This window comes from Gossypium raimondii, chromosome 6, assembly GCF_025698545.1.
Source record: "Gossypium raimondii isolate GPD5lz chromosome 6, ASM2569854v1, whole genome shotgun sequence".
NCBI lineage: Eukaryota > Viridiplantae > Streptophyta > Magnoliopsida > Malvales > Malvaceae > Gossypium > Gossypium raimondii.
The window spans coordinates 45,208,270-45,280,358 of record NC_068570.1 but is presented as its reverse complement, the minus strand read 5'-3'; the positions used below and the strand labels follow the sequence as shown (position 1 = coordinate 45,280,358).

Below are 72,089 nucleotides of genomic sequence, written 5' to 3'. Positions count from 1 at the left end.
TTCCCCAGGAGTAGGGAAACAGATTTAAGCCACAAGTCCTATGTCCCTGACCAGCAGTGGCATAGGTTGGAAATTGCAGATCTTGTCTCCCTAAGCAGTAGCGGAGCAGACCGAAAAGGGCAAATCTTATCTCCTTGAAGTTGCAGTGGAGCAGATTGAAGCCGATAATCCTATCTCCCTAAATTTGTAGTGGAGCAGATTAAAGTAATAGATCTTATCTCTCTGAAGTTGCAGTAGAGTGGATCGCATTAAGTCTTATCTCCCTGAAGTTGCAGCAGAGCAAACTGAGTAAGCAGGTCTTATCCCCCTAAAGTTGCAGTGGGGCAGATCGAAGATGGCAATTCTTATCTCCCTGAAGTTACAGTGGAGCAAATTGAAGCCAATAGTCCTATCTCCCTGAAGTTGTAGTGGAGCAGATTAAAGTAATAGATCTTATCTCTCTAAAGTTGCAGTAGAGCAGATCAAATCAAGTTTTGCCGACTAGAGATAGCAAATTTTGTTCTTTCAAAGTTACGAATTACAAATCCTATCTCCCTGACGTTGCAGTGGAGTGGATCGAAGCACCAATTCCTATACCTCTGAAGATGCAGTAGGATGGAATGAGGCAACTCAAAGAAGAAGAGCACTAAGGTTTACCACGACCGGGCAAAATTGGCCATTTTAAAATCTTTGCTCCGTTTCCATTACATGAAAACAAGCAAAGAGGGGCAGCTGTAATGCCCAATTTTGACCTGGGCCCACACAATAAAAAACCCAAAAAGTCCAATGAAATAGCAGTCCAAATTACAAAAATTCACTAGACCCAACAGTAGGCCCAACATGGCCTAACCCGAATTACCCAATATATCCCAGCCCAATAACCAAAAATCCAAAGCCCAATACCCTAGCCCGATTCACCTAAAGAGAGCCAGAAACCCTAGCAACTGCGATAAGCCTCCAGTAGCCCTTGACAAGGACCCTCCCCTACAAGGTCTTGAGCTTACAGCAGCGTCGCCTCTAGCTGGCCTCCGTACACCAGCAGCAAATGCAACAAACGCAAAGAAGGGCCAGCAACAACAGCAGAAGACACGAGGACAACAGAGAAAAATAGCAGAAAATAAGAAAATGTAAAAAATAGAGGGATTTTTATTTTTCTTTTTCTTTTTCTCGGTTCGGCTATAAGGGAGGCCGATTGGAAATCTGTAAAAAGGGGGCATACAAAAAAAGGGGATATTGTATACAAAGAAAAATATTCAGGAAATATCGAGAGAAAAGAATCAAAGAACAAAGTTTTTTTGAGTTTTGGAAGGTGATTCATTTTTTCTCCGCTTCTTTATTTTCTTTTGATTCTCTCTTTTGTTCTTGTTTTTATTATTCACCGTATGAAAAATTAATAGAAAGATGTTCAAAAACCAACTTACCTTGTGGCCGATCCTCCATCTACTCCGTCGCAGTCGTAGTCGGATGGGGGATGGAGGCCAGAAACGGCGCACAGAGGAAAGGCATTTAGGGTTTGTAGATTTGTTAAATGGCTTAATGCCTAGGTTCTTAGGTTTTATGCATGCAAGGGAACGACACCGTTTGAAGCCCCTTCTAATGGCTCCCAAAACGGTGCCGTATTGAGCTTACCCGATGACCCGATCCAATAGCGGCTAGATCCACGCGTTTTGGTAGGGGAGGGATAATTGCACTCCCAGTCCTCTCTCTTTTGTTCTGGGTTCAAATCGGTTCTTTTCTTTTTTTTTTAATTTCGTCATTTAATTTGCTTTTTATTTTATTTTAGTCCGCCGCTGTGCACCGCTTAGGGGGGAAGCGAATTATTTCCATTTGGGCCCCCTCATATTATGAGTGCATTGCAAATTGGCCCCCGTTCTATTTTAATTCCATTTTTTTGGTTATTTTGTTTTTTTTTGCAATTCGTTTTTTAAAATTTTTTTATTTCTAAAATTATTACTATATTATTTATTATCATTTATTATTATTCCTATACTTATACGCATTTTTATATAGTATATATATACATATTTCTTTATATAATATATATATTCTTAAACTTTTATAAATGCATGCATTTTACATACGTTTTTTATTTTTATCATTTTATCTTTTTAATTTTTATGTACTTTATATTATATATATATACTTATGCATTTCTTTTATTTTGTAAATATATACATATCCACATACTTTTATATCTGCTTTTTTAATATATTATTTTATTCCTATAGTTTTTGCATTCATATATGTACATATATATATACATATTTTAATACATGCATAATTCTTATATTTTATATATTTTTATGCTTTCATAGTTTTCATAAATATGTATATATATGTATATATGTATGTACACTTATATTTTACAATACATATGCATTTTCCTTATTTTGTACATATACATTTTTATGAAACATACATGCATATTTTTGGAGATTATTATAATTTTTTACTATACATGTTTTTTTACATATGTATACTTGTATATGTGTGTTAAATATTTGCAAACACATATTTTCAAATTTACTTGTATTTTGTGCTTGTATTTATATATTTTGTAAACACATATACATATACATTTAAAAATAAAGTATTTGTATCATATTGATTCTTTGTTGCTCATTAGCTTATATTTAGCTTACGAATTTTTCTTTCGCAATATACATTGTCGTCCCATTTCATTTTATTCGTCAAAAAGTTTATATTCGATTTAAATATTAAAGTCGTTTTCTCGAGATGAGGATTTTTCTAACAAATGAGAATAAAGGCAATATTTGGTGTTTAGGAATTTCAAGAGATTAAACCCTAACTTACTGGGTTTAATTTTTCGTTTGACCCAGATAACCAGATATATTTCTCAAAATGCACAAGTTTCAAGAGTTAAAAGATAAATTTAATTTTGAAGATTTAAAATGTTGCACTCTAACTCACTGAGTGTGACAATTTATTTCTTTGAAATAAGTGAATATTATCACCCAATTCCTTTTATTCAAATTTTAATTTCAAAGGATCGTATTTTAAAATATTTTTAAATTTTCGGCACTAAGGCATTAAACAATTAATTCGGTACCAATTTTGGGCGTGCGAGGGTGCTAAGCCTTCCTCGTGCGTAATTGACTCCCAAATCTATTTTCTCGAAATTTCGCAGACCAAATTCATTTTTTTAACGGTGAACCGATCACACCTTAATAAAATATCAGTGGCGACTTCCATTTCCATTTTCAAAATCGATCCTTTTTTTGAAATATAAAAAAATGGTTTCGACAAGGGTTACCATGTTTATGGTGCTGGACCTAAACGTCCTACCGATGGCTAAGTTTCAGTATTTGTTGTGGATACTCATCAGCTTGTATAAGCGGCATCGTGTAGCTATGTTTCGACCGTCAGCTTGTTTGAGCAGACCCATTTATGGCTAGTATGAGCGTTTACGTAAAGGAAAAGGAAATGAATGGTTTCGACCATATGTTAGCACACTTTGTGTGAGCTTCCCGTGTATCCGATATTATTCTAAGTGGTTCAACGGGCATGAAAAGGGATGAACAGGTAAGGGTTCCGATTGATTACACTATGAAGTTATGGAAAGGTATAAAGTATTGATGATTAAAGTATGCATAGCGATGTTATGGAAAGTATGAATTCTTATGTATTATGAATATGAAATTTACCTTACCATGTGTGAATTTTGCTAAGTTATGTAATTAAGCACTAACTTGTGTTGTTGGTGATGCTTAGGCTTGTGCCAAGCTTGTGTTGGATTTATCTTGTCTATTTTATGATTATGCGTTGAAATGGTAAGCTTTGTTCATGAATTATGAACTTACTACGTATTATATGCTTATGTCATTTTTCTTTTCTATGTTTATTAGATTATCGGAAACTCGATCGGTTTGGAAGCTTGTCGAAGACCTATCACACTATCCAGCGACTATTTCGGTAGATTTTGATGTTTTGAGTAATGGTTATAATGACATGTATAGGTGAATTGTGCTTGATGAGATAGTCATTATGTTTGGCTTGTAAATGTGGTATTATGGTTAATGAACTTTTGGCAATTTAATGCTTTGATGGTTGGTGTTGAAATGGTCAAGTAAAGTTATGTTTTGAATGACCAATTTGGTATGCTTGAATAGCATTTTGGCATGTGGTCATCGTGGTAAGTTTGGTATGGAATTAGGTTATAAATGTATGGTTGACGAATGGTTAAATTATGTATATGTTTGAGTATATTTGATTGCTGTGATTGAGGAGTCTTTTGGCATAATGGTTGTATGGATAGATGCCATATTGAATTAGACTTATTATGCATGTTTTTTAGGTATTTTTTGAAGATTGATTATATATACAAATGGCTTGTAGCTGTGAACTTGAGTTGGGTGAAAGAAATGGTTTGAAATTGGCCTATTTCTTGTCCACACGGCCTAAGACATAGGCGTGTGTGACACATGACCATGTGACACAGTCGTGTATCCCCTGTAGGTTTTAGAGGTGGTTTTTCGAAAGTTACACGGCCTGACATAGGGGCATGTGAGACCATTTTGAGAGTTACACGGCCTGAAACATGGGAGTGTGGCTTGGCCATGTGACCCAAGTCAGAGAGTTACACAGGCACGGACGCGGGCTGGGACATAGCCGTGTGTCCCTACTTCGAATGTCCACACAGCGCGAGACATAGGCGTGTGTCTTAGCCGTGTGACCCATGCAGTGTGAAATTTTCTATCTTTTTCCATAAAATTCTAAATGTTTCTGATTTAGTCCCGAATTGATTCTAAAATGTTTTTAAGGCCTCGAGGGCTCGAAAAGGGACGATATGCATGTGTTTGGAAAATTATGCTATGATTTATAAATGCTTGTAAACAAATGATTTAAGTTACATATTAACGGTAATGCTCTGTAACCCTAATCTGGCAATGGATACGAGTTAGGGGTGTTACAAATAGGACAACAAAAATCTACCAGATTAAAGCCAAATCTAATAGGGGAATCCATTGATCGAGTTAATACGATAATTTAATTAGAAAGAAATTTCAATTAATCAACCTAGAGTCAGTTGCTCTTACTCTTGAATGAGATATTAGTGTAATTCAAGGATTTCTACGGATCAAGATACTGAGTAAAGAAACTACGTAATTTAGATTGATAATAACAAATAAAATCTAGGTGAATTATTTCCTAGGTATTGTTTTGCTTCTTGGGTTTTACTCAATTATTTTTGTGATTTGTTCCTTACCGTGTTTGTTAGTTAATTAATTTAGTTATTTTTAATTTTTAAATAACCACTCGATTTATTCGGTTAAATAATAGAAAGAAAATAATTACTAGTACTTTTAGTCTTCGTGGGAATGATATCTTTGCTCACCGTAGCTATACTATTAATTGACAGGTGCACTTCCCTTAGTCAAATTTTTAGTTTGTTTCATGATGCATCACCCACCCAAGCAATCTTGTCAGTACTCGTCGTAGGATAGAGTGGTGGATTACTAGTAATACTCCTAATAATATCTTCTGGTAGCCAAATTTGAAAGATCTCTAGATTACACAATCCTTCTTTGTAACCATCTCCTTGAGAACACAATCCGTGTCAATGTTGGCTCCTGCTGGAATTAGAATTATCGGGGGGCCAATCTTTGGAATCTAATTGTCCTTCCAACACCTAATGATGTTACCATTTCCAATTGACTAAAATATATTTTCATAAAGCAAAGGTCATACCTTAGATAAAGCTCTATAAAGGAACGCATAATTTCTACTAGAGGTACTAAGGTGTATACCATTCTTCAATCCATACTTCGAACGCAAAACATGAACCGAAAGAGCATCCTAATTTGCCAAAATATTAATCCCCAATTTCAATAAGAAAGAAAGTGTTTTGATCTTTTAGCTATCGAATCCCAAGCCCACCACATACCTTTGGTTGACATAGCGATTGCCAACTTACAAGCGCCATCTTTTTATTACCTCCATTCGATCCTCAAAAAAACTGGCTGACGATACTTTCAATCTCATCACATAATCCTTTCAGAATCCTCAAGGATTGCATAATGATACCTAATTTTTATTAAATACCTTATACATTTTAAATTAAATAACCAATATATTCACCCAATTTTCAAGAGAATATGCTCACCAAATTCTTTTATTTCCTCTCTATTTTCTCGAAAATAAATTCACTACTACTGTAATTCTATTCAAATTTCAAGTTGTATTAAACATTGCCTAGGTTTATTACTTCCTTCATGTTTTCAGGACTCTTTTGCATTCAAAATCATGTTTTTTAATTCATCATCTTAATGTATCAGATCCACATTCCCATCATAGCAAACATATTCCACTTCTACTTTGATTCTGTTGTAATTCACTCATATGGTTATTCCATTATTTTGTGATTTATTTTAAATATATCACTACTTCTTCAATTTGTTATATTCTTATAAATTAACTACATATGAATTTAATTTTTTTATATAATGCAATAACCAAGACTTTATGTTCATAGCTAGGAAGAAAGAGGAATAGTTATAATTATTTCCTCCAACTATTAAGGTAATTGTTAGAGTTGAGTGACTCGAATCCTTATTAAAATAAAATAAAAGTAAAATCCATATAGAACTACACTTTTATTTTATTTTAGAATAAGGTTTTCAACCTTATTACACTTCATCTATTTGATATTGATTAGAATAAGGTGTTCCAACATTACTACAATCATTCTATTAGAATATGGTTTTACAAGCATATAAATAGATATAGTATACTCCTCTTGTAATTAATTCGAATTCAACTTAGTGAATTATCTTCTCTTCTGCCCGTGGTTTTTTCCTAAAAGGGTTTTCACATAAAATCTATGTGTTCTTTATTTTTCCTTTCTCTTTTCTTTGGGATACATTGTCATTATCGATTTTCTATTTTTCACAAATTGGTATTAGAGCTTTTCGGGTTGCTTATCTCAATCACGGTAATGGCGTCGTTGAAGTATGAAATTCTGCTATTAGATCGCAGCACCAGATTTGCATTGTGACAGATTAAGATGCAGGCAGTTCTTGCAAAGATGGATCTGGAGGATGCCCTACTAGGGATAAATAAGATGCCTTCTACATTGATGGATGAAGAGAAGAAGCATAAGGATTGAAAGGCTTTGATGCAATTACATCTACATTTTTCTAACAAAATTTTGCACGATGTGATGAAAGAGAAAACCATCGCTGCATTATGGAAGAGGTTGGAGCTGCTATGTATGTCGAAAACTCTAACTAGCAAGCTGCATATGAAGTAGGGTCTTTATGCTCATCATTTGGAGGAAGGTGCGTCTGTGCACGAACACTTAAAAGTGTTTAAAGAAATTCTCTCAAACCTTGAGGCCATGGAGGTTCAGTATGATAAAGAAGATCTATGGTTGATACTGTTTTGTTCATTGCCCCCGTCTTATTCAACCTTTAGAGACACAATTTTGTATAGTCGTGAGTCTCTCATAGTTGATGAGATTTATGATTCTTTGACCTCGTATGATAAGATGAAGCATCTTGTGGTTAAACCTGACTCTCAGGGAGAGGGTCTCATTTTTTGTGAGAAATAAGATCAGAATGTTGATGATGATAGTGGAAGGACACAGGAACAGAATCCTCGCGGTAAATCTAAGGGAAGATCGAAGTCTTCAAATAGAGGTAAAACTTGTAACTTCTGTAAGAAGAAGAGGCACATTAAATTCGAGTGCTTTAGGCTACAGAACAAGATCAAATGGGAGGCTGCGAATCAAAAAAGCAAATAACCAGAAAAAATCGGTGAAGCTAATGTTATAGAAGACTACAGCGATGGTGAACTTCTAGTCGCTACTGTCAACAATTCTAAAGTGAGCGAGGAGTGGATCTTTGATTCAAACTGCACCTTCCACATGACTCCCAATTGGGATTGGTTTACAAGTTATGAAATAGTGTTTGAAGGTGTTGTTTTGATGGGAAATAATGTTTCGTGTAAAATCGTTGGTGTTGGAACAATTAAAGTTAAGATGTTTAATGGAGTTGTTAGAACACTTAATGACGTGCAACATGTTCTAGAATTGAAGAGAAGTTTGATTTTGTTAAGTACTCTTGATTCAAAAGGGTACAAATACACAACTGAAATTGGGATTTTGAAGATTTCCAAATGTTCCCTCATTGTGATGAAAGGGTAAAGAAAGACTGCCAAGTTATATGTTTTGCAGGGTTCTACCGCTACTGGTGATGCAGCTGTCGCTTCCTCTTCCTTGTCAGATGATGATATTTCTAGACTTTGGCATATGCACCTAAGGAATATGAGTGAGAATGACATGGCAAAATTAAGAAAAAAAAAGACATTTTGATGGGCAAGGAATTTGCAAACTGAAGTTCTGTGAGCACTGCATTTTTGGGAAGCAAAGAGAGTTCGATTCACCAAAGGAATACATAACACGAAGGGACCATTGGAGTATATTCATTCTAAATTGTGGGGGTCATCCAGAGTGCCTTCGAGAGGTAGAGCTAATTATATGCTAACACTTATTGATGATTTTTATAGAAAAGTTTGGGTGTTTTTCTTGAAGCAAAAAAGTGATGTGTTTTCCACATTTAAGTCTTGAAAAACTATGATTGAAAAAAAGACGAAAAAACAAATAAAACACCTCCACATAGGCAATGGCTTAGAGTTTTGTTCCAATGCATTTAATGAACTATACAAGTCAGAAGGGATCATGAGACACTTGACAGTTCATCATACTCTAGAGCAAAATGGCATTGTAGAACGAATGAATAGAACGATCATGGAGAAGGTTTGATGTATGTTGTTGAATGGATTCTTACAGAAGTCGTTTTACGCCGAAGCAGCCTCTACTGCATATTTTTTTATCAGTTGATCTTCATCCATTGCCATTGAGAAAAAGACTCCACAAGAGGTATGGTCTGGTAATCCTGCTGATTATTATAATTTAAAGATCTTTGCATGTCCTGCATATGCTCATGTTGATACTGGAAAATCGGAACCGAGATCCATTAAATGTGTTTTTTCTTTGTAATAAAGCTGGTGTCAAAGGGTATAAGTAATAGTGTCCTGAAAATAGAAAAGTTGTGATTAGTAGAGATGTTTTTGATGAAACTACTATGCTACCTAACTTATCTTTTAGAGACTCTTCCAATAAAGAACAGGAAAAGCATGTGGAGCATCAGATTAATCCAAAATCTACAACAGAGTCGACTCCTCAAGCCAGTACAGAAATTAAAAATAAAGTTGCTTATTCACCACAATACTATATTGTAAAAAACAGAACTAGAAGAGAGATTAAAGCTCCAAAGAAGTATGTCGAGGCTGATCTAGTTGCTATGCTTTAAATGTGGCTGAAGATATAACTGCAAACCAAGATCCATCTAATTATTCTGAGACGGTTAGCTGTGAAGACTTAGAAAAGTGGATGCTTGTTATGCAAGAGGAGATTGAATCACTCCACAAAAATAGAACATGGGATCTTATGAAGTTTCCTAAAGGCAAAAAATTTGTTCGTTGTAAATAGGTGTTTAAAAAGAAAGAAGGGACTCCAGAAGTTGAAAAACTCAGATATAAAGCAAGGCTTGTTGCAAAGAGTTACAATCAAATTCTAGCTATGGTCTTTAAAGATGTGTTCTCTTCAATTGTGAAGCATAGTTCAATTCGAGCTTTGCTCGGTATTGTGGCCATGCATGATTAGGAACATGAGTAGTTAGATGTAAAAAATGCATGTTCGCATGGAGAACATGAGGAGGATATTTACATGCAACAACCAGTGGGATTTACTGTCTCAGAAAAAGAGGACTTTGTTTGCTTACTTAAAAAGTCCCTTTACAGTTTGAAATAGTCACCAAGATAGTGGTACAAGAGGTTTGATTCCTTTATGACTTCTCATGATTTCAAAAAAAGTAGCTTTAACAGTTGTGTTTACTTTAAGAAAAACAGTGATGGTTCTTTTGTGTATCTACTTCTTTATGTTGATGACATGTTGATAGCAACGAAAGATAAATGAGAGATAAGAAAGGTCAAAGCCTAACTAAGTGAATAATTTGAGACAGAAGATTTGGGACTAGCAAAGAAGATACTTGGTATGGAAATTCTCAGAGATAGAAAATCAAGTAAATTGTACCTAAGTCAGAAGGAGTACATTGAGAAAGTTTTTTGTAGGTTCAATATGCAGAGTGTTAATCTGTTAGTACTCCTTTAGCAGCCTATTTCAGACTTTAATCAGCTTTGTTTCCACAATCAAATGATGAGATTGAGTACATGTCACATGTTCCATATTCTAGTGCAGTGGGATCTCTCATGTATGCTATGGTTTGTTCATATCTAGATTTATCATATGCAGTCAGTACAGTTGGCAGTTACATGGCGAATCTCGGTAAAGAACACTAGAAAGCAGTTCAGTGGATTTTAAGGTACTTACAAGGTACTACTGATGTTTGCTTACAGTTTAGAAGAACTAGATATAGAGTCATTGGGTATGTTGATGTTGATTTTGCTAGAGACATTGATAAAAGAAGATCTCTCAAAGGTTATGTCTTTACAATCGAAGGTTGTGCAATCAATTGGAAAGCCACTTTGCAAACTACAATCGATTTGTCTACCACTGAAGCTGAGTACATGGTGATTACCGAGGCTTGTAAAGAAGCCATTTGATTGAAGGGACTCTTTAATGAACTCAATGAAGACCTACAAATTAGTACAGTATTTTGTGGCAGTCAAATTGACATCTACCTTACAAAAGATCAAATGTTTCAGGAGAGAACAAAGCAAGTTGATATTCCTTATCATTTTGTTCGTTATATTATTTCTCGTGGTGATATTGTTATGAGCAAAATTAGTACTCATGAAAATCCTGCAGATATGATGACTAAGTCACTTCCCATAACCAAGTTTGAGCATTGCTTAGACTTGGCTGGTGTTCATTGTTGAAGTTAAACCTGAAAGAGGTTTTATGGAAGAGGTGGAGAACTTGTCCGTTGAGAGTTCGCAATGAAGAACTTGTTCATTAAGAATTCGTGTCAAGGTGGATATTGTTAGAATTGAGTGACCAAATCCTTATTCAAATAAAATACAGTGGTAAAATAAAATAAAAGTAAAATTCATATAGAACTACACTTATTTTATTTTATTTTAGAATAAGGTTTTTCAACCTTGTTACACTTCATCTATTTGATATTGATTAGAATAAGGTGTTTCAACCTTACTACACTCCTATTAGAATATGGTTTTACAAGCCTATAAATAGACATAGTCTACTCCTCTTGCAATTAATTTGAATTCGACTTAGTGAATTATTTCCTCCTCTGCCCATGGTTTTTTCCCGAAAGGGTTTCCACGTAAAATCTGTGTGTTCTTTATTTTTCCTTTATTTTTTCTTTGTGATACATTGTCATTAATAACGTTCTATTTTTCACAATAATCTTCTTTTATCTATTATATTTCATTATTTTAAAATCCTTATGTTATTACTATGCCTTGATGTATCTTTCACATTACTTTAAAACTTAATGATTTATGTTAAATTTATTATGCATATCTTTGTAATACATTTCATCATATTTAAATATTTAAATGCATACAAAATCTATGAATCACATTAAAGGCAATGAAGTTAAATTAATGAATCAAATAAAATTTAAAGTTGTTAATTTTTAACTAAAAGGGATAAACCTTTTATATACCAAAATTTTGCAAATGAAAGAAATTTAAATTTTAAATAAAATCTTAATAATTATTACATTACATGTACTATATACATATGGAGGCATGCAAATGTGATGCTATTCTTATGATCATACCTAGTGGAGATAAAGGTATATTGTCCCAATCTAAAAGATCAGGCAGGGCCAGTGTAGTGTCCCAATATTACAGTTGCAAAATGTTTCTCTGATTTATTTATTTCTTACTTTGTATTATGAAATAATAATATAGTTTACCATTTTTTTTCTTTGCAACATTAGTGTTGTCATATTTATTTCATTAAGTGTTTTTTATAAAGATAATATATATCTTATAAATTCATCAAATGCATCTGATTTATCCATGATCACTTCGAATCCTTCTCACCATGTCAATAATCATTCAGTTTTCATTTATTAGCCTTCTGCGCAATATTTTAAATTATCAAATGTATCTGATTTATCTCTAAGAAATCTAACTTAGGTGTACCTTGAAAAGTCATCTACACAAACAAGCACATATTTATTTCATCCGAGGCTTTCTGACTGTATAGGGACAAATAGATCGATATGCAAGAGTTCAAGTGGTGTTTTGTTCTGGATATGAGCAAACTTTTGGTCCTTCTCTTGATGTTTTTTGTCTTTGATACAGCTGCTACGTACCTTGGGAATGATCCCTAAAAGTTTTTGAATTCCTCAAAGTACCTCATATTCAACTAGTCCTTACAAACCTTTAAAATGGATGTGGCTAAGCTTTTCATGTCATAACTCTAATTTTGAAGTTTTTGCATTGTTGTAATTGACAGACAACACCACCTTGTAGCAATTTGAAAGTACGACACCTTCCATGAAGACTTCATCATTACCACTAGTAACAATTCACTAATCTTTAGTGAAATTAACAAGCACATATAAGTCACATAGTTGACTAATGCTAACAAGATCCACTTTAAGATCATCCACCAACAAAAAATTTCCTGTTGAGGTATGCCAAGAACATTCAAGATCCCTTTACCAAGTATCTTCCCTTTCTTCCCATCACCAAAAGTTACCCTACCAATAGGAGAATCCTCAAAATCAGTTGGATAAGTTTGATTATCTGTCATGGGGTGAGAACAACCACTATCGAAATACCATATTCTATCAACAATTGACTTTAGAGAACGATGTGAAACCAACATACATCTAGTCTCCTTCATCCATACTCATTTTTTGTGGTTTCATAGCTGATGTGGCACAAGGAGTAGGAACTTCCTTAGGCCTTAGGCACTGCGCATATCCATTTCAAATCATGCAACATCATGAAAGATCGAGGCTTGATGTGACCAAGGGCTCCACAATAATGGAAAATCACCTTATGAGAATGGACAATCTTCTTAGATGGCTTAGAACTTTCACCCTCTTCCTTTGACCTTGATGCTTTAACAAAGATTGTGGAGCCTGACATTATAGCTTTACCTTTATAAACAAAGCCTAAACCTCCCTCTCTTGGATCTCTCCTTTCAGCAACAAGAATTTCATCAAGTTTGTTGCTAATAATGGTGAAGTTTTCGAGCGTAAGTTTTGTTTCTACAAGTTTATTTTTTATATTCACAAGATTGTTTAACACCTCTACAAGAAAAGACTATTTTGTTGCTACCTATTTAATCAATACAACATTCTCATATTTCAACTACTTATTTTCTTATGAAAGTTGAGTGTAGATGTCACAGACTTGCCCCCAATTTTCCTAACATATCATTGTAAGTCTACAAAAATTCTTCATCTAAACCAAGACCAGAATCTCCATCAAAATCTTCATCATCAATAGCACCAACAGTGAAAGAAATAAATTTATGATGATCCTCTTCTAAATTAGATCCACTAGATGAATTATCATCAGTCTAAGTTACAGAAAGTGACTTCTCTTTCTTCTTCAGAGTGCTAGCACACTCAGATTGAATATGACCATATCCTTAACACTCACAGCACTGCATACTCTTCTTCTTGTCTTTCTTAAGTTATTTCTTTATGATAATTCCCTTTGACTTGTTCATGGAAGCATTATTACTGGCTTCAAACTCCTTGAATCTTCTTCCCCACTTCTTGAAAGCCTTATTAAAATTATCAGTCAGCAATTCCTGCTCTTAAACATATTCATAGTAGCATTCTAGGACGTGGACACTTCCTCATTTACCTGAAGAGCAGTGTTTCTTTCTTTCTTTGCTCTGATGCGTTTAGCCTCATCTGTATCCATCTCAAAGCTCTGTAAGGAACCAATGAGTTCATCAATAGTTAGCCTTTCAAGATCCTTGGTATCTTTAATAATTGTGACCTTAGTAGAAAATCTCTCAAGGAGAGACCTCAACACTTTTCTAATCAGCTTGGTATTGGAGTATTCCTCTCCTAGAGCAAAATTCTGGTTTGAAAAATTACACAACTTTCATAGAACTCTCCAATAGTCTCCTATTCTTGCATATTTAGGATTTCAAACTTTGAAGTCAGCATTTGCATCTTTGATTGCTTGACAATATATGTTCCTTTATAATCAGTCTCTAAGATATCCTAGGCAAACTTAGAAACAGTGCATTTGGAAATCTTCTTAAATTCCAGTAGGTCAACTCCACAAAAGAATGCATACAAGGCTATGGAATTGGCATTAGCAAGCTTTTCTTCCTTAATAGTCCTTTGAGCTTTAGCCTTTGCCATTGTACCACTATCAGAATCAATTATAGGTGGCTCTCATCTTATAAGAATTGGTATTCATGCCTTCTCATGAATGGATTTTATGTAAGCCTTCATATTGGATTTCGAGTATGCATATTTGCCAATCTCTTAAATTAAGGGATGTGAAGTAGATGAACCTTTCACAGCTTGAATCTAGCAATACTAGGAATTTCAACTATGTTGAGTGGTAAGCTCTAATACCACATGTTAATTCAAATAAGTTGTTGAGATATAAGCTATTCGTTTAGAAGGAGAGGCTAAGGGAGTGAGCATTCCTTCAAGAACTATGATAATAGATAGACAAAACAGTCTTCAGCATAACATTAAGTAATATAAAAATGATAAATTGGAATTGGTGTGATAAATTTTATTATCATAATTTTTTGCTTTTTCATATTTTTATATAATCTTTGAATAAAATAAAACAAGTAAAGACTGCAGACATATTTAATAAAATTTATATACAAGTTTTTTTACCACTTCACTTATAACCATGACTTAATCCATAAATTGGTACCTAAAATTATACCATTATCCTCATCTTGGTACCTAATCTATTTTTGTCACAAGTGATATCAAAACTATTTTTTTGAAGTTGGTATCTCCATTATTCCAACCATTAAATCTATTTTAAAAAGGTTTAACCCACAAATTAGTACCTAAACTATACAAGTTTCCTCAAATTGGTACCTAGACTTTTTTTGTCACAAGTGATACGTAAATTATTCTTCCATTACCCATTTTAGACCAAATTGTTAAATCTATTAAAAATTTCCAACCAATAATAAATTGCCACATCATATAAACTTAAAAATTATTTGTTTAATTCTTTTTTTTCCTTTTTTTTCTTTTATATTGTTTCTCTCTCTTTATTTTTCTTTCTTTCTTCTTCCTTTATAATGTCTGGCAACATCAGCAATGCTCGAAAATTATCATCCCAAGGTTGAGACGTTGGCAATTAATTTTATTTTTTTGAACATCATTGCTTGCTTGCTCTACCTAACGGGATCGAAAAAGTTCTTTGATCAATCAAAATCAGTGTATTTTGAATCGGACCAGCTAGACCTAGAATTGGTCTAGGAACTGGTTCAAAGATAAGGTTTGAACCAATTAATTAGCGAATCAATATTAATCGATTGAACCAAGCTAAAAAAAAACCAGTTGAATTGATTTTCTCTTTTTTTTAAGTCTTTTTATTTTTATGAATTTTTAATAATTTATTTGATTGAATCAGATGAACTAATCAAACAAAAAATTGGTGTCCTAACTGGTTCAACAAATGATCTAGTTTTCAAGAAAAAAAAGAAAAATAATATATATAAGAGAAATAATATTGTTTTTTTTTCATATGTCCAATTCTAATTGATTATCTTTTTTTCTTCTAAAATAGGCTGAACGGTTTAACTAGTAGTTGAACTAATAAAGGTGCAATTTGGGGAAGAATATTTAGGTACCACTTGTGATAAAAATGTTTAGGTACCAAAATGAGAAAATGCATAGTTTAATTACTAATTTGTGGCTAAGCTTTTTTAAAGAATAACTTTTAACCGTTTGACTAACCGAATTACCAATTTAGGGAAAAAACAATATAAAAATTTTAGATATCAAGATTAAAAATTATATAATTTAGTAATTAATTTATAGATTAAAATTATAGTCATTAAATACTTTTAACATAAACTATTTTATTTCGCGTAATTATAAAACACTTTGGTTGAGATAAATCCTGATTGACATCCTGAATTTGTAATATACACGACTCTTAATAATAATTTAGTTTTCTGAACCAGACACCGAAAAGCAACATTGAAAGAGAAAGAAAGTAGAGTTCATGTTAACAACGGAATGTTGTTTTTCTAGAAAGTAAAGTTCAATAATGCAGACCAAATGGGAGGATTCATTTCTAAAATTATAAAAGTTTTATACCTTTTATAATCCTTGGATTAAATTTATGATTAAGACCAAGAGATTATTTTATTTTAAAATGGTCCTTTCTTTCATTATTATGTTTTTCTTCCACTAACAATCATTATCTTTCTCAATGAATCTCCTTATAAATCTCATAATTCTAACTTCAGCTTTCTACATTTTCTTTTGTCAATGATTTATTCTTTCAATTCTTTTTCCTTCTTCAAAACTTTTGCATGAATTTCTTATATCTAAATCTAACCACAGATTAATTCCTATTCGATTAGAGATTAAAATCAATTAGACTGTATGAGTGATTAGATACCATATTGCTAAAAAGGAAAGGAAAAGAGCTTGACAAAGAAAATTTTACAAAAGGGAAATTCTAGTATATTAAAACAGTGAAAACACCAAATGGCAACTAAGTCAACCGTTTATATAATATTATCATATAATGCTTAGTTATAAATTTTGGGTTTTTCAAATTTTGGATTAGATTTATTTTGGGCTCAAATTCGAATTAGTGTCGAGTTCAAGCTTTTTAAGCTTGAAGTTTTTGAGTTTGGATTTTTTCGAGTTTGGATCATTACAACTCAAATTTTTTTCAAGTTTAGATTGTTATAGGATTAACTCGACACGATCGAACTTTCAAGCTCAAGCCAAGAGGACACATGTTAGAAATTAAATATATATTGTTATATCCCTCCACCAAGATGACACATGTTAGCCCAAGACTTATTGTTGACTCTGCGTTGACCTCCTGTGCATGACCACCCTTTCCATCTCAAACAGAACCAGTCACCCAAGCTTAAGGGTGAACGCTATTCTAATGTAAACATACTCCCAAGATAATACGGAGTCTATTTGGGATTGACTACCTCATATTGGTAAAATCTCATGATAAGTGTCTATGACTATCCATTACGCATTTAACGGGATTGAATGCTTATCTAGTCATGTCACACCAGAGGACAAGGGGACCCCTCCTATAAATACCCTAGAAAACTATGAATAGGGGATTGACCTATTAGCACACTAATGTTACTCTAAGCTCTTGCCTTCTCAATCAGTTTGTCCTCTTGTCCTTGTTATGGCTCTCAACCTTTACAGGTAAACCGGTTTCCATTACCCCACCCTAATCTCCTCATTGTCTTCCTCCCTTGTTGTACTATGTATCAACATATATATATGCTTGGGGGATCCACTTACATTGATGTAAAACTTATGTGGTTTTACACTATTTCATAACTTTTTATACGATTTATATTTGAACATTCCAACCTTGAATTTATTAAGATATTTTTACTTGACATGCATGTAAAATTTTGGATCAATTTTATATCTTTATCATGTCGATCTTAAATATTTTCTATGTTAATATATATTTAACGGTTAAATTTTTTTACATATAGTAAATATTTATAAGTTTTAACATATACAAAACTTCACATGCATGATCTACAGATAATGAAAAATGAAATATAACAATTGATTTTTAAAATATTCATCATATAAAAAGTTACGAAAGTATAAAATCACATAAGTTTTACATCGTGTAATCTCTACTTATGGAGGTATCCATTTACACTAAGTAAAACTAAAGTAGTTTTACACATTTCCGTATCTTTTGTAAACCCTTCCACATATAGGGAGAGACCTATTAACAATGATATAAAATTAATTTGATCTTATACATTTTATAACTTTTTGTATTGTTGATATTTTTACAATTCAACTATCATATTATATTTCATGTTTCATTTACATAAATAATGTATGTCAAATTTGAAGTTCATAAAAATTTCTAACCACTTCTTTTAATAAAAAAATTAACCATTAAATAAATATTAATATAGATAAAATTTTAGATTGAAATAATTATTTTGAGGGATGATTAAATAATAAATATTAAAAAATTTAAGAAGTTTAAATATTATTTCAAATGATTTTATTTTTCCAAAAATAATGCTACAACATTATTACCACTACGAAAGTATTATAACATGTTAATATGTTTAGATTTATACGTGTTATGATTTTAGACCTATATATGTGTTGAATTATATAATTTCATTTGCATTATAAAAATAATTTTATAATTGCTAAATTAATAGTTTTCTTATTAAAAATAGAATCAAATTAACATTTTTAAATCTAACACCATTAAGAATAAAAATATAATAATATAAAACACATTAACATACCTTTAAAGGAGGATATACAGAAACAACAATTATCTAGGAAAACAAAATTAAATTAATGAGATAAAATGCCTCTTTTTTTTTGAAATTACCTAAACATTAAATATTCATCATTTTTTGATAAACTAAAAGTATAATTAAAAAAATAGAGCTATTTATATGCTTATAGCTTAACAAAATCAATCCGGGCATATAGTTAATATACATAAACATAATATTTAGATAAAAGGTTTCCTATTTATATTTAGACGTGAATTTTAGAAACAATATTAGAGCTTGACATCTTTTTTTAAATGGCATTTTTAACTTAACAAAATCTTCATTTCATTGTGTTATATATATATATATATATATATATATATTCATTAAACATTTTGTTACTTAAATCAGATGACGTTCTTATTATTTTATAATTAATCAATATTTTAGGATTTTGTTGCTTACTTACATGTAATATACCTGTGTAATTTTATCCCAAAAGATGGTGACGATAAAAATGTGAATCGGTACCACAGTAAAAGTTCTTGGTGGCAAAATCGAAGATTCAAAATATACTTTGAGGTGAATTTTGTAATTTTGCAATTTTTATTTTTCTAGGATAGAATTATGGAAACTTTGGCTGGTAAGAGTCATTCAATTTTATGCTTTTTAATTTTATGAGATAAACATAATGATAATTATATGATTGCAAATGTGTGTTCATGCATATATGAGATAAGCATGCCATATAGATTAGGGAGAATGTCACATGTACTTGTCATGCATATATTGATCATTGAAAACGAAAATTAAAAACCTTACATGTTTTTAAAATATTAAGTGGAAAAAGGTCCTTAAATGAGACCTACAACTTCCACCAATGGTCTCCTGTGGATCTCACGGCAGGATTGTCATATGCATCTCACTAAGGGGATTTCTTGAAAGTAAGTAAACTGTCTTGAGGTTGTATAATAGTTTGACCGACCTTCGTGTTAGGTACTATCATACGATATTTCAAGAAGTTTTGTTTTCAAAAAGGACATGTAGTCACATCATGCAACTAAGTGAAATTGTCCCACGATGACACATTTGTGGTGCATGATGCGATGGGTGTCGAGTTGATGATTATACACTCAAGATCTTCTAGCTAAGTAACTCCCTACGGAGCTCTACTTAAGTTAGAAAGATAACTAAACGTTACACGATTATTAGTAAGTGTGAATGCCTAAAGAATTAGGTTCATGTGCTAATTGGATGGAAATCCATGTTCATACAAGTTGATCATGATTACCCCACGATGGCTTGATTCAATTTGTGTAAGAATTATTGTTGCAACGACTTACAAATGTTTTCAAGGTTTAATGTAAGACGCATTGTGACACCCCAAACCCAACCAAGACGAACCGGCCCGAATTTGAAGCGTTATATTAGCCACCTAAGTGACTCTCTGACAAACGACCTCCCAAGACACACCTCGACCTTATAATACCTCAATCTTATCAATTTATTAGTTATTTATTAATGCGGAAGCAATTTGTGAACTAATTTTAAACTTTTTATAAGTAATTTAACCTAAGGGCATTTTTGTCATTTTACCACCTACGATTAAAATAACCTAAATTTAGATTTATACATTTACCAAACCTCTTTTAGTCAATTTATGTATGCCCTAAAATTTTTATCTTAATCTGAGTTTATTTTTTATGTCTAATTCAAGTTTTATCATTAAAGACTAAATCGTAACAATTTCAAACCATCAGTACTATACCCGAATATTAAATAGAGTGTGTTTCAAACAAATTTTATCGATTAAAAGTCTAATCCTAAAATTTTATCAAGTTTCCTTATCACTTAAGACTCTAATTACACTTATCAAGTTATAGGATTAATTTGTAATTTAAACGAACTAGTGAACCAATTTAAAAAGACCAGAATTCAAACCCCCAACAGTTCACTACGGTTTTCTTGTACGAAAAATTAGATTTTAAACTCGATTTTAAGTACTTTAATGGTCAATTAAACCTGATTTAGCTACAATTAAATATCATGCATATTCATACACCTTCAATTGAATTTATTAACACCAATTCAGCCTCAATTAAATAGAATTAAACATTCAATTTCATGCATATCACCCACCAGTTATTTCAAACAAGTGGTGTACCCCAATCGCTAGTAAACCACTCAATGGAAGCTTCATTGAAACAATTGTTAGTGTAAACATCATGCTTCACACATTGTGTTATCAATCACCATGTTATCAAGCAACAATACACTGTAAATTATTCAATAATCAAACGCAAACATGAATATATGATATTATAAAACCATCCAAAATTAAAAATGTCCAAATCCAATTACAACCAAAATTAAACTAAGTCCTGGAAGTTCCACAATGCCCGATTAACATCTCTAAAACATGTAACTATATCTCTATCGAGCCTTAATCTCTTGGAACTCTCTTGCTCAGCTCCTTGACTCCTCAATCCCGTTAGTTAACTACACGAATGTGAAGGTGTGAGATTAAAAAGCTCAATGAATGTTAATAAAACGACGAGTAAATTAGCGCCCAAATCATGCTTAAACTGAAACCAATCAAATACAAATTTTTAGTCACAATATCAATCCACAATAGTTCAATGTCATATGCTCAACCATGTATCAAAAATCATAATTAATCATGGTATATAATCATCAATTTAGCATATAATAACTTATACATTTATATTAGCATACACAATCATGGCTTAATCGGGTGATCATACATCGGATAAACGAATCTTTTTACTCCCAATCAGAATCAATCCCGAATTGAGCGAGCTGAGGCCACACACTCCCTTATATCACCTTAAATCAATCCCGTTGAGTGGAGACACAAGCTCAACACTCCCTTATCTACTCCAAATCAGTCCACTTAGAACCTCATTGCTTGCAAATAACATATCAATACGGTGAGTACTCACAAATCTTATGGCATGCCAACTATATCCCAATGGATCCACCATGCTATAATGCCAATATAACCAATCAATCATAACAAAATTTCAGTAAATAATGTATTCAATTTAAAGTTTCAAAATGCATATGTGAATCATGTAACATAGCCATTTTAACATCAAATAGAATCTAGCATACCAGTTACCTATTATCAATGTTCATTTATCAATTGAAATATTAACATACCATGAACCAAAATTCCAGCATGCTTGTTTAGTTCACCATTATAATCAATGAAATCAAGCACATAAAATCACTAGATGCTCACTTACCAACACTTAACAAAAATTTAATCACTTACACATATATCGATAATCTTGCAAAATTAACAAACCAAAACTCAATTAAATATTTGCAATCAGTAATTAATAATCCAACTAAGCATAAGTGATGGTCAATATCAAATTGCCCTTTAATAACACTCACAACACAACTAACTCAACCACAACCTAGTGATCAACCAAGCAAATCCAAGGTTCAATTTCGATTAACTCGATCCTCTTCAAGATTCAGAGCTTCAAGAAATTCTCACTCAAAGTTACCACAAATCAATGGATGTTCCAACTCAAAATGGATCTATTAGAAGGTTTTTTTATCTTATTTATCAATATTAAACATGTTTTGTAAGGTAATTTAAAGAAATTAGAATTTCATCATCTTCATGAACCAATTTTCTAGATTTTTGTGAAACTTATTTAAATGTGAAATCGATGCTTAGTATATGTTTATTTGGTCTAGTATCGATGTTTGGAAGTGATTAGAAGGGTTGGAGTGATCGATTTTGTGATGAATCAAGTTGATTTGGGAACACAATGCCCTATTATCTTGGACCTCCTGTCGCTACTCACTCCTGGTACGTTTTCTTTACTCTTGTCTTTAGTATACAATAGTCGTTATGCCTCCGCATCGAGATCGGGGTAGTATGAAGGACGATGCGCTGTCACGGGATTATGGTTAGATAGGTCGTGTTGAGCACTTTATGTTAGAGATGGTCGGGGCACTACAGCGTATCTTTGGTGCCAATGTTGTTCTAGCTTGTCAGGTTTTGCCACTGGAGCACTTGTGAGCTCTGGGTGGTAAAGAGTTGCTGTTAGGGGAGGTGATCCAACACATGCTGAGTACTGGTTAGAGGGTGCCGTTCGTATTCTTGTTCAGATGGGTTGTTCTAAGAAGGATAAGTTAGGTTGTATTGTGTCGTTGCTGACGGATGAGGCTCACAGATGGTGGTTGACTATCGATAGGGGTACTGTGCTAGATCTTTTGACTTGGAACTTCTTCTTATCGTCGTTCTTGAAGAAGTTCATGGGTGAGTAGTATCTCAATGCTAGGAGACGGGAGTTTATAGATCTCGTCCAGGGTACTCTATTAGTTAACGAGTACGAGGCTCAGTTTGTTCGGCTGAGCCAGTATGCTCCTGAGTTGGTGGCTCTTGAGGTGAGCCGTTGTAAAAGGTTTAGGTTCGGACTAAACCGCGAGATTAATCTTTATTTGGTTGCTTAGAGTACCAAGGTTTTCGACTAGATTTGTGAACAAATTTTAAACTTTTTATAAGTAATTTAACCTAAAGGCATTTTTGTCATTTTACAACTATGATTAAACTGACCCAAATTTAGATCTATACATTTACCAATCCTCTTTTAGTCAATTTATGTAAGCCTTAAAAATTTCAACCTAATCTGAGTTTATTTTCTATATCTAATTTAAGTTTTACCATTAAGGACTAAATCATAACAATTTCAAACCATAAGTACTATACCGAATATTAAATTGAGTGCATTTATAAAAATTTTATCAATTACAAGTTTAATCCTAAAATTTTATCAAGTTTCCTTATCATTTAAGGCTATAATTAAACTTATCAAGTTAGAAGACTAATTTGTAATTTAACGGGCTAGAGAACCAATTTAAAAATACCAAAATTCAAATCCCCAACAGTTCACTGCAGATTTTTTGTACAAAAATTTCAATTTTAAACCTAATTTTGAGTACTTTAATGGCCAATTAAACCCGATTTAGCTACAATTATATATCATACATATTCATACACCTTCAATTAAATTTATTAACACCAATTAAGCCTCAAATAAATAGAATTAAACATTCAATTTCATGCATATCACCCACCGATTAATTCAAACAAGTGGCTTACCTTAGTCGCTACTAAACCACTCCAAGGAAGCTTCATTTAAATAATGGTTAGTGTAAACATCATGCTTCACACACGATTTTATCAATCACTGTGTTATCAAGCAGCAATCACCGTAAATTATTCAATAATCAAACACAAACATGCATATATGATATTATAAAACCATCCAAAATTAAAAATGTCCAATGTCCAATTCCAATTACAACCAAAATAAAACGAAGTCCTAAAAGTTCCACAATGCACAATTAACATCTCTAAAACGTGTAACAAAATCTCTACAAAGCCTTAATCTCTTGGAACTCTCTTGCTCGTCTCTTCAACTCCTCAATCCCGTTAGTTAACTACACGAATGTGAAGCTGTGACCTTAAAAAGCTTAGTGAATGTTAATAAAACGACGAGTAAATTAGCACTCAAATCATGTTTAAACCAAAACCAATCTAATACAAATTTTCAATCACAATATCAATCCACAATAGTTCATTGTCATATGCTCAACCATGTATCAAAAATCATAATTAATCATGATATATAATCATCAATTTAGCATATAACAACTTATACATTTGTATTGGCATATACAATCATGGCTTAATTGGGTGATCATACATTAGATAAACGGATCTCCTTACTCCCAATCAAAATCAAAATCAATACCAGATTGAGTGGGCGAAGGCCACACACTCCTTTATATCACCTCAAATCAGTCCTGTTCAGTGGAGGCACAAGCTCAACACTCCCTTATCTACTCCAAATTAGTCCACCTAGAGCCTCATTGCTCACAAATAACATATCAATATGGTGAGTACTCACAAATCTTATGACATTTCAACTATATCCAATGGATCCACCATGCCATAATGTCAATATCACCAATCAATCATAACATAATTTCAGTCAATAATGTGCTCAATTTAAAGTTCCAAAATGCATATGTGAATCATGTAACATAGCCATTTTAACATCAAATTAAATCTAGCATACCAATTACCTATTATCAATGTTCATTTATCAATTGAAATATTAACATACCATGAACCAAAAACTATAGCATGCTTGCTTAGTTCACCATTATAATTAATGAAATCATGCACATAAAATCACTAGATGCTCACTTACCAACACTTAACAAAAATTTCATCACTTACACATATATCAATATTCTTGCAAAATTAAGAAACCAAAACTCAATTGAATATTTGCAACCAGTAATTAATCATCCAATTAAGAACAAGTGAGGGTCAATTTACCAAATCTCCCTTTAATAACACTCACCACACAACTAAATCAACCATAACCAAGTGATCAACTAAGCAAATCCAAGCTTCAATTTCGATTAGCTCGATCCTTTTCAAAATTTGAAGCTTCAATAGAGATAAAATATATATTACCACCTTTCAACTGATATAATAAACACAAATTTTCATCAACTAGGCTACACGAAATTCTCACCTGAAGTTACCTTACAGAATTTGTATCATCAAGTCGCAAACTCGATTACTTACAAAATCGATCACTCCAGTCCTCCTAATAACTTCCAAACATCAATACTAGACCAAATAAATATATACTAAGCATCAATTTCACATTTAAATCAATTTCAAAAAAATCCAAAAAATCAGTTCATTAAGATGATGAAATTCGAATTCTTTAAATTACCTTACAAAACATGTTTAATCTTGATAAATAAGATCAAAAATCTTCTAATAGATCCATTTTGAGTTGGAACATCCATATATTTGTGGATTTCCTCTCAAAATTCAAGATCCACCATTAAAGTACCTTAAGCTTTTGAAGAAGATGACATTGATGAAAAATCATGTAATTATCACTCAAATCATGTAAATATGCTTCTAATCATCATAAAAATAAGTTTAGAAATAATTATTACCTTTGATTCATTCTAAATCCTTTGGTTGAAAATCTTGCTTCAAAAATCTTGTGAAATTTTAGAATATTTTAGCTACTTTTGTAAATAATTTGAGTGAAAAGAGAGAGTATTTTCAGAAGAAAATTTGCTGAATCTATTGTCTGATGATAGATCTTTAAAACCATGCAAAGAAAACAAATTTTATAACTCTCTAATTTGATATAAATGGTGTGAAATGTGGGTTAAATGCATTGTATTTAAAACTGAAACAACCCACCAGAGATTTAAAAATTAAGAAATTTTCCCAATGGCCACTCCCACATTTCCCTTACTTTACTAATTAATTTTTCCTCCAAAATTTTGAATTTAAAGGTTTATTTTCCAAAAATACTCCAAAATTTACAATCAACTCCAATTTAATTAATATTTAAATTTAACTCAAATTAACCCTTATTAAAAATTATTTTAAAATTATTTTTCAACCCAGTTTATTATTTTCACTAATAATTGTTTATTTACTTTAAAATTAATTTTCCAAAAATATTTCTATTTTTTAGATTATTGTTTAATTGATTCTAGATGAAATCAACCTCCTAAATTAAATTAAAAAATTACTATTAACTCAATAAATTCCTAAATTCATGCTCGAACCTAAAAAGTATACCCGAAACTAGTAGATCCAATTTAGGGATATTACAAGCATGCATCATCTTAATGCATATCCTTATGTTGTAAAACGTTTTTAAACATTTCTTAATACAAACATATTAACATATGAAAATTTTATCTCCAGTTCAAAAATGACACCAACTCTCTTATTAAACATTCTCACTGAAAATAAACTGAACGAAAACAACTATTAGGAATGGAAAATGAACCTGATAATTGTCTTAAGCTAAAAGAAACTTAAATCAGTTCTTGATAATAAGTTCTCTTCAGCCACTCAAGCTAAAGTTATAAAATGCTAGGATTATTATGAGATAGCTCATTGTTATATGCTAGCGAACGTGAACATCACCCTATATAAGCAATTGGAGAGTTGTAAGACTTCCAAAGAGATTTTGGATCAGCTAGAAGACAAGTTCCGAGGCTAAGCTTCCTTGGCTCAACAGCTTGCTATAACTAGCTTGATGAATTCCCAACAAAAGCCTGGTACCCTATTAAAAGGCCATATGATAACTCTTATGCGATACTTTGCTAAGGTCTCAGACAATGAGGCCAATTTGGGCTAGAACACTCAGATTAAGATAGTGTTCTAGAGTTTGTCCAAGAATTTTGTTGGCTTTCGAGTTACATATAATCTTGGAAACAAAAAACCTGACGCTTACACAGCTCACGAAAAACTTAAATCCTATGAGTTGATGTTGAATGAAGGTCATTCAGTCTGAAAAGTAGAAGCAAATATAGTTTTCGCTTCTTACTCAAAAGGGAAGGGAAATCACACTAAGAAAGGTAAGGCTAAGGCCTCTAGGCCACCACAAGTGGAAAGGAAGAAAACTAGAAAGCCTAAAGACTTATCTAAGGCTAAATGCTTCTTCTATAGTAAGAAAGGGCACTTTAAGGCAAATTCCAAAGGTGTGAAACTCTTTATGATACAAGTTTATTTAGTGGAAGATTCAATAGACCACTGGGTCATTGATTCGAGAGCCAATAATCCTATTTGTGTTTCTCTACAAGGGTTCGAAGAGACGAAAGATCCTAGAGATAATGGTTTATCATTGCGGACCAGAAATAGGAAAACTATGGTAGTTGAAGTAGTAGGAGATGTACATCTTTATTTTGATAATTTTAGGAAGATATTTTTTGAATGATGTTTTCTATGTACCAAGTTTCAAAAGAAACTTAATTTCAATTGCAAGTTTATATAAAGACAGTTTGACCATGATTTTTAATAATAGAATTGCAATATTTAGAAATTGCAATCTTATTTGTAAAGGATGGATGTGAAATAATCTCTACTTTATCAAACCAAAGATGCAGTCATTACTTAAGGCTGAAATAATAAATAAAAGACTTACAACTTTTCACTCTAATGAGGCATACCTTTGACATTTGATACTTGGTCATATTAACTAAGAAATAATCACTAGACTTGTGAAAGACGACATCTCAAGTATTCTTAAAGAAATCGATCATCCATAATATGAATCTTGTTTGGAAACTAAGACCACCAAGCGATCTTTTAATGCAAAGGGAACGAGGTTAAAAAAACCCCTAAAACTTGTGCACACTAATGTATGTGGCCCCATGAGCATCTCTACAAGAGGTAGTTACGAGTATTATGTAACCTTGATTAATGACTATTCTAGATATGGGTATAGTACCTTATGCAACGCAAAACTAAAACCTTTGATAAATTTAAAGAGTTTCGTGCAGAAGTGGAGAAACAACTAGGTTTACCCATAAAGACATTTCGGTCTTATCGATGTGGGGAATATTTATCTGATGAGTTCTTAGGGTAACTCATCAAAAATGGGGTTCTGTCCCAGTTAACCGTGTTACGTACTCTACCACAGAATGGCATCGTAGAGAGAAGGAATTGAACGTTGTTAGACATGGTACGTTCAATACTAATGTTGGAAAAAATCTAGTTTGAAAACGGTTTTCATGCATAGTGGAAATTTAAAATTTTGAAAATCAACCAGGTTTGTGATATTTATAGCAATAAACCTTGAACCAAAATTGTACCTATGTTTCCGGATTAGCAGATCATTGATGCATTCCAGATTTCAACCAAATGATCTTTTCCACTATTATCATACTATGAACTGCTTTGAGTGTAGGCTCGAACCAATTGAATTAAAACACAAAACTAGAAAAAGTTTTCTTTTTGGGTGAAAATGAAAATTCTCTCTTCTTTAATAGAAACCGATAGAATTGTTATTTTGGAAAAAATATATTTAATAGTTGAAAACAAATTCTCTCTATGTTTTGGCAGAGCAACAATCTTTCAAATTTGTGTCAATAGCTCTATCGGTGTCATCTATATATATAAAGAGAAGGTACAAACCTTGTTGGATTGTAGAGGTTTATTTCAAATAGAAAAACAACTTTCTAGTCCAACTAGGAGAGGGAGAGGGGATAATAGGGTGTGTTTCTCCTCATATGTATTATGATGGAGACTCGAGTCTATCATTGTATTGAGCTCAAGTATATGTGCTTTATGGACTTTTAACCCAACCTTTATAATTTAATCCAACTCAATACATATTTTTCTACTTTCCAAAATAAACATTAATTTTCTAATTAAATAATTTTCACAACCTAATTTTACCCCTCAATAAAATTATGACAATTCTACCCCTAGTAAAATTTCCAAGAAAATAGATTCAATATTTCACAACTCAACTTGTTTATTATGACTGAATGATTTATTTTCATTTTCGGGCTTTAAAACTGCTCAAAAACATAAACTCATTTTTCCAATCATTTTTGAGTAATCCATATACATTTGCACATAAATCATTTCTCATTTTCATTTCCATTTCCATTTCCATTTTCATTTCTATTTCCATTTTCATTTCCATTTTCATTTTGAGAAAACCACATTCATTTCTAAATGGCTTCATTTCTCAATTTCGAAAAAAACCATAATCATTTCTAAATTTTTCCATTTCTCTATTTCTATTCATTGTGTTCATTTTTTTTTCGGCACGTAATTCATTTTTGGTTTCAATGAGCTAACGAAGGGACCGATTGGACATATGTAATTACGGCTCAAACGATTTATAGTTAAGTTTAAGATTTTCGCATATTAATTATAAACTCATTTAGTCACAAAGTAATTTCATTATAGTATTGTGACTAAGCTCTCTCTAACGACATACAAATACGAAAGCATCTACTTAGTGCTCGTCCAATGACCTTATCATAAGTTTGTTACCCTCATAGGGTATCCTTGATCTCTTTGAAAAAATACAAGCTCTACCAATATGGGTCTATTTTATCTTACAGTAACCATTATATCTTCCTTCGTGAAAAATCAATCACTATCAAATAGTGATCAAGTCATTCATCACAAAGACGAACGACTCATGGCAACATTCACTTTTCATTAACCATGTAATGCCAATGAGAGTATATCTTTTACCCATATCTTGGGAAATGAATTCCAATGTTGTGGATGATACTACATACTATAGAAGTCATACACCTAATGTAACAGCTTTCAATTCATTTTCAAACTCAGGCTTTTACTTATATCAAAGTGTACGAGTCACGCACACATATTCTGTCATCCACTCAGGATTTAGGCATGTCACACTATGAACGTCACAAGTGAATAAATCCATAAACAAATTTAGGATCTATTCTTCTTGGGTCCAATTCGTTGTACTGTTAGTCAAGTTAGTCACATCTTCTAGGATTCATCCGCTCTAATGTCAAAGACAAAACATCTCCCCAATTGGACTTGATAAACGACATATTAGTCCTTATATTGGTTTTCTCATTTCTATTAGACTAAGGACATGTTTATTTTCATCTACTAAAATAAGTTGTCTTTCTATATTACAATCCGACCACGTAATACCACTTTTGTAATAACATGGCTTAGACCCTAGTCAGATAGTTGTTTCGGGACCACGAATCTGAGTCAGAAAAATATTTTAAAATTATTTTTGGTGTTTATACTGTGTGCATTTGTGTGTGTTAAATTTTTTTTAAAAAATTTTATCGTTTGGATGCTCGATTTAATTAAAAGGATTTAATTGCATAAAATGCATAAGTTGGCTATTAATGTGTAAGTGCTGAAATGCTCTTGTTTTTATAATGTGGGGTCCTTAAAACAAAATTTGACCATTCATAAATATGTTGGACGATAGTGGATATAAATTATAAGGGTTACATATTATTTTATAATGGATAAAATGGTAATTTATGTGTTAACATATGATTAAATAAAAATAAAACATAAAAAAAGAAGAAAAAAACCACATGCATTCATCTTTATGTTCACCGAATGTACAAAGATAAAAGAAAAAGAAAAGAAAGCTAGGGTTCGACTTTGTGTGTCTTCAATTGAGCTATGTTTTTGCTTCGGTTTTTGATAATTTCTACGTTTTTAATATCGTTGCCATGAAATTTACAAAGCCCATGCTTTAATTTTTTTATTTTGATGAATATTTTGAGTATTTCCATTGATGAGTTGATGGGTTTTGTGATGTTAGTTGATGAAATATGAGAGATATGTTTTGGATTAACATATTTTGTATTGGAGTTTTTGATGAATTTGAGTAATTGAGGCTAAATTGTAAAAATAATAAATTGAGGTACTAAAATGTGAAATAAATGAAATGCATGGACTTTTATGAGCATGGGTAATATTCGGCCTAAGCATGGTGTGTGAAAATTTTGCATGTTTTGTATTTTGTACAATTTGGACTAAATTGTAAAAATGTTAAATGTCAGGGGCAAAATGGTAATTTACTCATTTATGTGTTTTGGACTGAATTGAATGAAATTATGTTGAATAAGTTTAATTTTAATATGTTTAGATCAAGAATTAAAGAAATCGGACTTGGATCGGGGGAAAACTAAAGTCATCGATTAATCGTTTCGTTTCGATTATCGTTGTCCGAGGTAAGTTTACAAGCAAATAGACATTGTAAATTTTAAATAAATACTAGTTATATATTGCTGAAATGAAATATGCAAAAATATATATATGATAGTCAAATGTGTATATGTTTGAGAAGCATGAATAGATGTGAATGTGATTTGTTGATATTTAGCACTGAGTGTGCGAGTATAAAATAGCTAAGGTTATACGAATGGCACTAACTGTGCGAAACTAAAACGACGATGTGTGAATAATGGGCACTAAGTGTGCGATATCGAGACTAATTTGGTTTAATGCGAGGACACTAAGTGTGCGATTTCATTATGGCATTCATCTAATTATTGAGCACTAATTGTGCGGATCCAATGAATGATAAAAAGGTGATCAAACGAGTTAATATATCGAGTTCTAAAGTGGTAAATGTGATATATAAATACATGTTATTACAGGTATGTAATAAGTTAAATACTATAAGATAACAAGGTATGTTGGCTACTTGATTTGCAATACAAATTATATATGATGCAAATGAAGGTATACGTGTGTATGAAAGTCTATATTCAGCCAAATGGTAAGTATATGTGATATCGTAATTGGGATTTATATGCATTTATTTATGAAAGAATACATTCGGTAAAGAGTGTGCATGTGACTTGAAAGTGAAAAATAACTATGTTATTATTTACATGTGTATTAGGCCAAGTTGAATTTGATTCATAGTTACATGTTTGATATTTAAATTTTGCAAACTTGAATGTGTATACATGAATATGATAGCATTATTCGGTTTTGTTATATTGAATTATTAATGTCATTGAATCATTCATTTGCTTATGACTTACTAAGCTGTGACAGCTTATTGTGTATGTGTGTTTGCTTTGGTTTTGGATCACTCCCTCAGAAACCACACTGTCCACACCGTGACATTTCTACTCTACATAGGTTGAAATGAGTGGGTGAGCTTCAACAAGCTCAGTGAATGCAAAGAATTTCCACAATGCAAACATATCATCATGTAACACAACCAATCATTTACTCACAAGTACCATATTCTTAAGTCTAACATATTATAGTATTAAATCATGCATCATCTAATAGTTCATTCTCATAACGCATACATACTCATTGAAGCATAGAACATATTTCACACAATTACATACATATGATAAATTAGCACTTGAGTTATGAAACATATAGTGGGCTCTATCATCACACATTGAATACACGAATCTCCTTTACACCACATAGACTCATAGAGTCAAACATGTCCCAAAAGTGAAGCATATAGCTAACACACTCCTCATTTCCCCTCACATGTCTCGTTGAATGGAGCTTAGCTCGCATTCTCTTATCCCTCCAAACATGTCCTAGGGCCTCAATACCCAAAACCACTGTACATATAAGTGAGTACTAACAATCCTATGGCATGCCAACTATATCCAATGGTTTCAAGATCACAAGGCTAAAATATCCGAAAACAATCACATATCACTTACCGGTTATCCATGCACTACCACTGTCAAATAGCATATTTTTCAAAACGCTATCATAGTCATATAGCATATAAGTTTCGTGTATATAACTGCACTTAACACAATAGTCACTATATCCATATATCACCTTTCATGCACAATACATAACCACATAATCACAACACAATTATGGATTCAAGAAATATTACACTCATAACTTAGAGTAGGGGTTTAGGTTACATCTAAATTCCCAAATAACACATGACTCATGCCTACGAGTAGCAATTCCATACACTCACCACTTTATGCTTTTGGCGAAAAACCAAAAGCTCAACTAATGCTTCCCTAGCTCGTAGCAAGCTCTAATGAATCGAGGCTTTAGACACAAAAATCATACAATAACCACAGTCAAATAACAAGAAAAATTCACTCAACCCAACTAAAACACAAGCTTTAAGCTAAGTTCCCATGTAACTTAAACTATTAACATAACAAACTTTAAATTCTAATATCTTTGTCTGTACTCGATATTTTTGCCTAAAATTAGTTCTTTCCATCTAATTTATCATTTACGCCTAATTTGCAACCTTCAAACTAGACAAATCTCTCAATTGATGGTATTGACATTTTTCGACATCTTTTAGGTAATTTTCACAAAATTCATTAAAATATGAGAAATCATTAACGAAACTTCAGGGTAAGTTTAAAAACCTTCTATCATGCTGAAACAAGTTGAAAAATACTTTGAAACCAGGTTTTTTATGCAAAATCCTAAAATTCACCATTAATGACTCGATTTTTGGCTCTTATTTAAAACATGCGACTTGAGGTCTAATAATTCAGTTTTAAAGACTAGATATCATGAGAAAATCATATGAATTTGAAATGTTACCTTTGATAGAAGATTAGATGAGTTTTAACACAACTTCAAAAAACCCACGTTTGGAGAAGATGAAATCTATAAAGTTGTGGGTGCTTTTCTTGAAGATTTATGATGGTAAATGACTTGGGAATAATAGGAAATCAACGTATTGTGGTTTGGGAATCAAAAATCAATTGAAATAGCAAGGGGAAAATAAGGGACAACAAGCTTGGTGTTTAGAAAAACCTATCATGAAAACAAACCTGGGAAGGGGGTTTTTAAGTTCAATTTGAAAAACTGGTTAAATTGCTACATAAATGCTGACCGTTTTGACTTTTTTCCAAATCAGTTCCTTTTCTAAAATTGAAGACATTTAATACTCATTTCCAAAAATTGACAACTTTATGAAAACCATTGTCGAAAACATTATCGAGTACCAACCTTACGAAATTTTGAGCTCATATAGGCCAAAATTCCTAAAATACCCCTAAAAATCCTAAGCTCTATTTTGTGGTGTGACATAAACCGCATCAAGTGTCGCCTTGACGCAATGAAGGATCAAATCTCAAATGTCCTCGCTATATTGCAAAGCGGTCACTTCCACCACCCTTCGCCATGTTAAACATACACAAGGAGCACATTTGACCATTCTCTTTCTTGTTATTTGATTATTCCACATTGAGGACATGTGGGCTAAGTAGGGGGATTTGTAGGACATATCATGCTATTATTTGTTCTTCACTGCATGTGTTAATTCCTATACTGAGATTATTTCATAATTTGTTTAAAATTGAGCCTTTAATTCTTATGCTTAGTTAATTCAAATGATCGAAGGATTCATGAATAATTGTTCATTACTTAGTTTAATTGACAAGTGTTTTCTAGAATTGAAAATATTATGGTTAAATCAACATCCCATGAAAATGTTAGTTCTTTAAACTTGCTTAATAAAAGTATTTGTATCTCATTTTAGTCATTTTATTTTATGTTAAAAAATATATATTATATATACAACTATGCTGATGGCTTAGTTATGAGTGAAGATTTTGAAAATGTGACCAAATTGAGTAACTCGGATGAGGTGCTTAGGTTGTCATCTCACCTCGCGTCAAAATATCTGAGTGACGAACCGAAACTTGCAAACACTCCACTAACCGAGCTACCATGAGTAGGGAAAAATAATCCATTTGGAGACATATCAAATTGAGTAACCGGGGTCAGGTGCTTGGGTTGTCATCTCATCTTGCGTAAAAAGCTTCGACTATGTCCCAAACTTGTTGAATAATTTGATTGAGAACAATGGCTTTACAAGTTTGATTAAGCTTCAGTTTAGTGAAATGGTTGATTTTGCATATTGTTAGAATTTTATAAACACTTGTTGGTTAAACTGAATAAATTTCTATTCATGTTACACCTAAATTGTTTGCATTGCGCATGGTTGTTGAATGAGACTTGATTTCAGGAAAAATTATTGAATGGTTTCTAGTATGGGAATGCACAGCATGCTTGAAGACAAGCATCGACTAAGTAGGGGGAATTCTATATCATGTTATTTTTATATGTTTAAGGTGCCTAATTTTGGTCATTTTTTTAATAGAATGCTACTAAGCTTGTGATTTCTTGCTTAAATTTTATCAGAGACGTAATTGGAGTGCCGAATTTTTAAAAAAAAAAAAGCAACAATCAGACTAAATTGGAACAAAAAGAAAGTTGGGAGTTGACTTGAAAATTACAAAATTATTTTTTTAGGCTGATAAAAAAATATCAAACTTTGACTTTGACAAATTCTATATTTAGAAATTATGATATTGTGGTTGGTTGTTAAGCATGATTCTAAGAGTAAATCATGTGAAATTCTTTCTTTGAGAGGTGTATATCAAGGCTTGTAATTGTGGCATTAGAACACCCTAAAATTTAAAAGGCAATTAGCACATTCTTGCGTCATTGGCATTTAAGCATTCTGTCATTTCTCTTCTCTTTTTAAATTTTGGTGCAATTGCCCTTTTAGTCCTCTCCCTTCTTCACCCATTATCTTTCATTGAAACCCACTCTCATAATCCAATCAAGTTTTATTAATTTTATGCTCAACTAATCTTTGTTTAGCTTTCGGCCAGTTATTATTCCGATTGAGAATCATGATAAATGAACCCACACTAAAACCTTACAGCACGATATTCATTATCTCTCCAGAATATAGGATAGTTACAATCGTCCCTTAAAGTTAATTCAATTTCAACTCAAAAGGTGCACGTTGAGTTGGAATAGTTTGCCGTATAGTTGGAAAAATGAGACGACCATTTGTCGCATTCTAGTTCCCACGAACAAATTAACGGGTCCAGGTGGGAAAAAGTCAATTGGATTCTGTCAATAGAGATAGTGATTGGATTTAAACGACTCACGCGGTTGAAGTTATTAATTCGAGTTGGGCTCTTCTAAATCGCAAGGCTATCGATATCTTAAATTGCAGACGTGTGTTACTTGGTTAGATAGTCGATAATGGTTCGTTTGCAAGGCGAACCAAAATCAACTACATAAGGAAGAGTTGGAGGTTAAGTTGTCATTGATCACTATAACCAGCTTATCATTTGGAAGGAAATTTTCACTTTCAAGGATCGACTCGAGTCTAGAATATTCCGAGTCTAAGGCTAAGAATTCGCACATTTGATTATCTAATTTAATTTCGGTTATTTAATTTTTCATTTATAATTCAATTATTATTTTGTTCTATTTATATTTTAACCCTGACCAACTAAAACCCCCTTCGTGTTATTTTCAGCACAGCACGTTATAAGTCGTGGGTACGACAGCTGCCACAACTTTGGAATCTGGTCACGGAAAAAACGATATTAGGAATCCAATCCCTATGGAATCGATCTTATTTTTCTATACTGTTTAATTTAGTTAGAGCGTAAGAAATTTATATTTAGTGACATCGACAGCTATTAAATTTATGAAGAAGTGAAGTAAAAAGAAGCCAAAGATATAAAAGGTTTGAAAGCAAGTGATTCTACCCTTTTTTCTTCTTTTTTTTTACCTATGTAAAATAGAATGTCGATAATGGCAATGTATCGCAAAGAAAAATAGAACACAGATTTTACGTGGAAACCCTTTAAGGAAAAAAATCACGGGCAGAAGAGAAGAAAATTTACCAAGTTAAATTTGAATTATTACAAGGAGTATAGACTGCGTTTATTTATAGGTTTAGAAAACCATATTCGAATTTATAGGTTTAAATTCGAATTATTTCTTGTGCAGCCTGTATCATACGACAGGGGTCGGACCCAGTTGCAACCCCAATCCAATATCTTGCTTATTGAGAATTTACGACGGTGAAAGTTACAATCTATCGTAAATCCCTCTATCTTACCACTTATATTTTATTTTAATAAAAATTTAGATCACAAGTCTAGCAATCTAAATATATTGGTGTTTGTGTTTTCATAAACAATAGATACTTTTTAAAGTCAAATCAAGTCAAATGGGGAGTACTACTCTTAACAGGTTGTCAAACAGAACTTTTCTGAAAGACATAAATGAGATCTAATTTAAAGTGCTATCCCCACTAAGATATTTCTTACAAAGGTCATTGAATACTTGTCGGTTCCCCTATAAGTCGTAAAGCTGATCAAAGAGATCCATACTGTTTTATCTTTTATGGGGGCTCATGAAAATTCAAACTTCAAATGTCAAATCAATGGAATTGTGCAGCAAGTGAAAAATGGATATGCAGCAATGAATTTCCTTGAAATTTCTTCTTTTGACTCAGCATGATTGTTTACACTTCTAATGACTAGTTACCAGGATGGCCAACTACAATGTTGATGTTCTATAATTGGGCGGGGGGAGGGGGAGATTAAAACTAGAAGAGCAGCATGCATCAAAATTTTCAATTGAATTCATAAAATTATATTAAATCAATCAAATTCATAAGGTGATACTGAAACTGTCACAACCAGAGAAAGAATGAATGGGACTATTTACATTCTAAGGGCTGCCGGATTCTTGCAGGCAACAGACCTGTTGATCAAGGTAGGTAGCTCTTGGAGAGAAAAGTCGTTCAACTAGCATGCAACTGCAAAGGGGTGCTCACTACTATTGACAAAATCCTGAATCTGGTTTGATTTCATTGGAGCTATTAGATGTAGATGAAGAGTAGAAGGAATGAACACTGGTTGAATTTTGGGTCTGGCTTCTACTGTGATCTTCCTTCTGTTGCTGCAGATCTCTCATGGCCTTGAACCTTAAATCTTCAGTAAAGCTGCTTGGTTCTGGTATTGGGTCAGGAACACTCGTTCGCCCTTCAAGCATGTTTACCACCTCGGACATTGTAGGCCTAAGTGATGCAGATGCATTTGTGCACAACAGAGCTACTTTAACCATGAGTTGCACTTCTTCTTTTTTGACTTCGGACCTTAACCTCTCATCAAGAAGTGCTATAAAGTTCCCCGATTGTAGCAAATGGCATGCCTGCAATACAGAATAATATACAGATATTTGGTGTTACATTCCAGTATAGAAGAAATCTGCAAACTAGTACACAAAGTGGTCCATCAAAAGAAGAAAGAAGGCAAGTACCCAGTCCAAGAGACAAACAAACTTTTTGCTTGGCATGAAGTTATTGGTGTTCTTCCCACTAACGAGTTCCGTTGTTAGAACTCCGAAACTATATACATCTGCTTTGTGTGTCAGGTGGCCCCATAATGCATATTCTGGTGCCATATATCCTCTGCACAATAAAATACTGATGTTTTATGCAAAGCACGGTCTTTACGCAAGTCACTTAGTAGTCATAAAGAGGAGGAAGTTTGGTGACTACTAAACATTAGGGAACTCACATGGTTCCAGCAACTCGGGTGGTGATGTGGGTCTTCTCCTCTTCATCAAGCCTAGCCAATCCAAAGTCTGATATTTTAGGGTTTAAGTCACTATCGAGAAGCACATTAGTAGCTTTAATGTCTCTGTGAACAATCTTGAGTCTTGATTCTTCATGCAGAAAAGCCAGACCTTTAGCTATACCAATACAGATCCGAAGCCTCGTAGGCCAGTCTAGTTCAAGCTGATTATTTTCTGAACCTACATATCATGCCAAGAAAGTATAACTTGTATTAAATTTTATCCATGTGAAACACGACATTAGTTAATAATGTCTTAATTCTTTAATCGTTACAAAGAGTGAAAAAAAGGATGAGAGCATGATGCAGGACTCACCAAACAAAGCACGGGCAAGGCTATTGTTTTCCATGTACTCATACACCAGTAGCAATTGATCCCCTTCAACACAAAATCCATGAAGCTTGACAAGATTTGGGTGTTGTAAACACGATATCATCCCAATCTCATTCAGAAATTCACGATTTCCTTGCCGTGATTTAGAGGAGAGCTGCTTTACTGCAATCCTGGTTCCATCAGATAACTGACCCTGAATCCCGAACTTTATTAGAATAAAGTAAATATTAGTAATAACAGGACCGTCATATAGCATTTGGCTAGGCACCTTGTACACGGGACCAAAACCTCCTTCTCCAATCTTGTTTGCAGGATCAAAGTCATCAGTGGCAACTTTAATCTGTTTCAAAGTGAAATTCCCCGATGACGAGTCTTCTTTGGTATCTGTCCAAAAAAGCGCTCCTTATTATCTACACGAGTATTGACTAAAAAAAGAACTTCCTTTCGACTTTCAGTTGCTTACTATCTAATTCTATCATTTTCATGACAGGTAATTTAATTGCATCATTGACGAAAAAGCTACACTAAATCAAACGGATGAAGGACCTTGCTATTTCGCTCACTGTTCCTGCAATTGATTTATTTAAAAGGAAACGGGGGAAAAGGTGGAATAACTCCACTTAACTGGGAAGTATACAAGAGAGTTCCACCAGTAGAAATGTAGAAAGTCTGTAAATGCAAAGAATTAATTTCTAAGTAACACATCACCAACAGAATTAGAGGATGTACCTTCTTTCCGCCAATATTTCACAAGCAAATGGCCTTTCCACCAAAGAATTCCCAGTGTGAAGAGGACAAGGCATGATCCTAGAACCCCAACAACAATGGCATATGAAGATCCATTGTTTTTTCTTTTTGAGCAAGGTTTAGAATCTGCCCAACACGGCAATGTTAATTAATAAGGCAGAACGAAAAAAAGGCTAGCAGAAATCTTTTAAAGAAAGTTTGTGTTCGTTTATATGTTTTTCAGGGAATGGGGACTCAAATTAAAAAATGCAGGGGCGAGGAAAGACTATGCAAGCAGGTATACCAGATATTACAGAAATAGCTGATACAAGTGGCCCATAGGCACTTCTTTGAGGAATCCTTGTTGTTCCTTTGCCATCCCAGAAGAATCGAATCGCCAAGAAATTAGTTGTCACACTTACATTTGAAATTTGTTTAACTAAAGGCTTTAGTGAACCCTTTGCCTCTGATTCAATATTGAAGTCTTTCCACACTAATTTTTCCTGTGACGGTTGAGGTTAATGTACCCACAATTTACTCCAAAAAAGGGAAAAAAAAAAAAAAAGTCTTCAAAAGCATGTTTAACTGATCACCTGAACATAAATGTCAAATATGCGCCTACCAAGGCTGTTATATGCTTCATCTGGAGTAAACTGTAACTCGGCAAAATTGAAAGTTATGGTGTAATTTCCATTCTCTAAGCAATAATGGAAATAAGTGAGAGATATTGGAGCTCTGCGAGCTGTTGTGTACAGTTCTGAGATGTTTGACAATGGCTTTGATACGGTGTAACGTGTATTTTGGAAATCATTGTCATCCATGAAGTCTCCAGTGCTACTAAATCCCCAATAAGTATCTTCTTTAATATAATATTTTGCTGCACCACCTTCAACATCACCATCTCCTTCATATAATATGTTTGTTTTATGTTCCTTGATCCTTGTGCCCTTTCCACCACAATTAACATGTAAACAATTTGAATCTGCTACAAATCAAATAATCAGTATTAAAGAAAGAAATAAGCTAAGTAATATATTTAAGGAATACAACATAAAGCCATTCTTGTACAGCTATGGTACTGTTTCATGAAATTTTGTACCAAACTCAGCACCATTGTGAATCTTTAATCTGATTGTTCTATAAATACATTGCTCCTTGGTGAATATCAACTTGGACTAATCAATTATCTATTAGTTTATTTTACTGTGTTCTTCATGTATATTAGTGTTTCAAGGCTGCAACTATTTTTTTTTTTTAAAAAAAGACCAAGTGCTAGGAAGATTTGTTAGCTTGTTAGTAGGAGTAGGAGTTGTTAGCTTGTTAGTAGGAGTAGCAATTTGAATTTATTTTTTATTGAGGTTGTTACTTAGGACTTGTATACAAGGGCTGTTTTGCTAATCAATTAAATCATCCCTTCATTCATATTTTGTTCTATGCTTCAATTAGTTCTTTGCTAAACCAACAGTGGTATCGAGAGCTATTTTTCTTGAGGGACCTATGAGAAAAGTTTTGTGAGAGTTCTGAGAGAAAATTTGAGAGATACACCTGTGAGGTTTTTGAGGAAAATGAAATCGAGATCGAGTAACCTATCCATCTTAACCCCACCTATGTTTGATGGAGAGAATTATCAAGCATGGGCCGTGAGAATGCAAGCATACATAGAGGGTTGTGATTATTGGGAAGCTGTCGAGGAAGACGATGAGGTGACTCCACTTCCCAACAATCCAACTATGAACCAGATCAAAATGCACAAGGAGAGAACCACCAGGAAGGCTAAGGCAAAGTCTTGTCTTTATGTTTCGATTTCAACAGTCATATTCAATAGAATTATGGCTTTTGGATCAGCAAAGGAGATATGGAACTACCTCAAGGCTGAGTATCAAGGAGATGAGAGGATCAAGAGCATGAAGGTGTTGAACTTGATCAGAGAATTCAAGAGGCTACAAATGAAGGAGTCTAAGTCAATCAAAGAATACTCGGACAAGCTGATAGATATTGCCAACAAGGTAAGAGTTCTTGGGATTGATCTCTCTGATTGATTCTAGACTGGTGTAGAAAATACTTGTCTCTGTGCCTGAGAAATATGAAGCAACTATAGCCTCTTTTGATAACACTAAAAACTTGACTTAGTTGAGAGTAATGGAGTTGATCAATGCTTTACAGGCACAAGAGCAAAGGAGACTAATGAGGCAGGAAGGAAGTATAGAAAGAGCTTTGAAGGCTAAGATGCAGCAAAGTGAAAGAAGAAAGGACCAAAAGTGGAATGGGAAGAAGAGTGGTGGTGGTAGTGGTTCAGAAACTACTCCAAAAGGTAATGGTACTGGAAACTCTCACAAGTATTCTTCATGTAAGTTTTGTGGAAAACAGAATCATCCTCATTTCAGGTGTTGGAGAAGGCCAGATGTGAAGTGCAAAAGGTGTAACTCAATGGAGCACATTGAAAGGTTTTGCAAGGAATCAAAAAATCAGCAACAAAGTGGAGCACATGTTGCAGTTAAAGAAGAAGAGGAACAACTATTTGTTGTCACTCGCTTCTCATCAAGTACTCCATGTGAAAATTGGTTAGTTGATAGTGGTTGCACCAATCACATAACTTGTGATGAGAAGTTGTTTAAAGCTCTTGACAGGTCATTGAAGCCAAGAGTAAGGATAGGAAATGGAGAATACCTAGAAGTGAAAGGAAAAGGCATAGTAGCAATAGAGAACTGTGTTGAAACTAAGTTGATCAGATGTTTTGTTCGTGCTTGAGATTGATCAAAACTTGTTAAGTGTAGGGCAATTGGTAGAAAAGGGATTCAAGGTAATGTTTGAAGAAGGAATGCGTCTAATCCTTGACTCTTGTGGCAATGTATTGTTCAGGATCAAGATGCAAAAGAAGAGTTTCTCATTGAATCCACTCGAGGAGGAGCAAGTGGCATCCAAGTGTCAAGTCAGTGACTTTGAATCGTGGCATAAGAGGTTAGGGCACTTTCATCACAAAGGTTTGCAGTTCATGAAGAAAAATGAAATGGCAATTGGGCTACCAATTTTGGAGGAGTTAAATTTGAGATGCAAAGCTTGCTTGACTGGCAAACAAACAAGGTTGCCTTTCAAAAACTTAACTTGAAGAGCCAAAGAGAAGTTGCAATTGATTCACACTGATTTGTGCGGTCCACAAGCAACTCCTTCATTGAATGGTAGCAGATATTTCATTATATTTATTGATGCTTTTACCAGAATGTGCTGGATTTATTTTATGAAGCAAAAATCTGATGTTGCTGATGTGTTTTTTAAGTATAAAAGATGGGTTGAGAATCAAAGTGGTTGTAAGATTCAGGTTGTCAGATCTGATAATGGGAAAAATATACCTCACAAAGGTTCAATACTTTCTGTGAGGAGGCTGGGATAGAGCATCAACTCACTGCTCCCTACTCTCCACAACATAACAGAGTTAGTGAAAGGAAAAACAGGACCATTATGGAAATGACTAGGTGCATGCTGCATGAGAAGTCCCTACCTAAGGAGTTTTGGGCGGAGGCAACTAACACAGTTGTATTTTTGCTAAATAGATTGTCTACAAGGGTATTGGAGAAAAAAACACCCTAGCTTGGTTTGAAATGAAGCCAACTCTGAAGAATTTGAAGGTATTTGGTTGTTTATGTTTCTATCATGTTCCACAAGTTAAAAAGGGACAAGTTGGGAGAAAAAACTGAGCATGGAATATTTGTTGGTTATAGTTTGGTGTCAAAAGTCTATAGAATCTATCAACCTCAAACAAGGAAGATGATTGTGAGTAGAGATGTTCAGTTCCTAGAAGATGAGCAGTGGGATTGGACAAGTGATGCAGAAGAACAAAAACAAGAGTTCTCTCTTAATCCTAATGAACTGGTGGATGATACACCAATTATAGGTACAAGATCATTGAGCGAAGTTTATCAAAGGTGCAGTGTAACTATTTTTGAACCTGCAGGGTATGAGGAAGCCAAAGATGATAAGGAGTGGATGGAGGCAATGAGGAAGAGTTGGGTATGATAGAGAAAAACCAAACATGAGAACTAGTTGAGAGGCCTGCAAACAAAAAGGTGATTGGAGTTAAGCGAGTTTTCAGAACCAAACTTAACCCTGATGGCTCAATGAACAAGTATAAGGCCAAATTGGTGGTGAAAGGATATGCACAGGTTTGGGGAGTTGATTTTTCTGAAACTTTTGCTCCTGAGGCAAGAATGGACACAATTAGGATGCTTTTGGCTATGTCAGCTCAACAAGGTTGGAGGGCGTTTCAATTAGATGTGAAGTCGGCACTCCTGAACGGAGTATTGAGCGAAGAAATATATGTTGAGCAACCAGAACTCAAAAGTGTCATACATTGTTGGTTTAGCAAAGAACTAATTGAAGCATAGATTGTTGGTTTAGCAAAGTGTCATACATTGTTGTTCTATGCTTCAATTAGTTCTTTGCTAAACCAACAATGTATGACACTTTCTCTATTAATAGTATGTCCAGATAAAGTATAAAGAAATTCTACGAAAAAGTTTACTGATGACTTTTCAAAAACCTTAACTTAGAAACTCTGTGACCTCAAAACAAATAACTATTTTTCGTATCCTTTATCCAATTTTCCAACTCATACAATTATGTGACAAAATTTACTTCTTTATCAATAAAAGTTAATAGGGTGCATATAAGTTATAAACTAGTTTTTGTACATCTTGCTGTCTTTTTAAAATGAGATAAGAAACGCTAAGAGAGAGATGACACTAATCATCACAACACTGATTCACTTCATATGAAAGAAACCTGGGTAAAAAGCTAAAATACACGTGGTCAATCCAATAAAGTAAAGGGTTGAGCGGACTAAATTACTGGCAGTTCACTTATTCCTACTCCTGAAGGAGACAACTTACATTGAGGACACGTGAAATCCTTCTTGCATGGAAGAGCTCCCCTCCTGTTAAAGAATTTGAGAACTGAAAATAATTAGCGAAATCTTTGAACAGTACAAACAAAAGATCTTCCTTATGAAGCCACCAAACATTTTAAGGGAAAAATAAGAAAGGGGGAAGAAAGGGAAAGAAAACTCTTACAAGTTGTTCCTTGATGAAGAACTACAAAACAAATTTAAGTTCAGATTCCTAAGGACAAAAGACGAGATACTTGTTAGTTCTACATCATATCAAAGATGAAAGTATAAAGGAAAGACTAAAACAAAAGTAGTCTAACATGTTCTCCTGACAAACAGGTTTTTCAGGGCCTTGCCATTCAAAGTTATTGTATGAAAGATCGCTGCATCCAAGCATGGAGAATCAGTATAAATTTCCAAAGAAAAGATCAGAATGAACTTAAATAACACCATTTGATTATTCAGAGATTCTTCTTTTTGCTCTTCTTTTTTCCCTTTTGGGTTTTTACGAGCAGTGCCCTCAGACAACGGAATAAATGGAAATGTGATAAGTATCACAGGCAGAAACATACATGCTACTTCCTTGCTTCAGTATAGAATCTGGAACATCTCCGCTTAGCATATTGCCACTTAAAAAGCTAATAAAAAACCACACCAGATGGTCAGTATTTCCTATCAATCATGATAAGAGAAAAGAATCAACTTCAAAATAAAATTTTAATTTCCCATATCAATGTCAGTTTTTAAGTGACTCGAAACTGGACAAATTTAACACTAGATCTCAGTTATGATTGCTCTTATCCTATCTTTTTGCATACACCTATATTTTCTACCTTCTACGATAAAGAAGTTAAAAATGCTTATTCAGAATCTTAAAACAATCCTTTTTCTGCAATGAAGTCCAAAAGTTAGTAAAATGCAGCCACAATTTCAAATTTATACTTACACAAATCTTAGACGATCTGAACTTATCCTGGTTGGAATTTTCCCAACTAACTTGTTGAAACTGAGATCCCTGTTGCAATGGTGAGATAATTTTAGTGCCCAAAATTTCAAACATGATTTTGCAAACTAGGAGTCTCAATGAATCAGTTACAAACTTGCTTTTTGAATCAAAAGGATATAAGTTCATTGCAGGCAATAACTTGGCGATAGAATATCTATTCAAGAAGGATCTTGAGGTAGACGTTAACCAAATAAATAATAAAGAACTCTACTCCAGAATATTACGTCCAAAGAAAGTAATAGGACTAAGGCATGAACTTCACTTTCATATACATGTCTAGATCTATTTTCCTCAGTTAAAAATAAAAGCAAACTAGTTCTAAAACCAAGAAACACAGAAACCAGACATGTTATTGTTGACATGCCACCAATTCTAGAACTGCCTGATATCTTGGGCTTTTAAGCTATCTTAGACCATTATAACTGACATCCCAAATTCATCATCTAAGTGTTAATTAAATACTAAGCACCCTTTGGCCTAGTGATATATTCTTATTTATAAACCTGATGCTCTACAAATTTCTAAGCATAAAGACCGTGACGTTTTCAGCAGAAGATTTGCAGTCCTTCAAGTGTAGAATGAATAACTTCTCTGCAGCCAAAGTTTGAACAATGGCCACTTTACAGCATGATGGTAGAGAACAATTTAACTATGGTTGTCAACCAAATGTTACTGAGGCTATAGTTTTAGTTTCTTAGAAAGAGAATGACGGACTTGTCTACCAGAATCAAAGAACAATTACAACTTTAGTTTCTTAAAAAGGAAGTGAATGCAAATAGAGGAAGGCAAGGACACTTCATGCCCTAGAACCTTGCAGTTGTTTTACTTACAACATTTCCAGATTCTTCATTGCCCAAATGTAATCAGGGATCTCTCCAGAAATGTTGCAACTCCTCAAAACCCTGCAAAAATATAACAGGCTTAGGTTCAGTCAAAATGGATCATATACAGATGGCACCTTCAAAATAATTGATAATGTGAGCACTAAACATACAATGTTACTAGGCCTTTCATGTCTCTGAGCACAGGAAAATCCTGACTTGGCCCACTTATATCACTAATCCTCCTGCGCAAAAGATAAGTACAACATTTGCAATCCCATCAGTGAAAAAAAAAGCTAGTTGTGCAATATTAAGTCAATGACTGCAAGTAAAGGACGCATTATACTCACAGCACAAGTAAATTTCTCAAAGGAGATAGGCTCACAGGTATTGGTCCCGTGAGCCCGCTTGCATGCATTTCTCTGCAATAATTCCAAATAAACAAGTAAAAATGTAAGAAAACGGATATATGCATATGTACATATATTAAAAATCTGAATTTTATTTTAACTAACAAGCTTACAGTCTGCTGAGTTGTTCCCAGTTTAGTATGAAACCAGGTATTGTTCCATTGAAATTGTTATCATTTATCCTACTGCAATAGACAACAAAATGCTGTTGGTCCTATGAACATATCGAGGTACATGGTTTAAAGTACAGGCAAATTTGAAGAAACTTACAGATCAGTTAGATTTTTTAGTAGACTAAACGTCACTGGCAAATTTCCAGTTAATTGATTGGAGGAGAGCATCCTGAAATTAACATAAACGTAAAAAAGATGAAAACAAATCATTTAATGTTGATGACGGGCAAGTAAAGTAATTAACTGATTGTACAAGAGCATCCTGAAATACTGGGTTTTCCCTTACAATGTAGTCAAGTTCACTAAATTCCCAAGTTCAGGTGGTACAGGACCCGAAAATTGGTTTGCTTCAAGACTCCTGATTAAGAAAGGATCAAACATCCTTCATAAATTTCCTACTGAGTGAAAAAGAAAGATGAAAAAAGCTATAATTTTGTAGGATATATAGCTATACATATAAAAAATGCAGAGTTTGCTATTTTGATTTTGCATTGTACCTTCTTTCTAGGACTACAATCTTCATAACATCCTCAAAATATTAACTAAAATATACAAATAACTCAAGTTCTGAACATACAGATATGTGAGAGTGGTAATATTTCCCAGGTACTTCGGAATTTCCCCTGACAAGCGATTTACTAGAAGAGAGCTGCACAAAAACTTCAGGTTAATATACCATATGAACAAAAAACTATGTTAAAAGTTTCAAAAACTTACATAGAAGTCAACTTCATTGAAGCCCATTCAATTGGAATGGTACCATTTAGGTAGTTGTAAGCAAAGTCACTGATAAAAAAGTAAGATTACTTAGGACAGTTATCTACTATTGCTGTAGATTATATAATCAGTATGTACAATATAAACATCATAGTTAATCATTTCAAGAGCTCTTACATTTCCCGAAGGTAAGGAAGCTTAACCAGTTGAGGGGGGAGTATTCCAGGAAGGTTATAACCTTTGATCGCTCTAAAATACATAAGCCAAGATGTATTAGTACAACAACGACAAAAAGAAACAGATACTGATGGCCCTAAAAGCTTCACTAAAGAAACCATAAACTACATAAATTACTGAAATAGATACTCAAATAGCTTTACTGCAGTCATTGATTTTAAGGTTGTCTGCAGATGTGAATATCAAAACCATGCCTCAAAAGGAGAATCCATGCAAATATAAGCTACTTCGATTACAACAGCCAAAACTGCCCTCAAATGTTGTCATTGACAACCCCCTCAGATTCACTTTAGTTAGAAATTGCCATGCATAAACATACTGGACTCATGGAATAATTCACCTAATCAGATCAAAGAATTAAATGTAAATTAGCTAGTAACAAGATGAAGGAATAATACATCCTTACGACATGACAAACAGTGCCATCCGCCTCACATTCGCAAGAGATCTCATGCTCGGAATTTTTTGGCGGCACTAGCGTTACCCCAACCATTTCAATTTCACAGGAATCACCAATAAATTTCCAGTATGTGGAGCCCATTGCAGTAGTAATCTCTTCCAAAGCATCAACTAGAAGACATTCATAGTTCCATAAGCATCGCAGCAATATATATGAATGTAAAAATGAACAAAAGCATCTTAATTGGATCAGCATTTTAATTTGTAAACCTATAAACTGGATAAGAAGGGAAGGAAAATATTAGGATTAACTGCTTAAACCAAAACATTTCAATCACCCATAACATTAGTTCACACTCAGCGGTCAAAACCAAAAGCCTATTCATCATTGACTCAATATTTATGACTTTGATTCCTTGTGGACTATAGACAATTCAATACCTCAGGCACAAGTATCACTTACTGATAAGCTTTTGAAGAAAATGGAAGTTTTAGTGTCATTATGAGCATGAAAGAAGGGTACCTAAGCGAAAAAACAGTAGTTAATACCAACTACTTTCACCATAATCATATACTTTGTAATGAACCCAAGGAATTTAAAGCAGCAAGATCCTATAAGATTCCAGCTTAGAGATAAGTTCCTGCAATGGGTTTTAATTTGAGGAACATCCAACAAAAATTAAACCAAGTAAAAACTTAAATCCATTTCCACTTCCCTTTCATTTTAACCAGCGAACCCCCAAAAAAAAAACATATTCCCACACTATCTCATCAACCAAATAAAAACTACACTACTAAAAATCAGATCTTGAACTCTGACTCACCTTCTTCTTCGGGCACCTTCGACTCAGAATATCTAAGCAAGCTGAAACAACCCATTGCAATGATCCAGAAGACAAAAAGCTTCTTGGTAACCATGATGACCGTTACTTTCAAAGAAACTATGAAAAGCAGCTCTATTAGAGTTCGACCCCCTTGAAAATGTAGATTAAGAAGCTAGTGTTTGTAATTATAATAGTGCAAGTAAAGTTGGAGACTTGACAAATCCAAAAAACCCCAGAAATCGAGATACTGGGATGTATATTACAGAAAGTAGATACTGGGAAAGTAAAAAATACATTTGGTATATACTGAACTGTTAATTACATGAAAAAGGAATATTTTTTCCGGAAATTTTGGGATCTTTTTAACAGGGTAGGAATGTCTTAATCGTTTTTAATTGATATTTATTCTATTTTATTTGCTGCAGTAAGTTCACGTTTTTTATATTTCCATAAGAAAGATTTGCTGTTTAAGTTAAAAGAAGCAGCCATGAATGAGTTTTAGCACGAAACGACCTTTTGGGGTTGCTAAGCTTCCTTTTCTTTGGACTAATTTATGTATGTATATTGTCTCCATTAATTAAACAGAAGAGAAGTCGAAAAATAGGCTAATACTTTGAATCATATGGTCTAAAGTTAGGCAAGGATGATTGTTACCAAACCTTTTTTTTTTAAGTACTAAGTTTTTGTTTTGATTGCTTAATTAAAAAATTTACAATTTGATCATTGAATTTATTTGAAAGTTTTTATTTAAGTTATTAAAAAATTTTTTAAAAAAAAGTATTTAAGTCACTGAGTTATTAAGTTTTTTTCTTAAAGTTTCGCCAATGAGTTTCAAATGACAATTCGACGAAATCTAATTCAATTTTAGTTCGTATATTCATGATATCTAAAGTTGTTTCATGAAAAAAAACTAAACTAAAGAAGAAAAGAGAAAAGTAAGCTTTTAATTGGTACGGGCGGTTGAAACAGAGAAAGTTATATAACATCGATTTTAACATTTCAGTGATTTAAATAAAAAATTTTGAATAATTTAATAAACAAATTATAATTTTAACAAATGATTAAAATAAAAAATTACTTATAATTTAATGATTAATGATATAAATTTTTTTATGTAACATTAATAGTAATAGTAATTGGCTGTTACTCAGACTCCATCTTGAATGAAGTGAGACAAATAAGAATTGATATTGAAAGTGGGTCGGGAGTGGCACATAATATTTAGATTCAGTAACTGTTGATCCCACAGACTAAACAGTGAAAGGCAGTTGACTTTGTATTACATTCAAAATAGGTGGGCTGCTTCTTGTTTTCCCAAACCCAAATTCCATATTTATCATTTGTCCTTTTTCCTTTTTTACCACCACAAATTTGCACGATTGTTTTACCATATGCTTCGATTTTCCTATCCATAGGTTGATCCATCACCCCACCATATATGCATGTAATGTAATTCACACCGGTCTTTGAAATTTTGTAATCTGAAAACACCTTGATTTGAATCTTTTTTAAAATTAAGGATTAGATTATAGTGTTTTTTTTTTCTTTTCTTTTCTTAATATTTTTATTATTTTTTAAGGATGAGCGGGAATCAATTATAAACTTAATATATATTATTTTATTTATTTTAAATATATTTATGAAAATATATAATATTTTAAATATATAAAAGAGTTGGCTAATCAATTCACATTCAATTGATTTAAGGTAATCCTATGATTAAATTAATGTTGAAGGTCATCATTTAAATGGATTAAATTCGAAAATGAATTAACCCTATGCTTGGATTACACCAAAATAAGAGAAAGGTATGAAAAGTAAAATAAAGTAACACTCTTTCCCTCATTTGGAAAATTTTCCTTATTTGATTAGTTTGTTTTATTTAAATAAAGGGAAAAAAGGGCTGAATTTCTTTTCCTTTTCCTTTAATTACCCAATTTCTTTTATTTGCCTTAATGCTAGAGAACAGAAAGTAATATTTTTTAAGATACGAAATTACAATTTTATCTCATTAACTTTTTACATAAAATCATTAATATTCAGACAAAATATTGTTACATCATTTTTTTTCTTACTTCAATAATTTTTTACCCAAACATAGGTAAAAGGAAAACAGAATAGTCACTAAATAATAAAACCCTAACCTAAATTTTATCCTAAATGTACTAAGCTGATATCATTTGATCTCATAAAAGTCTCCTCTCTCAGTAACAAATTGCTTTCGCTTCTGGTTTGTGTTCCATGGTGGGCCAGTGGTTTCCGTGAGAGACCATCAATTTCAGGCACATTACATATGAGTTTGATGACCCTAATCAACTACCATCTTGTGAGGTTCTTCAACTTGTACAAAATAAATAAATAAAAACATCCCACCTTACCTCACACCATGTTTCAATGGAACCTCACAATCATGAGTCACAAGTATAGGCTGTACTCAAACAGATTCAAGAAGATTAATAAATCCAACTATGAATGCTGCCATTCAGACATTGTGGAAGAGGCGGTCCACGATGCAGCTGACATTGATGTCTGGGTTTCCATTGCTTTGAACCTTAAGTAGGACTCCTCAATCTCATTACCAGATGCTGAGCTGCTGCTCCACTTACTATTATTATTGTTCATAGACTTATGATGGTCTCTGATGGCTTTAAACCTCAAATCTTGATTGTAACTACCAGGATCAGGGACCATTTCCGGGATGCCACTCCTTCCTTCTAGCATGCTTACTACTTCCGACATAGTTGGTCTTAACGAAGGCGATCCATTTGTACATAAAAGTCCTATTTTAATCATCCCTTCTGCTTCTACCTTGTTATATTCACCTCCCAGCTCTTCATCCACCAACTCTAATAGCTTCCCTTTTTGCTGTAAATTACTGGCCTATAACATACATTACAAAACAATAACTAAGTTGTTTGCCGAGTCTTTCCAAAAAAATAAATCTAAAACACTCAATGTTATGTGTGCGTGTATATATATAGTAATGATTACCCAATCAAGAAGGCAAGTATATTTATTCTCTGGTCCATAACTCATATTGTGCTTCCCACTGGCAATTTCCAATGCAAGAATTCCGAAACTGTAAACATCTGCCTTGTATGTCAAATACCCCCACAGTGCATACTCTGGTGCAATATATCCTCTGCATTGAAATTACATCACATGTTAATAAACTCCATGTTCAGAACAGATTCGTCAACTAGAACCAAGATTTCAAAAAGGCTTACATTGTTCCGGCAACTCGTGTGCTGATGTGGGTTTTTTCTTCCTCGTGAAGCTTCGCCAATCCGAAGTCGGATATTTTAGGATTGAGGTCTCTATCAAGAAGAACATTGGTGCCTTTGATGTCTCTATGAACAATTTTGAGTCTAGACTCTTCATGGAGAAATGCTAGACCTTTAGCTATCCCAGTACAGATCTTGTGCCTGGTTGGCCAGTCCAGGTTGATTTTACTATTTTCAGGGCCTAAACAAAAATCCCAGAACATATTAGACAGACAGTTGTCCACTTGCTAAGGTTTTTGTTTTCCGATCCAGGTAAATGATTGATGAACTTACCGAACAAAGCCCGAGAAAGGCAATTATTTTCCAGGTACTCATATACAAGCAACAATTGATTCCCTTCAATGCAGCATCCATAAAGCTTGACAAGATTCGGATGTTGTGAACACGATACCATACCGATCTCGTTCATGAATTCGCGATTTCCCTGAGTTGATTTTGAAGATAGCTGTTTCACTGCAATTACTGTTCCATCAGCAAGCTGACCCTGCAACCCAGCAATGAAAATCAGATCTTCTGAGCCTAAACCCTAAAACTGAAATACAATGTTATATCTGGTTTCTATACCTTGTAAACAGGTCCAAATCCACCTTCTCCAATCTTGTTTGCAAAATCAAAGTTATTGGTGGCAACCTTAATTTGCTTTAAAGTGAAAGAAATGATTTGAACATCTAGTCCTTCAGGATCTGTAAATGAAGACAGGACTTATGCACCAAACTACATAAGTTGTTCGTCTTAAAATGGCAAAAGCTGAAACAATGCAAACCTTTTTCTCGCTGGTTCTTGGCTTTGAAATGGTATCTCCACAAAAGGATACCCGATGCAAAGACCACGAGAAAAGCTCCTACGATACCGACAACGATTGGCACAACATTGTTCTTCGACTGATCGAAAGCTGGATTTTCCAAGGAGATTGCTGAAATGAGCGGGCCATGGGTTCCTCTGTCAGGGATTGCTTGAGTTCCTTTGCCAGCCCAGTAGAAACGGATCTCTAGTCTACCATTTGTTACACTAACATTATATGATTTTGCAAATGGGACAAGAGCTGCTTTAGATTCAGCTTCTATATCGAAATCTTGCTCTTTAACCTCATCCTGCCAGTGCCAGTGCCACATTAAAAACAATCCAGGCATACATTATTGTTGAAAAGCTATTAATACAAGTATGCATCTCAGTTTTGATCATTTTACCTGAATATAGATATCAAATAATCGCCTTCCTAGGCTTGCATAGGTTTCATTGTTTGAGAATTGAATCTCAGCAAAATGTAGTGTCACATTATAGTTCCCATTCTCCAAACAATAGTGATAATAAGTAAGCGATAACGGAGACAGTCGTGCTGTAGTGTATAATTCAGAGAGGTTTGTTGACTGGACAGCTTTAGTAAAGCGTAATTGTGAGTTCGCTTCATCATCATCGTCTCTAAAATCTCCGGTGTTACTAAATCCCCAGTTATCACCATTCCGATATAATGTTGCAGCACCACCAGATCCAAACGTTCTATCTCCTATATAAGTTTTGCCATTTATTGACACATCATCGCCACCACAGTTTACGTACAAAGAGTGTGAATCTGAAATGGGAGACAATTAAGCACTAAACTACACAGAGAGGAGCATGGCAGATGCTACCAAAGATGCTGTTACAAACAGGGATTTAAATTGATCTCGCTGTCTTGTTAGATGTAATCCCTGATTGCAATTGAAGATGCTAGTGGAAAATGAGTGAATAAAATTATTACTGAAAGAAACATTTTCTGCATACTTACATTCCTCACATTTGAAATCATTCTCGCATTGAAAAACTTCTTCCCTGTTATGAAGATATAAAGTGGATGATGGATTAGCTCCAAAAGGGTTTAGAGTTCGGGGAAAATTACTTAATGTTAAGAGCAACTTAGCTTAAACTTTTGAACCATTTAATCAAGAACTAAGGATGGACTATGCCTACACTGTGCTATCCATATATTCGTGTTGTGTTCATGCTTAAGGAGTTATATATAGATATAAATTTTGACATGATAATAATTCATGTTATATTGATTTCAACATGTTCATGTTCATTGATGCAGTAAGAAAGGCAACTTACAGATTACTTGATGAGGAACTGTGGAACAGATTGACATTACTCCTATTTAAAAACAAAAAACACAGTAAAATTCAGTATTTCTGCATTAGAAAAGCAAAGAGGAAGTAAACATTTCTCTGCAATTAAAAGGAAAAAAACCAACAGTGGCTGACAAGCAGGCTGTTGAGGGCTTTGCCATGCGAAACTATTGTAAGAAAGATCCCTGTCAGCAAATATGAAATTGGAATCATCTTCTTCGTGCAGTTTCAAGTAACGAACAAATATTCCAGTAGAAAATAGATGCATACACAGTTGTTCCTGTCTTCAAGATTGACTGTGGTATATTTCCAGTGAGATTGTTTCCGGTTAGAAAGCTGATTCATCATGTCAAGTCAATATTTCAAGCTTTAGAAATCATAAACTTGACAAGATATTAGATGAGTTCTTGGGAAGTAAATGAAACTTACAGGAATTTTAATTCTCCAGGGGGTATGACACCTTCAAGTTCTCCATTTATACTGTTAAAACTGAGATCCCTGTCCACAATCATAGGGAAAAAAAAATCATTATATTACCCCAATACTCGTAAAAATCCAAAACTTTTTACTACATTAAGAATACTCACAGAACACGCAGTGCAGTCATTTTCCAAACATATTCAGGGATCTCCCCAGAAATGCTGCATTTCTTTAAAATTCTACATCCAAGATTTTGGCCATTTCAAATATGATGATCTGGAAGTTATTTAATCATATGCCTTTTTTAAAAAACCTATTAGAAGATCAGCATTGAACGTTACATTCGCTTGATGCGTGTCATCTTTCTCACATCAGGAAATGGCTGGTTTGCTCCATTTATATCACTTATTATCCTGTAAATAAGTATAATATTGAGAAGAAAACATTTAGCACCAACAAAGTTTAGTAAATTGATGTAATATTGAGAATCTTTTACTTACAAAATTGTCAAGTTTTCCAAAGCAGAAATGGATGATGGAATAGGTCCTTCAAGTCCACTACCTTGAATTTCCCTGGTTGTCCCAAACAAGTGAAAAATAAATAAGAATTTGATACTCGAAATCACTTTAGAAACCTCTTGAAAGTTGTGGATATCTTACAGCCTTGTAAGGTTATTCCAGTTCTGAAAGAAATCTGGTATACTGTCATTGAAGTTGTTGTCATTTATCCGACTGTGCATTTCACAAAATTAATGTTAACAAGTTGATTAAAAGAACATCTTCCCATTTCGTTTTGTTGTGTTTTAATTCAACTTAGAATAAAAAGCTTACAAGTCCCTCAAGTTCCTCAGATCCGCAAGTTCTGATGGCAAATTTCCACTCAATCTGTTAGATGACAATCTTCTGAAAAAACACAAATGCATTACATCGTTCAAAGACTACTAAGAGACATATTCAAGACTGAAAAAAAAAGCAATGCTGTATCGTTCAAATACAAAGTCTTCAATGTCTTACAAAGTTTCCAAGTTCACCAACTGCCTGAGCTCCGGTGGGACTTGTCCTGAAAAATTGTTTACTTCAAGGTCCCTGTAAGATTCATAAGCTAAGGTTAATTTTCATTCAAATGGCTCTAAATGGATTCCATTTTCAAAATTAGACGACTTAAAAGCTTACAAGTACTTAAGGGTGCTAATGTTCCCCAGAGAGCTTGGAATTGATCCGAATAATCGGTTTCCGAAGACAGAGCTGCATGAAGATTATATAGTTAGCTCCATAACAACCAATTATGGTGAATTAGAAGGCAACTGAGTTTAACTCACATTTTCTCCAACTGCATTGAACCCCATTCAGTTGGTATGGAACCATTGAGGTAGTTATAAGCAAAATCACTGCAGGCAATATTAAGATTGTTGCAATACAACCTAAATTTATATCTATGCAGGTGACACCATGTCAGAGATTAAAAAAGAGTTTGTGTTGCTTACATCTCTTTGAGGTTAGGAAGATTTACTAGCTCTGATGGAAGTTTACCAGGAAGGTTCTGACGCTTAAATATCCTGAAATCATGTACACACAAACACACTCACCTTTGAGTCCGGATCTCGTTTTAAAAACCAAAGAATTTGGAAAACCTACAAATGTGTGACATGGCAGGTATCATTCTCGCAGTGGCAAGTAACATTTCTCTCAGGGACAAACCCTATATCTACAGTGGCTGTGTCATTCTCTTGGCAAACATTTCCATCAAAATTCCAGTTTATAGCTCCCATTGTTCTGGCTATTTGATTCAGCACTGTCACTATATAATAACACAACTCCATCAAAAAGAAATCCCAAAAAGCATAACAACAAGAAGAACATACCCTCATCTTCGGGCAGCGTGGCAGCCTCAACTTTATGTGTTCCAATCCAACTCAAGGCTAGTAAATATGATAGCAGAATCAGGGTCTTGATCAACATCTCTTCCTGTTAAACTTTCCTGCAAAACAAACAGAAAACTTTTCTGGGATTATGTACAGTTCCTTTTTCTTAAACAACTAGTCCTTTGGTTTGACTTTATGTAATGGATCGGGGTAAACTTGCGACTAAATTGCAGATGGTTATACTAGTCAACGGTTAAACTGCTTGCAAGGAAAGTAGCCACCATTAATATTATTCTTGACCTTTCATCACAGACTTATCGCGTAGCCTGACCTAATTAACCACGGTTTTGAAATACCTTGTCTGATTCTAACTTAAACTTTGCATTTTTCTAGTGATTTTTCATGGGAATTCATGGACGTGTGCCGTTTTGACACGGTAGGTTACTTAATATTTTCAAACCGCATGCAAGACAAAGATCAGTACGTTGTTCCGTTCCTGTATAAATATATTATATTTGTAGTCAATTTTCAGTTTTTGACACTCAAAACTCATTGATTGGCTAATTTAAACAAAGCAAGAAATGTGAATGGTTTAACTGCGACCTTTTTAACTTGGAAGCGGACCCATCAAAAAGTCCAGGATTTTTTATAAAACTAACCCAAAAATTTTAATTAATTATATAAATGACTCATTTTTTAATTAAACACGTAAATGACCTAAAATTTACTGTGAAAGTTGGTGGAGCCAAAGAGTTTGGCAACACCAACATGCCACGTCAACAACCAAGATAAAAAATCAATTTTTTGATGAAGCCGTGTAGAATGGCGCCACCTGTATAAATACCAGAAAAATACTATAATTTCTAAACAAATGGAGGGCCTTTAAAAAATTTTCCTTTTTTTATGGAGACAAATAAATTGACTCCACCAGTTTCCAAAGTTGCCATCCCTTTTTCCTTTTAAAATTTTAAATATATATAAATTAGCGTGACTCAGTTTCCAAAGTTGCCCAACTCCCTTTTTTTATTTTAAATATATTAAGAAAACATTTTTTTGTCTTTACCTATTAAAAATATATTAAAATTTTAATATTGGATAATACTTAAAATTTTTTAATAGGTTCAAAATGTTAATATATTTTAATATATTAAGTATATTAAAATTTTAAAATTGGTTATACTCAACATTTTCTTTAACATATTTAAAATTTAAAAATTTTAAATTTTAAAATTTTAAATATATTAAAAATCTTTTTCTCTTTACCTATTAAAATATATTAAATATATTAAAATTTTAAAATATATTTTAAAAACTATATTGAATATATTAAAATTTTAAAATTAGTTATACTTAACATTTTTTAATATATTTAATTTTTTAAGTTTTTAAAATTTTAAATATATTAAAAAATCTTTTTATCTTTACCTATTAAAATATATATTAAGTATATTTAAAATTTTAAAATTAATTATACTTAACATTTTTTAATATATTTAAAATTTTAGAAAGCTTAAAAAATCACATTGGAAATTGGAGGCCAATTTATTTGGCTCTACCAGGAAATGGAAAAAATTTTAAAGTCCCTCCATTTTTTTAGAAATTATAATATTTTTCTGATATTTATACAGATGACCTATTCTACATGACTCCGCCAAAAATTTAATTTTTTTATAGCTCCACCAACTTTTATAGTAGATTTTAGGTCATTTATTTGTTTAATAAAAAAAGTCATTTATATAATTAATTAATTTTTTTAGGTTAATTTTAATAAAAAAAAAGCCAAAAGTTCATCTTGAAAGCAACACGTACGGTCAGGAAAATATGTTTGTTCGTACAGGGATCATTTTTGTCCGGAGAACAGAAAGAGGTACTGTCATTAGCCTTTAAAATTGACTCTATGTTAGTTTCATACTGATCATGTTCAGAGGAAGATTGACCAATGATCATGTTGGAAGCTGACGACCATTGAACTGTGGTGTTTTAAACGCTAATAATTTTCAACCATTTTTAATACACCACAAGATTACGTTACGTTGTTTACTTTTTCTTACATCACTCTGAAATTAAAGTCTTTATGTTTCTTTTAAGATTCAATCTCATCGTCATTTTCAATTTTATCTATTCACACCTAATTTTGATTTCTGTATATTGCTCGACGGGTCGGATCATCACAGTTAATGGGAGGAAATCTTAGCGACTCTGGGTATGCATCTGTTTCTGATGTTGCCTTATGGCTTTAAAACCTTAAGAACTTGCTTTTTATATTACCATTTTACATCATCATCCACTCACTCATGATATAAAATGGTTAAATAATCATTTTGGTCCTTGGGTAATTGCTATCTAGGTTTTCAAGCATTTTGTTGATTAAAATTCAATAGCGATTGGACCTTTACAATTTAATCCTTAAGCCTTAATTAACCATATTTTTGTTAATTTATTTAACCGAACTTCAATATATTTTCACAATAACTCCATAAATATTTTTATTTTATATTTATGGGCTCGGTTTATAAAATGGAGTTTCAAAACCACATTTTCCACATCACTAAATTTTGGGTCATTACAAATTTAATCCTTTATACTTTTAATTTTCTCACTTTTTCCCCAACACTTTTCACTTTTTTACAATTTAGTCAATACCTCAAATTTATTTATTTCAATACACGAGTCTTTTTAATTCCTTTCTGTATCCAACTACCTTCTTATTTAACATTGATAATTCCTATTTTATTTATTTCCAAAATTCTAACATGTATGGTCTCGTATTAGCATTATTCTCGACTTAAAAGGGGCTTTTGGGATGTTACACTTAATGCCAAGTTTGAAATTTTCATCAATAATCAACCAACTACAATTATAACAAAAGCAAGCCAATGAACAAGGAGAGAATATACAATGCAAGTAATCATCATCCATTCACCAAATAAAATTCAACTATTTGTTAGTACAAATCTCCGGTGAGGAAAATCTCAAATACACAAATGGAACTCGAATAGAAAATGAAGAAATAGGACAAGGCTCCAAGGCGTGTATCAAGCCACTATCTTTAAGGTTATATTCGCCCCCACCTATATTTGGTCTGCAAAAGAGTTTCAAGCAAATTAACCTTGATAATACAATGAAGCCAATGACTATTTGCATTTTGCACTAACGAGAATAGTCCACTAAGCACTGAGCAATGCATGTAACACCCCTTTACCCGTATTCGATGCCGGAATAGAGTACGAGGTATTACCAGAACATATACATTTTTTACTAACTCAAGTATTTAACCATTCACCCATGACATAAATATATTTTATCCATTATTGCCGAATATAGATATGCTTCACAAATCATAATTCACCTCACATAGTAACTGAATTAATTTTATCATTTGTCAAATAGATTACAAAATAGGTTATATAAAAAATTATGTATACATTTTAAACCACACAAACAAATAAATTTTCATGGCATTACATGATCATCACATATCAAAGACAAATGTTCTTGACATTTTCATTCACATAAATGTAATTAATCAATGCAACTCAATGATATAATCATCCATATATCATTATTATCACATATATATATATATCATGACTAAATTTCTTAAACATTTGATCAATTGTTTTTCAATACCGCAATAGTTCCTTCAGTACCAATATGTATTTACCATTCAATTTAACATTTACCGATTATAATCGGGCATATGACCTTTTATACACAATTCATTCATACATTTTATTGTCCTCCTCCTCCTCCTCTCCATCCCACATCCTTTATGTATATAACATGCTCAAATAGCATTATAAATAATTTCACTATTCACTTATATTTAAATTCAAAGCTGTCTATTTGTGTCAGAGTCACTAAATCATTTTTATCCGGAGCTACAGAGCTTCAAATTAAGATCCATAAATTTTACCTAAAACTAGACTCATATACCTTTTTAACATAAAATTTTAAGAATTTTTGGTTTAGTCAATTAGTACATTTTATTCTCTAAAAATTCCCCTGTTTCACTGCTTGACACTTCTGACCTCTCTTCACTAAAAATCAGATATTTCTTACTACAGAATTCAAATGATGTTCCCACTTATTTCTTTTGAAAATAGACTCAATAAGAAATTTAATAATGTAAATTTCAAAACATAATTATTTTTGTACAATATTTAGTGATTTTCCAAAGTCAGAACAGAGGATTTCGAAATAATTCAAACCTTGTCTCACTGAAATTCCAATATCTCAAAATATATAACTTTTTTGGCCATTCTTTCTGTTTTATGTGAAAGTAAACTCATTGAGCTTTAATATCATGTCTTATTAAACCACTAAATCAATTTCTATAATTTTTGGTGATTTTTCAAACTAGCATCACTGTCACTGTCCAAATCTATTCTATTCCAACATCCCTCATTCACATAAAACAATACCAGATTTCATCACTTCAGTCACTCTTTCGCAACTTATCACGTTCCAATCACATACTCATATCACATTGAACATGTCGGTATAACAACAAATATTTGGGGTTTTTCACACAGTACTACCTATATTACTTTTATCATTCGATACACATAGTAGCCTTCACATAGTACTACACACGTGATCAAGTTTTACGGTTCACGTAGTAGTCTTCACATAGTACTTCACACATGATAAAGTTTTACGGTTCACGTAGTAGCCTTCACATAGTACTACATACGTGATCTAGTTTTACGGTTCACGTAGTAGCCTTCACTTAGTACTACACACGTGACCATCATTTATCGATTCACGTAGTAGCCTTCACACAATACTACACACGTGACCAAAGCTTCTCGGTACACATTGTAGCATTCACTTAGTACTACACATGTGACCATTATTTATCGATACACGTAGTAGCCTTCACACAGTACTACACACGTGTTCATCGATACCTTATTCAAATCTTTACCATTCCGACAGTTACACAAAGATTCTTACTTTCCAATAATTTACAATTTCTCCATAGCACATTATAATATCAATCTTTCCACTCAACTCCATAACCAATTTAATAATTCGATTTAAACCACTTCAACCATTACTTGCAATTGGTATATCCATAAACCAAACTGATTTTAAACAAATCAACTATCAAATTTCTAACTTAAATATAACTATTTCATATCCACCCCTTTCGCAAATATTGTCACGAAATATAACAAAAATAATTATAACAACGTATTAATTACATACAACTTACTTTGGTGCAACAATATAGAAATTTAGCAATTTAGTCTTTAATCTTTTCTTTTCTCCGATCAAGGTCGATTCCACTTCTTTCTTGATCTATAATAACACATTTGACTTATTTAACTCTCACATTCATCAAAACAGTCCTTGACTCAAACTTTTGCACATTTACACTTTTACCCCTAAACTTTTGCATATTTACACTTTTGCCCCAAAGCTCGAAAATTAAATTTCATCTCTTATTTCTTATGTTTTATGACGTACTAAACATTTTTCCCTTCTATGGAAACATCAAATTCTTGCTCTAACATGCACTTATGAACAATAATAATTTTTACCAATTATGTCGTTTTACTCGTTTTCGCTGAAAATCACTTAACAAAAATCGTTTAACATAATTCCAAGCTTCATGTTCTATCATGAAACATCAAAATTCACACTTTTAATCTATGGGTAATTTTTCAAACATAAATTCTACCTCGAATTAATGGTAGAAATAGCTTAAGCAAGTTACCGGGATTCTAAAAATATAAAGAACAAGAAAAATGGGGCTAGAACGGACTTACCATGAAGTTTGGAAGATGAAAAAACCCTAGCCATGGTGTTCCCTTGCTACATTCGGCCATGGCGAAAAGAATTCAAGAAGATGATAGCTTATTTCATGTTATTTTGTCTTTATTCATTAATTAAGGCATTTTACCAAAATGCCCTTAAATAGCTTACTTACTAACCATGTCTATTTTTTCCATAACATAAAAATGGTTTAATTACCATTTAAGGACCTCCAATTTAAAATTTCATAACAATTTGACACCTCTAGCTTCTAGAATTCAACTTTTGCACTTTTTACAATTTAGTCCTTTTGACTAAATTGAGTGCTCAAACGTCAAAATTTCTAAACGAAATTTTCACGAAATCTTTCCGTGAAATTGTAGACCATATAAATATAATAAGAAATAATTTTTTCTCATCAGATTTGTGGTCCCGAAGCCACTATTTCGACTAGGCCTAAAATCGGGCTGTTACAATGAATAACAAGAAACTCAATTTCTACAAATAATTTATGCAATAAATTTTTATAGAACAATCTAATAATATTAGAAAATGAGGAAGGATAGAAAGAACTTTTAGAACTTGTTGGTGTGATTTCCAAATGAAATCTTATTCCTATTTATAGGAATTTTCATATCTCTTCAGAGAGACATCTTTCAATAGGTGTCTCTCCGAATAATAATGCCTTTAAAAATATATAATTATTCATTTAATATTATAACTATTCAAATAATATTATTTGAATAGTTATAATTCTTTTTCAAAAATCAAATGATATAACTTTTGACCAATGACCAAAAGAGTTACCTTTTGATTAATTACACCCATTCATTTATAGTTATTGGAACACTATAAATATTTGAAAATGTTCCAACAATCTCCCCCTATTTTCAAAATATTTTAGATTTTGATATTCTTGAAAAACAATTTGTATAAATGAAAGGGTCTTACGATTGAACCTTCACTTAGTAAAAATATGTTAAAGTTAATCGAAATTGCATGGTAGACTAAGCTTTGAACCAACTATTCCATTTGATTGGCTGAACACATCTCACACATGATTTCAAAATCGGTCAATGCATAGTATCTAGGGACATTATTATAACCATGTGTCTGTGTCCTCTTTTCATGAGTGCTATCAGAGCTAAGCCCTTAAGCTCCTAGACGACCACACTTCCACTCACATAGGTAGATCCCATCAAGAGTGTTCCCATAATTATAACACTCTAACATATTTATGTTATGGTTCCATTAAGAGTACATAACTCATTCTTCCATTATCATTACGGGTACCTAGCGCTTTAATTTTAGGATGGATTTATTTATAGTGCTAACAGTCACATACTAATGATGTATTTTATCTCATTGAACTCAAGACTTGACACTATACTAAGCGTTGAGTCGAGTTTCCATCATGAGCGACTCTAATTAATGGGCTTGAGTTTCATCCCTCTTGAGGTCTTTTTGACTGCATCTCTAGCAAGACTTTTTGTCAAAGGATCCGTCAAATTTTCACTTGACCTCACATAATTAATAGTGATTACTACATCAGAGATTAATTGTCGAACATCGCTATGTTTTAATCCAATGTGTCTAGACTTTCCATTATATACTTGGTTATATGTCTTTGCTAGAGTAGCCTTACTATCATAACGGATAGAAATAAGTGAAATTGGCTTAGGCTATAAAGGTACATCATAAAGCAAAATTTTTAACCATTTTGCTTTTTTAGATGCAACGACTAATGCAATAAATTCTACTACCATGGTGGAATCAGTAATACATGTTTGTTTCTTGGAACACCAAGAAATGGCTCATCCACCAAGAATGAAGATTCATCCACTAGTAGATGCATGATCTTCCAAACTTGTAATCCAACTAGCATCCGAATACCCTTCTAAAACTGGAGGATATCCATTATAACACAATCCATAGTTAAAAGTTTTCTTTAAGTACCTAAGTACTCTATTCAAAGATTGTCAATGCAAACTACTTGGATTACTTATATACCTACTCAATTTTCCAACAGTATATGCAATATCTGATCTTATACAAGTTATTATGTACATAAGATAACCAATTAGACTTGCATATTTCCATTGATCAATTTTCCTACCAGCATTAGATACTAATTTTATTTGAGGATCCATGGGTGTAGATGCTGGTATACAATTGAAAAGATCAAACTTTTTAAGCACTTTTTCAATGTAATGTGATTGTGATAAAGCTATAGTGCTTTCCTCTCGGGTTATTTTAATCCCAAAAATAATATCTGCTACACCCATATCATTCATAGCAAAGTTGTTTGACAAGACTTTCTTTGTGTTTTCTATTTGTTCCAAATCCGTGCAAAAAATGAGCATGTTATCTATATATAAGCAAATTATGACACCTTTCCCATTTTCAAATTTGTTATATATGCACTTATCGAATTAATTTATTTTATGGCCATTAGCTAAAACAACCTTGTCAAACTTTTGGTGCCATTACTTTGGTGCTTATTTAAGTCCATATAGAGATTTAATAAGCTTACATACCTTATGCTCCTGTCTTGGAACAAGAAATCCTTTCGATTGTCCCATGTACACTTCCCCTTTCAATTCACCATTTAAAAATATAGTTTTAACATCCATTTGGTGAACAACCAAATTATATATTGAGGTAAGTGATATTAAGAGTCTAATTGTAGCAATTATTGCTACTAGAGCATAGGTATCAAAGTAATCAATACCTTGTTTTTGTGTAAAACCTTTGGCTACCAACCTAGCTTTAAATTTATCAATGGTTCCATCGACCTTCATTTTCCTTTTAAAGATCCATTTACAACCTATTGGTTTGGAACCCGGTGGAAGGTCAACTAAGATCCAAGTTTGATTTCTCATTATTGAATCCATCTAATCATTTATTGCTTCTTTCCAAAAAGTAGAGTCTTAAGATTTCATTGCCTCTTCAAATGTAATAGGATCAGATTCCGTATTATAACAATAAGGTATCTTATTGCATATACTTTCACCTTTTCTTTCTACAAGAAACATAATGAAATTTAGTCCAAAATCTTTGACCTTTTTAATCCTTTTATTTTTTCTTAATTCTTGACAAGATTCATCATTATTATCAATTTGTTTCAATGGAATCTCATTCTCATTTGAAGAATGAATCAATTGTTGTGGCTATAATTGTCTTGAAATATAATTAAATCTATTTTCATAAAAATAACATCTCTTGATTCAATAACAATATTAATTGAAATTGAATCATTTGGTTCAATTATCATGAAACTATATGCCTTGTTATTATGTGCATATCCTATAAATATGCATTTAATTCCTTTTTCACCTAACTTTCGTTTAGGTGTTGGAACTTTGACAATAGCTTTACAGCCCCAAACCTTCAAATAATTAAGGTCTGGTTTCCTTTTCTTCCATTGTTCATAAGGGGTTATTTTAGTTTTCTTATTAAGAACTCTATTCAATATATGACAAGCTGTTAGAACAGCTTCTCCCTAAAAACCTTGTCCAAGACCTGAATATGATAATATTGAATTTACCATTTCAGTCAAGACTCTATTTTTCCATTTAGCTACACCATTTTGTTGTGGTGTGTAAGGGGATGAAACTTTATGGATAATCCCAGTGGACTCTATAACACCTCTAGCCCGTATCCATCTCCAGAATAGGGTTATAGAGCATTACCAGAGTTTACAAATTAATTTACAGACATTTCATTTCATTAAGCATTCATATTTATAACCAGTCAAAATCAAAACATTAATGAGCTAACATTGGCCAAATTAATTTATACATGCCATTATAACCAGAATCAAAACATCCAAAATTATCGATAGAATTAACGGATAGTGTGATAAACATTCATACATCCATTCAATGCATTATTTCCTTTTTTTATCAAATATATCAATGTTTCATCAATTTTCATACAATGAACATTCAAATCATATTCACATCAATAACCTACATTTCAAGCATGTCAGAATATAATTCAAGTTACACGAACTTACCAGACTAAATTGCAGAAACACTAAAATTTAGGGACATTTTGGTAATTTTCTATTTTCCTCAAATTTCCACCCAATCTTGATCTAAATTAATATTTCATTAAATTTATTAATTTAAATAATAAAACAATTCATTTCATTCAATTTGGTCACTTTTTGACATTTTTACCAATTTTACCCTTAAAATAATACTTTTATTCAATTTAGTCCCAGAACCTAAAACTTGCAAATTGGTCATTTTTAATGAATACTCATGCTAGTTGAATAATCATCTATTTTCCTCCTCCTCCTCTCCATTCCACATCCTTAATGTATAATATGCTTATATGTAACATTATCTATAATTCCACCATTTATTTATATATTCATTCAAAGCTGTCCACTCGAGTCATAGTCACTAAATTATTTATATCTTGAGCTACGGAACTCCGAATTAAGATATGATAAATTCCCATGAAATTAGACTCACATATATTCTTACCATAAAAGTTTTAGAATTTATGGTTTAGCCAATAAGTACAGTTTATTCTTTAAAGTCATCCCTATTCTGATGTCTGATAGTTTCGGCTCTTCTTCACTTAAAATTAATTATCTCCTTGTAAAGAATTCGGATGATGTTCCCATTTATTTATCTTGAAAATAGACTCATTCAATATTTTATACATATAAATTAAGCCCATGATAATTTTCTCCAATGTTTGATGATTTTCCAAAGTCAGAACAGGGGAACCTGAAATCATTTTGACCTTATCTCACAAAATTTATCATAACTCATGATTTATAATTCCATTGCTTACACCGTTTCTTCTATGAGAAACGAGACTCAATAAGATTTAATTCCATATTTTTTTCATCCTCTAATTCAATTTCTAATATTTTTGGTAAATTTTCAAAGTCAGACTACTGCTGTTGTCTCAAAACTGTTTTAGTGTAAAATATTGATAACTAAGTTTACAACACCTTCCTTTCCTTTCTCTTCAATATTTTCCATCACTTTTTCTTATTTCCCTTTACTAACATGAAAATAATATATAACCTTATATAACGAAACTCTACCTTAACATTAATTTCCTACTTTTTCAATAATATCAAACTCAAAAGTATATAAAAATCTTGATGTTCTTACCGTGTGCTATTGATTTCAATCTTTAACTTGGTTTTCTCTCTCCTTCAGCTACTATTTCTTGAATCTAACTTGATATTCTAACTCCCCATAGTCTCCTTGTTATCTTTCTCTCTTGATGGCTATGGAAATTCTTTTAATTTTTAAGTGAAAATGGTGAATTTTTGGTGAAATGACCAAATTGTAAAGAAAAGAAAGTTTCTTTCTTTCTTTTCTCTTCATACGTTGGAATGCATGGGAGAAAATGATGATTCTTCATCTATATTTTCATATATATACTAAATAAAATAATAATAGAATAATAAAATGTCATTTAAAAATCAAATTAAAATATTAATAAACTAATATTTATTTATTTATTTAATCTAAAATATCTCCAACATCATCATTATTTTCTAGATTTCTCTTTATTATAATTGACCATTTTTCCTTTAGATCTTTTAAAATTCCATCCTTGAGTCATCACTTAATTTGGTAAAATTACAATTTAGTCCCTCATAATTCTTCACCTATTCAATTTGGTCCCAATTCATCCATTTTCCTTACTTTCTAGATTATTCCACCCTTAAAATATTTATACTATTGGTCCTTCAAATTTTTTCATATTTACACTTTAACCCTCAAATTTTGAGTATTTACTCTTGGGCAACAAAACTTTTCTCACTTTTGCGATTTAATCATTTCTTGAATTAATATGTCATAATATACTTCCCAATGTTGACATAACTCAAAATTACCCTTTTATTACTTTATTTCCTTATTTTACCATATCGGATATATTATCTTACTTTCTTATTGTAGTAATTTTCGGGTATTACTGATTCAAAACAACTTGGATTATAGTATTCTCTACCTCTATTCGATCTTAAGCACTTAATAAATGATTCACACTGATGTTAAACTTCATATTTATAAACTTTAAATTTATTAAGCGCTTCATCTTTTGAATGCAATAAATATACATAGCAATATCTAGAACAATCATCAATAAAAGTAACAAAATATTTCTTTCCACCTAATGCAGAGTATTATGTATGTCACATAAATCACTATGTATCAAATCAAACAACTTTATTTTTCTTTTAACCTTAGGAAAAGGGTTTCTTGTAATTTTAGTCAACATACATATATTGCAATTTTCAATATTATTATTAAAAATAGGATTTAAATCTAAGTTATGCATGCCATTCAATTTTCTATAATTAAAATGACCTCATCTATAATGCCATAAACAATAAGGTTTAATCATATAAGAATAAATAGTATTTTTATTCTTATTCATAATATTGAGTTTGAACATGCTCTCATACATATATCATTTCCCTACAAAAACTCCTCTCTTAGACAAAATAAATTTATCTGCCTCAAAAATAAGTTTGAAACTAAACTTATTCAACAGACTTCTAGACATTAAATTCTTCCTAACTTCTGGCACATAAAGTACATCATTCAAGGTTAAAACCTTTCCAGAAGTGAATTGTAGTTCAACATACCCTTTGCCTTTAATTGTTGCGGTGGAAGAATTTTCATATACAAGACATTGTCATTTTCACATTGTGTGAACTTTGTGAACATACTTTTATCTTTGTACATATGTTTGGTTGCTCCAGTATCAATCCACCATGCATTATCATATTGTGCCATATTAATTTCAGATATCAATGCAACAAAATTTTTGTTATTATTAGCTTTAAAAGATGATTTCTTCTTTAAAAATTGACATTTATTCTTGAAATCCCCCGGCTTACCACAATGATTGCATGAGCCATTTTGTTTCATTTTGAACTTAGGTGCTCTATCAGTCTGTTTGAACTTTCTCTTGAATGGTTTAGTAGTCTGTACTTCCTCCGTAACATGCACTTTGGCATTTTCAGAATTTAGGTTCTGATCTTGCTTTCGATATTCTTTTTCAATACGAAGATGATTTGCCAAAGCCTCAAGAGATATTTCTTCTTTCTAATGTTTTAGACTTCTTTTAAAGTCTTTCCAGGATGGAGGAAGTTTGTCTATTATGGAGGATACAACAATCATTTCATCCATTTTCATATCATATTGCTTAAATTGGTTCAACATTTTTTCAATATCACGAAATTGTTCTATAACAGAACGACCATCAACCATTTGATAACTATTGAAACGATTGACAAGAAATTTCTTACTTGTAACATCTTCGATCATACATCTTGTCTCCAATTAGTTCCATAATTCCTTAGCGGTAACCTCGTTTTGGTAGGTGTCTAACAAACCATCAGATAAACCATTCAATATGTAGCCTATGCACATGTAGTCAACATTGTCCAATTTTTTCCTTTTTCGAGTTGGAGCAACATATTCATTTTTATTTTCTTCCAGCCTTGGTGTATCCAAAACATAGACAATCTTCAAAGTTGTTAATAAGAAATGCATATTTTTCTGTTATCGTTAGAATTTGCCACCATCAAAATGGTCAAGTTTGACAAAGTTGGAAGCCAACTCTCTTAGTGTTCCACTTTCATGTGTTGTGGTAGTCATCATGAATTATATAACCTTAAAATTGTTAAGACAAATCTCCGGTGAGAAAAATCTCGAACACACGAACAAAACTCGAATAGAAAATGAAAAAATAGGACAAGGCTCCAAAGCGTGTATCAAGCCACTATCTTTAAGGTTATATTCTCCCCCACCTATATTCAACGTGCACAAGAGTTTCAAGCAAATTAACCTTGAGGATATAATGAAGCCAATGACTATTTGTGTTTTGCACTGACGAGAATAGTCCACTAAGCACTGAGCAATGAATAACAAGAAACTCAATTTCTACAAAGAATTTTTGCAGTAACTCTTTCTAGAATAATCTAATAATATTAGAAAATGAGGAAGGATAGAAAAAACTTTTAGAACTTACTGGTGTGATTTCCAAAGGAAATCTCACTCCTATTTATGAGAATTTTCATATCTCTTTATAGAAACATCTTTTAATAGGTGTCTTTCTGAATAATAATGTATTTATAAAAAATATATCATTATTCATTTAATATTATAACAATTCAAATAATATTATTTAAATAGTTATAATTCTTTTCAAAAATCAAATGATATAACTTTTGACCAATGACCAAAAGATTTATCTTTTGATTAATTACACTCATTCATTTATAGTTATTGGAACATTATAAATATTTGAAAATGTTCTAATACCATCAAATAAAATCCAACCATAAGGAGTAGCAAAGCTAAAATACAATCCTCAAAAACTAATAAGTTCCTAAAATCACTAAAAGTTTCAAAAGGCGAAAAAAATATCATCAGCAGCATATGCCATGGTAGAACACAACAATAGTATCTCCCCCTTAGTACGAGCATCTCCATTTCAGCACCATTGCTCCCTTTTTTTATCAACAACATTGCTAAGTTATTCATCATCAGGAAGGGCCAAAAGATCAATAATCAAGGCCTTCTGTTTTTCTTGAATCTTCTTCACAACCTTGGCCTTTGCTTTTAACTTGGCAATGTGCCTCTCATTTGCTTTGATGTAGGCAATGAGGTCATGAGGCCTGAAGAAATTGGTACTTCCTAGGCCCATGGTGCTTTCTCCTATTCAGCATCCTCACCTCCACTTGTTCATTAGTTGTGTGCTTGTTTTCCAGCCATTTGTGGGAGAATTTCAGTTCAAGCACTGAAACTAAAAGAAATAGGAAGCCACATGTAAGTCTTTAAGACTTTTAGAGTATTCAAATTATATATAATCATGTAATATTTTAACCAAAAAGTTAATGATATTAACTTTTTAGATTAATTAATAGGATTATAAAATATATAGATTAAATATCAAATTTAAACATATTAGATAGATCAAAGGTGAAATTTAACCATTTTTTAAAATGAAAAGAAAAGAGAGCATGAGATAGAAAGAGTCACGTGTCAACAAAAGGAAGGTGCAAAAGATCTCCTTTTATATATAGATATCTATATTGTTAATAAAATATTTGATTAAGTTAGTGTCACCGGTTAATTGAGCACCAACTCGGTTAAGAAATTACGAAATATTCTTCCATAATTAAAATAAGTCATATTATTTGAGGGTATTTTAGTCATTTTATTTTAACAAAACTAAGAAAAATATGCATATGGTGAGATTTGAATTGGCGTTAATTGAATTAATAAAATTTTAAATTTACCATTCAACCAAAGTTTTATTTTGATATTTTTCTACATTTTTAATATGCACAATTTAATATTTCCACTAGTCAACTCGACATCGACTTACAATAAATGACAATACCATGATAAATAATTGTAATGCATTTAGTATTGTTAATCTAATGTATTTATGTATTTAACTTTTGTTTAACTAACAATTTAATCTAATTATTTTATTTTATAGCGCATATATTTTATGTGTTATTATGATTAATTAATTTTAAAGTATGTGTTTCATTATTTATTTTATATTATTTTTAAATACATATATATATTTTAAATTTATAATTTTCACATATATGCGTATAATAAAATTTCTAATATAAATAATAGTTGAAATTGTTGTGATATAAGAATATAAAATAATGTAAAACATGATGACAAAAACAACAAAAATAATGTAGAATATCTATAAAATTTAATAAATTATACGTAACCATAATAAAAACTAAGGGTTCTGTTGATTGCCAAGAAAATATTTTCGTAAAATGATTTTTGGAAAATGTTTTACTTTTCTCAAAATGATTTCTTGGAAAATATTTTACGGTGTTTGATTGAATCATGTAAAATATTT

At 32.5% G+C, this 72,089-nt stretch overlaps 2 protein-coding genes across 8 annotated transcripts; both read right to left on the bottom strand.

Annotated features, from left to right (window-relative positions):
• Positions 1 to 37,223: 37,223 nt before the first annotated feature.
• Positions 37,224 to 49,101, bottom strand: LOC105773723 (probable LRR receptor-like serine/threonine-protein kinase RFK1). Of its 6 annotated transcripts, none has more exons than XM_052632378.1 (25): positions 48,769 to 49,101; positions 48,408 to 48,467; positions 47,944 to 48,115; positions 47,486 to 47,557; positions 47,309 to 47,377; positions 47,169 to 47,240; positions 46,878 to 46,949; positions 46,689 to 46,760; positions 46,532 to 46,603; positions 46,359 to 46,430; positions 46,182 to 46,253; positions 46,018 to 46,089; positions 45,128 to 45,196; positions 44,754 to 44,819; positions 44,502 to 44,564; positions 44,366 to 44,413; positions 44,186 to 44,229; positions 39,896 to 40,287; positions 39,607 to 39,805; positions 39,306 to 39,449; positions 38,845 to 38,960; positions 38,559 to 38,769; positions 38,186 to 38,423; positions 37,926 to 38,076; positions 37,224 to 37,817 (listed from the first exon to the last, which is right to left on the bottom strand). In XM_052632378.1, exons 3-25 carry the CDS (start codon positions 48,084 to 48,086, stop codon positions 37,443 to 37,445), a joined length of 2,904 nt encoding a protein of 967 aa, XP_052488338.1. In that variant the 5' UTR covers positions 48,087 to 48,115; positions 48,408 to 48,467; positions 48,769 to 49,101; the 3' UTR covers positions 37,224 to 37,442. The 6 variants fall into 6 exon arrangements, with proteins under 6 accessions (XP_052488338.1, XP_052488340.1, XP_052488336.1 ...); XM_052632380.1 differs by having other exon boundaries at positions 47,952 to 48,115; positions 48,769 to 49,100; XM_052632376.1 differs by lacking the exon at positions 48,408 to 48,467.
• A 1,658-nt stretch (positions 49,102 to 50,759) lies between these two features.
• LOC105774600 (probable LRR receptor-like serine/threonine-protein kinase RFK1) lies at positions 50,760 to 56,844 on the bottom strand. Of its 2 annotated transcripts, none has more exons than XM_052632375.1 (23): positions 56,436 to 56,844; positions 56,209 to 56,350; positions 56,058 to 56,129; positions 55,893 to 55,961; positions 55,747 to 55,818; positions 55,588 to 55,659; positions 55,405 to 55,476; positions 55,234 to 55,305; positions 55,075 to 55,146; positions 54,916 to 54,987; positions 54,742 to 54,813; positions 54,584 to 54,652; positions 54,425 to 54,490; positions 54,280 to 54,339; positions 54,138 to 54,179; positions 53,818 to 53,861; positions 53,240 to 53,622; positions 52,816 to 53,143; positions 52,617 to 52,735; positions 52,326 to 52,536; positions 51,996 to 52,233; positions 51,760 to 51,910; positions 50,760 to 51,648 (listed from the first exon to the last, which is right to left on the bottom strand). In XM_052632375.1, exons 1-23 carry the CDS (start codon positions 56,530 to 56,532, stop codon positions 51,235 to 51,237), a joined length of 3,009 nt encoding a protein of 1,002 aa, XP_052488335.1. In that variant the 5' UTR covers positions 56,533 to 56,844; the 3' UTR covers positions 50,760 to 51,234. The 2 variants fall into 2 exon arrangements, with proteins under 2 accessions (XP_052488335.1, XP_012452599.1); XM_012597145.2 differs by having other exon boundaries at positions 50,761 to 51,648; positions 56,209 to 56,371; positions 56,436 to 56,843.
• Positions 56,845 to 72,089: the final 15,245 nt, after the last annotated feature.

Coding starts and splice junctions, on each gene's coding strand:
- LOC105773723 (XM_052632376.1), bottom strand. CDS start 48,862: ATGGTTACCAAGAAGCTTTTTGTCTTCTGGATCATTGCAATGGGTTGT. Junction 44,820..45,127: donor TCAGATCGTCTAAGATTTGT/GTAAGTATAAAT, acceptor GTTTTTTATTAG/CTTTTTAAGTGGCAATATGC. Junction 38,077..38,185: donor ACCCGAGTTGCTGGAACCAT/GTGAGTTCCCTA, acceptor TTTATTGTGCAG/AGGATATATGGCACCAGAAT.
- LOC105774600 (XM_012597145.2), bottom strand. CDS start 56,532: ATGTTGATCAAGACCCTGATTCTGCTATCATATTTACTAGCCTTGAGT. Junction 56,372..56,435: donor CACGCTGCCCGAAGATGAGG/GTATGTTCTTCT, acceptor GTTATTATATAG/TGACAGTGCTGAATCAAATA. Junction 55,819..55,892: donor TCAATGCAGTTGGAGAAAAT/GTGAGTTAAACT, acceptor ATCTTCATGCAG/CTCTGTCTTCGGAAACCGAT.